The sequence below is a fragment of the Odocoileus virginianus genome, unplaced genomic scaffold, assembly GCF_023699985.2.
Source record: "Odocoileus virginianus isolate 20LAN1187 ecotype Illinois unplaced genomic scaffold, Ovbor_1.2 Unplaced_Contig_7, whole genome shotgun sequence".
Taxonomy (NCBI): domain Eukaryota; kingdom Metazoa; phylum Chordata; class Mammalia; order Artiodactyla; family Cervidae; genus Odocoileus; species Odocoileus virginianus.
In genome coordinates this window covers 1050785-1122873 of record NW_027224324.1, presented here as the reverse complement: position 1 = coordinate 1122873, position 72089 = coordinate 1050785, and the positions used below count along the sequence as shown (strand labels likewise).

Sequence of the window (72089 nt, the reverse complement as noted above, 5' to 3'; positions counted from 1 at the left end):
GACTGATTTCCTTTAGGATGGACTGGTTGGATCTCCTTGCAGTCCAAGGGACTCTCAAGAGTCTTCTCCAACATCACAGTTCAAAAGCATCAATTTTTTGGCACTCAGCTTTCTTTATAGTCCAACTCTCACATCCATACATGACCACTGGAAAATCCATAGCTAGATGGGCCTTTGTTGGTAAAGTAATGTTTCTGCTTTTTTAACATGCTGTCTAGGTTGGTCACAGCTTTTCTTCCAAGGAGCAACCATCTTAATTTCATGGCTGTAATCACCATCTGCAGTGATTTTGGAGCCCCCAAAATAAAGTCCATCACTGAAGTGATGGAACTGGATCCCATGATCTTAGTTTTCTGAATGTTGAGCTTTAAGCCAACTGTTTCACTCTCCTCTTTCACTTTCATCAAGAGGCTCTTTAGTTCTTCTTCATTTTCTGCCATAAGGATGGTATCATCTGCATATCTGAGGTTATTGGTATTTCTCCTGGCAATATTGATTCCAGCTTGTTCTTCATCCAGTCTGACATTTCAAATGATGTTAAATAAGCATATAAGTTAAATAAGCAGGGTGACAATATACATCCTTGATGTACTCCTTTCCTGATTTGGAACCAGTCTGTTGTTCCATGTCTAGTTCTGTTGTTTTTTGACCTGCATACAGATTACTCAAGAGGCAGGTCAGGTGGTCTGGTATTCCCATCTCTTGAAATTTTCCACAATTTGTTGTGATCCACACAGGCAAAGGTTTTGGCATAGTCAATAAAGCAGAAGTAGGTGTTTTTCTGGAACTGTCTTGCTTTTTCAATGATCCAGCAGATATTAGCAATTTGATCTCTGGTTCTTCTGCCTTTTCTAAATCCAGCTTGAACATCTGGAAGTTCACGGTTCACGTATTGTTGAAGCCTCACTTGAAGAATTTTGAGCATTACTTTGCTAGCATGTGAGATAAGTGCAATTGTGTGGTAATTTGAGCATTCTTTGACATTGTCTTTCTTTGGGACTGGAATGAAAACTTACCTTTTCAGGTCCTGTGGCCACTTCTGAGTTTTCCAAATTTGCTGGCATATTGAATGCCACATTTTCACAGCATTATCTTTCAGGATTTGAAATAACTCAACTGGAATTCCATCACCTTCACTAGCTTTGTTCGTAGTGATGCTTCCTAAAGCCCACTTGACTTCACATTCCAGGATGTCTGGCTCTAGGTGAGTGATCACACCATCGTGATTATCTGGGTCATGAAGATTTTTTTTGTACAGTTCTTCTCTGTATTCTTGCCACCTCTTCTTAATATCTTCTGCTTCTGTTAGGTCCATACCATTTCTGTCCTTTATTGTGCCCATCTTTGCATGAAATGTTCCCTTGGTATCTCTAATTTTCTTGAAGAGATCTCTAGTCTTTCCCATTCTATTGTTTTCCTCTATTTCTTTGCACTGATCACTGAGGAAGGCTTTCTTATCTCTCTTTGCTATTCTTTGGAACATAGTCCTCCCCAATTTGGGTGAGATCATCTAATCCCTTGAAGGCCTAATAGAACAAGTGAAAGTGTTAGTCACTCAGTCGTGTCTGACTCTTTGTGACCCCATGGACTGTAGCCCACCAGGCTCCTCTGTCCATGGGATTCTCCAGGCAAGAGTACTGGAGTGGGTTGCCATTTCCCTTCTCCAGGGATCTTCCCAACCCAGGGATTGAACCTGGATCTCCTGCATTGCAGGCTGATTCTTTACCATCTGAGCCACCAGGGAAGCCCATAATAGAACAAAAGGTAGAGGAAAGATGAATTTTTTATGTCAGCTTGAGAAGAGATGTCCGCCTTCTCCTGCCCTTGGACGTGGATACTCCCAGTTCCCAGGCCTCGGACCAGAAAGTGTGCCTCTGGCACCCCACAGCTCGGGCCTTTGGCCTTGAACTGAATCACCCCACCAGCTTTCCTGGCTCTTCATCTTTTGGACAACAGATCATAGGATTTCTTAGCCTTAATAACTGCATGAGTCAATTCCTATAATAAAACTCATTTTATGTGTCTATATATATCCTACTGGTTCTGTTTCTCTGGACAACCCCGATTAATGCACTAATCAAATTCACAGAGACAGACAGTAGATTAGAGATTGCCAGAGGTTGGGTAGAGGGGAAATGAGAAGGCAGAGGGGGAAATAAGAAGATATTAATACATAAAGAAATGCTGTTTGGGATGATAATGAAGTTCTGAAAACAGTGGTGATGGTTGTACAACATCATGAATATACTTAATGTCACTGAATTATACACTTAAAAATACTTTAAGTGGTAACTTTTTTATTAAACATTTTAAACAATGGTTCTAAGATGGATCAAGTGTGAAACAAATGAAGTAAGTTAAACTTTCCAGAGTTAAAGTTGAAAATATTACCCTGCCAGGACAATTAAGAATTAAATGAAATATAGTGTCTGAGGCATGGAAGTTACCCAATTACAAACTTAAATGAGATAATGTGTAGAGAACTTAGCTCAGTACCTGAAACACTGTAGGCAATTATGTTAGCCAACCAAAAGTTAGCTGCTGATTCCAGAATCAGCAGCAGCAGTAATAGCAGCTACAGCAATAAAGGTACTAGATAATTCAAATGAGGGGTAAGGCAGAATCCAGATATGCTATAGCATGGGGCATTAGCTTTAAAGAAGGCATTTGCCAGTTAATGACAAAATCAATAGGAATATCAGAGGTGTTAACCTTTGCTACCATGTGACTGAATCTATGGACTATCCTGAACAGTGGTTTATAAGCCACTTACACTGGTTTGTAGACTTTAAAAAGCCTAAAAATCCCTGCTTACTAGACCTTGGTGGTGCAGACAGTAAAGAATCTACATGCAATGCGGGAGACCTGGGTTTGATCCCTGGGTCGGGAGGTGGGGCACAGTGGTAAAGAACCTGCCAATGAGGAGACTCAAGAGATGCAAGCTCAATCCCTGGGTTGGGAAGATTCCATGGAGTAGGAAATGGCAACCCACTGCAATATTCTTGCCTGGGAAATTCCATGGACAGAGGAGCCTGGCTGGCTACAGTCTATGGGGTTGTGAAGTCAGACAGATTTACTGAGCACACCCAAAAATTACTGAGTGTACAAGAACCCTTGTCCTAACTTGACCAAATGTTCTCGAAGAATCTATTTGGTTTTTTATTGGCTTTCGGGGGTGGTTTGTTTTTTCTTTTTTCTTTTTTTGGAGCACAGGGAGGTTTGAAAGTGAAAGTGAAATTGCTCAGTGCATCCAACTCTGCAACCCCATGGCCTGTAGCCCACCAGGCTCCTCTGCTCATGGGATTCTCCAGGCAAGAATACTGGAGTGGGTTGCCATTTCCTTCTCCAGGGGATCTTCCCAACCCAGGGATCGAACCCGGTCTCCTGCACTGCAGGCAGATGCTTTAACCTCTGAGCCACAAGGGTTTGGTGCTTACAAAAGCAGCAGTTCATTATTTCACAGTTTCTGTAGATAAGAAGCCTGACATGCATGGTAGGAGTCTCATCTTTGGGTCTCACCAAGCTAAACTCAAAGAACAGTTGACCCTTGGACACAGGGGAAAGAGGGCAGGGATACCAACACACACCCTTCCCGCCACCTTGCAAGCAGTTGAAAATCCACATATAATTTTTCAGCCTGCCCTCCACATCCATGGAGAGAACCTGTTTGTATTACAGTGACTCGAAAGCAAGAAGAGAAAGCGAACCTGAGCCACAACGGAAACAACTGAGAGATATGACCTAAATGACAGAAACTGAATGTGCTGGTGTTGACGAGATTCAGCATAATGATGAATAAGGACAGGCTGAGTTAAGCTGAAAGCAACCTATATGAAGTCCAGAAATAAATCAGTACCCATATAGGGGCATGGCAACCCACTCCAGTATCCTTGCCTAGAGAATCCCATGGGCAGAGGAGCCTGGCAGGCCACAGTCCATAGCGTCATAAAGAGTCGGACATGAACTGAAGCGACTTAGCATGCATATAGTTCAGTCCTTGCAAGAAGTCACATTCAGAGAAGCACCGTTCAGACCAGAAGCATACTGAATGGAGCTCACATTTTTACATGCATCCCTAAGAACATAAAGTGGCACTGAATTTATAACTCACAAGAATGCTTCTCAAATACTTATTTCCTCCCATCTCCAAGTCTCTGTCATTCCACACATTCCACAATGTCAAAGCTAAACCCTAACACATTCTCTAATCTCTGCCTGTATCTCTTTAAAAATCTCTGCAATTTTCCTTGGTTCTTTCAGATAATCCAATCCTTTTCACCCCATTTTCCTGAGTCTGCTTCACAAGTTGAGTCTGGCTGGTACAGACAAAACTTTTCAGGAGAGCAGGCAGGAAAAAGCAAGGAGGAAGGCAGTCTAGAAGCACAAAAATTCACAAATCTGCCTGTCATGTATTTGACTTTCAGTTAGTCACACACAGACAGACCAAGTTTGACGTTAACTGATACTCTGTATTTGGGTACTTTTTAGTGCAGCTTCCATGGATGTAGCAATCATATCTTGTCTTTGCGTTCCAGAAGCCATCACATCTAGAAGGCTGACATACAGGAGCCATGAAACAGAGACACATGAGTTATAAGACAATTTAAGCAGTTTGGAGACTAGCAAAGAAATTGCCTCCAGTAGCATAGTTGTCTGTTAGTTAATTCCTTGAAGAGTGTCAGCTCCTGCCTTTCCTAGACCTTTACAGATGAAGACTCTGAATGCTTCTGCTCAAAAACACAAGATGAGAATGTCTAAACCCTCAGCCCATCCATGACTGGAATAGCCTTGTTGGCATATCCTGTGTCACACAGTAAACTGGGAGGAAGCTGTAAACCCAGGCTCCCCTACTCACCATCATGGTGCACTAAACATCGTTCATGCTTCGGTCTCTGGTTTTAAGAATGCTGATAAAGATGAATAAATACAGGAAAACTTTGTTCTTAGGTTTCAAACAACAGTATTCCATTATCCTGACTTCCCAGAAACAACTTATATGCTATTTTATTCTATTAGTTCCAAAAGATCAAACACAAAGTTCAAAAATACATTAGATTAATGTTTTTCTTGCTTGACCTAGGTCAGCATGTGCCCAATGCTAATTCAGTTCATTATGAATGATTAACTTTAGAGAATTTAAAAGATTGAAAAGAAAAACCTCAGACCAACCATATCAATTAAAATTCTCTTTTGCTTGGAAACCAGGTAATAATGAATAGCATGTATCTCCAAGAGACCGACAATGGGAAGATACATTTACAAAAAATAACAAATGGTTTATGACTAATATAAATTCAGAAAGACTGTTCTATTAGAACAGTTTCTGAATGTTTTATGTTCTATTAGACATGTTAGTTCTATTAAAACATGTTATGTTCTGTTTTATGTTTAATGTTCTATTAAAGTTTCTGAATGTTTTAAGAAGTGTTAAAATCAATTAATACAATAGTGGTTTCTATATACTAATGGATCCTTGTTAGGAAACATAAATCACATACATTATTTTAATGGAGAAAATTTAGTATAAAGCATTAAACTAAGTAAAAGAATTTTTAACTGAAAAACTAAAAATTCAGAAGAAATTAAAGAACAATAAAGTGTCATGAAACTAACAACCAAAGGAAGCAGCTACCAGCTGCCCCCTCCAGGGTGACGACAGCAAAGCGAGCAAAGGGGAGAGGTTGGGACCGTTAAAATCAGAAGCTTGAACAAGGATCCCAGGGAGCTGATATTCAGATCTCTGAGGAAAGGGTGCTCTCTATCGGACCAGGGGTCTGGTGGAGGGGGGATCCCACACCGAGCAGGGACTCAGACTTCTCAGAAGGGGTGCTTAATGACAGCTGCTGCTGTCTGAAAGGGACACAACGAAACCTAATTCTGCAAAGGCTGGAAAATCTGCAAACTAATTCAATTGCTTCCATAATAATGAAGTGCCTCTGTCAGACTGAAGAAAGGAGGCACTTGTGATATTGACAAGAGCCCAAACTGACAAGAAAAAAAAGGGAAGAAACTCCTTTCTCCTTTCTCCTCCAGCCCTGTAGTTCTCTGTAGCACCCCCTTTGTCACAGAGTAACAGAAAGCCACTGGCAAGGAAACCCTGTTTGCAGAACCCAGCCCTAACGTCACAAAGCAGAGTACATAGAATGGATTTGGACCTGAGACACATAAGTTGCATAACTGGCCCAATCTACCCCTTTGGTACTCAATATCCATTTACACGTGTTCTACATATATTTGAATTTTCATACAGCACCAAAAAGAGCTCTGCGCTTGCACCTAACATGATGGAACCATCCTTTAGACAAGTCGAAAGCATTCTCATCCTCTCCCCCGACATTGGAGATGCTAAGTCCCAGCTGTCATTATATCCCTCTCTGAGCTATGATCGGAGAAGGCAATGGCACCCCACTGCAGTACTCTTGCCTGGAAAATCCCATGGACAGAGGAGCCTGGTGGGCTGCCGTCTCTGGGGTCGCACAGAGTCGGACACGACTGAGGCGACTTAGCAGCAGCAGCGGCTACGCTATGTTAATTACACTACAAATTCAGCCACAGCCATATGTGAAACATTCTGTTAACAAGATTGTGATGAAAGCTTACCTCCAACAAAATGTGCATAAGATTCTAAAGAAAAGGAAATTTACATGTGTATGTATACACATACACCCACAAGAAAGAAGTGAAGTGAAAGTCACTCGGTCGTGTCTGACTCTTTGCAACCCCATGGACTACATACAGTCCATGGAATTCTCTAGACCAGAATACTGGAGTGGGTAGCCTTTCCCTTCTCCAGGGCATCTTCCCAACCCAGGGATCAAACCCAGGTCTCTCACACTGCAGGCAGATTCTTTACCAGCTGAACCACAAGAGAAGCTGAAGAATACTGGAGTGGGTAGCCTATTCCTTCTCAAGCAGATCTTCCTGACCCAGGAAAAGAATCAGGGTTTCCTGCATTGCAGGTGGGTTCTTTACCAACTGAGCTATGAGAGAAGCCCATGGCTGCTACAAACCTCATTTCAGCCTTGGTTGATATTTATAACCCCTATCTTCTATATCCTATTCATATTTCCTTTGTCCTCAGGGGCCCAGCTGCTTGGGATTCTCTACCTTACACAGGGAACCACAACTTCATTTCTGAAGGCTCTAAGTCTCTAGTTAGTTGTCCGATCTTTTTTTTGTTGTTCCTGTTTCTCTAGTTTCCTATTAATTTTTGTCCCTGAACAGGAAGCACCAAGAGAACTCCAAAGCATTTCCTGCATTCCAAACCGATACAGTGTGAATGTGGAGGAATGTCCCTCCAAAGTTCATGTTGAAAACCTAATGCCCGAGGTAATGGTGTTAGGAAGTAGAGACTCTGAAAGGTGACTGTGTCATGAGGGTGGAGCCCTCACAAATGGGATTCGTCTTTTTATGAAAGAGACCCCAGAGCGGTCCTCTGCCCTCCCACCACGTGAGACTACACCCCGCAAGAAGTCTGCAGCCCTGAAGCGGGCTCTCGCTGATCCCGTCTGAGACACTTCCTGACCTCGGACCTTCAGCATCCAGGACTAGGAGAAGCTTCTGTTCTTCATAAACCATCCAGGTACATGTATTTGGTCACAGCAGCGCAAACGGACTGAGATCCTCACTGCCACTGCTGTGTCGGAGGAATCCAGCTTCGCCCTGGCAATCAGGATCGAACAGTGGAGTAACCTCCTTCACGACCTGTGAGTTCAATGCCAGGAGGACTCCAGTGGCCAAGTGGCCGCCTCAATACTTGGTTCAATAGAGCCACTGTGATATGTAGGACACCTTAAGATTCTTACAGATATAGTTCATCATCGTAAAGTTAATGGAGTCTTTATTAATAAAGAACTTGGGATAAAATGTTACTTTGGGATTTATTTACATGGAGTACCAAAATAATTTAGGGACCACATAGTCAAATAATTTATTTTTAACTTAAAGAAAGCAAATAAATGTATTAAAATACATTTAGAAAACAGAACCATTGTGACGTCCTCCTTGGGAACCAAGGCCACCAAACCATCTGTAAACCAGACTGAGTCCTAAGCTCATAAGGATTCGCCATGAAGCCACAGGTGTGGAAGAGAAAAACAATACAGCAGCAGGCAGTGCTGAAGGAGCCTGAGGCCCCTGTTCCTGCAACTGCCTCGTTGTGTCTCCTAAGCTCAGCTCAGCTCGGTTCCTTATTTACCTTTTCCATTTGATAATCAGTTGCTACCGCCCAGATCTAAGTGCATGGCTCACTGGCTCAGAGAACACCTGGTTATGATGGGTCACCTAGTCACATGATGTCCAATGATCAAACATTCAGTCTCTACTGGGGCCACGCAGCAAACCTGCAGTTATTTCTCAAAAGGATGGTTATCTGTAAAAGAAAGCATAGGTTTGCTGTATTATCTGCCCGATAATTCTCCTATTAGAGCTTGCCAAAGCCTTCACAGTGCATACCTAGACATAGTGCATAGGCTTTTCAAGAACCATCAGATCATAGAGCCTCAGTAAAGAAGCAGCTTTCATTTGCCCTAAGGTAGGACCACAAAAGGGTAAGTCCTACCAAGCAAAAACAAATGACTGCTGCGGTTCTTACAGATTAGTATGGGGGGAGGGCAGCATTTTCCAGGTCATTAGCTGCACACCAGATACCAGGCTGTGATTTGCTTTACTGATTTGCTTTAGTAAATATGCCACATCTTGAGCAGAAGCTGCAAATATAGCCAATACCTGATTAAATGTATGCTATTCCATGGTCATTCTACAAGATCCATCCCACTTCTACAGAGTCCAAACAAGCAAATTAAATAGAGGTGCAACTAACATCAATACAGCAGCATTTTCCAAGTCCTTGATAGTGGCAACAATGCCTGCAATTTCTCCAGAAACGCAGCATTGAGTTTACCATCCTGGCAAGAAAAGGAAGTCCTAGGGGCCTTCCTACCTAAAGTCTTTACTTCATAAGTCAGAGCAGCTATGTGATGACGTGTCCAATCAACAAGCATGTCTATTCAAATTAAGCAGTCAGCAACTTAGCAGATAACAATAGGAGTCTGCAGGTCTACTGAGCCCACAGTGATTTAAATTTAGGCCCAAACCACCCATACACCCTACTTTGACTGATGGACCACAGCAGCATTTTCCTTCCCCTGGATTTAGCATCAATTCAGAACCAATGTGTAGTAATCCTTCAAAAGTCTGGGTATCCCCTTTTCCCAGTGTTCATTCACTAGCTACAGTTCCCTTTGGAGAAAACTTTTCAGTACACGAAACGTTTTTTTCTGACATGACTTTATAGTTCAAAAACAAGGATTTTTTGTGAAAGCATTCTATGGTAAATCAAAGAGATGATGAAATATTCATTTTCATCCATTCATTCAGAAACTATTAAGTTTACCGGACATGGTTAAAGCTGACATAAAGAAGTATCTTTAAGGATCTTATGATTTAGTAAACAGAAAAAAGAAATAATCTTTTACTTCATATAATTTCACACTGTGATAAACTGAAGAAAAGGAATAAAAACATGATACAGATATTGGAAGGAGATTGAAGTCGGGGGAGTGGCTGACAAAGGCCAACCTAAAAATGTGAAACTGAATTTAAAACTGCCATGAGAAGCCTGGAGGATGACTTTCCAGGCAGAAAGAACAAGTCTGGAGGAGAGCTTGAGATGGGAGGAAAAAGCTGAAGAACCTTGAGCCAAAGGAAGGGTAGTGTGAGCAGAGCTCGGAAAGACAAGCTGGAGGCAAGGAGCAAGTCTTTTTTAAGTGAGGAATTATTGAAACAGTGAGTTCTACTATACCACAAGGTATACATTTTAAAAAACCACTGCTGCTAAGTCATTTCAATCGTGTCTGACTCTGTGCGACCCCATAGACGGCAGCCCACCAGGCTCCGCCGTCCCTGGGGTTCTCCAGGCAAGAACCCTGGAGTGGGTTGACATTTCCTTCTCCAATGCATGAAAGTGAAAGTGGAAGTGAAGTCGCTCAGTCGTGTCCAACTCTTAGAGACCCCACGGACCGCAGCCCACCAGGCTCCTCCGTCCATGGGATTCTCCAGGCAAGAATACTGCAGTGGGGTGCCATTGCCTTCTCTGTTAAAACACCACAGTCCTATGCAAAATCCTACAGTAAAAACCACAGGGCACATGGGAAAACACAGCACTAAAGGTGAAATACTCAAAATATCTGTGCCGCTTTAAAAAAAGATAGAAACCGAATCAAAATAGCATATTTTGCACATTTTAAACCATGGACTACATAGATACTAAAACAAACAAACAAACAAAAAAAAACTGTGAAACTTTACCTTTATTTATTTATTTTTTTTATGTTTTTTTTTTCATTTATTTTTATTAGTTGGAGGCTAATTACTTTACAACATTGCAGTGGTTTTTGTCATACATTGAAATGAATTAGCCATGGATTTACATGTATTCCCCATCCCGGTCCCCCCTCCCACCTCCCTCTCCACCCCATCCCTCTGGGTCTTCCCAGTGCACCAGGCCCGAGCACTTGTCTCATGCATCCAACCTGGGCTGGTGATCTGAAACTTTACCTTTAAAAAGCCCTGAAGTTCTCGGTTCGAAGGGGGTATCCGAAGGGCTGCGTTCTTCTGGAATGGCTGAGGGGGGTTACGTAAAACCCAGGAGAAGCTGCCAGCACCTAAGGGGCGCGGGTGAGGCTCGGAACCCTCCGTGAACCGAGGGGGCTGCGGGGTTTCAGAGGGGCCGGCAGGAGCGCCCCGTTCAGCAGGGCGGTTCCTGCATTCTGCCTGTATTTTTGATACAGAAGCAAAGTGAAACTTACATTATGCTCAAAATTGTTCCTTTAGCTAGCTAGTTAGCTTTTATCATGATAGCAGAACTGACTGTATTTTATTTTAATTGTAGGGGAAGCCATGCGCAGGTTTTGAAGTAGCCAAGTAGCCTGATGGGATTGTGTTTTAAAAGTTCACCCTGGCAGGTCTGTGGGAAATAGGTACAGATGGGTAGAAATGCTGATTCCTGGTTTGGGAAAGACTGAGAGAAGGGCAGGTTGGAGGGAAGTGGTCTAGTGGGAATGACAAGTCAGCAGATGGATCTTTGCTTTCAGTCTCAGAGAGAAGGTCAGATACAGCCAGCATCTGGAGATTTATGTAATGACACTACAGCAGATAAGCTAGGAGGGTGGGGGCCGGGGGCCTTTCTCCTCACTGCAAGGATGCAGCTCACTTTTGTTGTTCTGATGGGTTGTTTGAGGTTTCTACATAAGGTCACAGCACCAGGACCAAAAGAAAAAAGAAGGAAAAGAGAGATGGAGGGAAGGAAGGGGAAGAGAGACCGCTAGAGGGAAGGGGAGAGGAGAGAGGAGACACTACGATACAGGTCACTGACCCACAGCGCGCTTAGGAGACAGAGCCGCAGCAGGGGCGTGACCACATCACAGCTGGCCCTTGAGCAACACAAGTTTAAACTGTGCAGGTCCACGTATATTTTTCAGCAATAAATACTGCAGCACTGCACAATCTGGTTGGTTGAATCTGCCTACCCGGCTCCTGAGGAGCCAATTGTAAATTATCTTCAGATATCTTTTTGACTTTGCTGAGGGTTGGCGCCCCTATTACCTGGTGCTATTCAAGGGTCAGCTGTATTTGATAAGCATCATCTATATGATGATCTATCATCTACTATCTTTCCTTTCTCTATACACAGTTCTTTAACCCATTATTCAATCTGGGATATTTCATAGGGTTTTTGGTAGAAAGAAAAATAAACACTGTTGTAGACCAAGTTTGGGGGTATGTGTGTCTGTGTCTGTGTGAATACAGATGATATTTTTTGTATTTTTCTCATATATTTATCTACTCCTAAAGTAATAACTTTAGGTATTTAAAGTTTCTAAAACAATGAAGAACCAGTCCCCACTGGAACCTATCTGATATTTTTTTTCTCATAACTAAAGTTTTAGATTTTTAAGGAGCAAGACCATAGAAGTAAAATGCCATTTTCATCACATAAAACTCCTGGAAGAAAACAGAAAAAAGCTCCTTGACATGGATCTTGGCAAGGATTTTTTGATACAACACCTAAAGCAAAAGCCACAAAATCAAAAATAAACAAGGGACTATATCAAACTAAAAGTCTCCTGCATAAGGAAACAATCAACAAAATGAAGACAACCTGCAGAATGAGAAAAAATATTTGCAAATCATATAACTGATAAGGGGTTAATATCCAAAATATAAAGGGAACTCATACAACTTTATAGCAAAACATAATCACCGTCCTCATCCAATTAAAATCCAGCAAAGGACACAAATAGACATTTTTCCAAAGGTGATATGTAAAAGACCAACATGGAAAGGTGCTCAATATCACAAATCATTAGGGTAATGCAAATGAAAACCACAATGAGATATTACTTAATACCTATTAGAATGATCATCATTAAAAAAACAAAAGATAATAAATGCTGGCAAAGATGTGGAGAAAAGGGATCCCTTGTACACTGTTGGTGGGAATGTAAATTGGTATAGCCACTATGGAAAACTTCCAGGAAAGAAGTTCCTCAAAAAATTGAAAATAGAGCTACTATAAAAAGTGTTAGTAATTCAGTCGTGTCTGACTCTTTGTGACCCCATGGGCCTCTGTGGAATTCTCCAGGCAAGCTGGAAACCTTTCAGTAAGGAAGTTCCCCAAAAAATTAAAAATAGAGCTACTATATGATCCAGCAATTCCACTTCTGGGAATATCTGTAAAGTAAACAAAAACACTAACTCAAAAGGATATCTTTACAATTATGTATATAGAACATTATTTACAACAGCCAAGACATGGACACAACCTACCCGTCCCTCAATGAATGGATGAATATAGAGACCATGGCGTGCAGAAATGGAGATAAATCTCTCTCTATATATATATACACACACATACATATCTCCTGCTATTTGCAACTACATGGGTGGACTTTGAAGGCATAATGCTAAGTGAAATCAGTCAGACAAAGAAAGACATCTATGATATATGGAAATCTTAAAAACATAGGGAAACTCAGAAAAACTCAGATTTGTGGTCACCAAAGCAGAAGTGGGGGTGGGGAGGGAGAATTGGATGAAAGTGGCCAAAAGGTACAAATTTTTAAAGGAAAATAACTACTAGGGATGTAATATATTTACTACAACATGACAGTCATAGCTAACACTGCTATATGTATATATGAAAGCTGTTAAGAGAGTTCTCACCACAAGGAAAAGAACATTTTCTTTCTTCTCTTGTATCTATACAAGATAGTGGATATTAACTAAACTTACTGTGGTAGTCATTTCACAACATATATGAGTCTCATCATAATACTGTACACCTTAAACTTATACAGTTCTATATGTCAATTACACCTCAGTAACACTTGGGGAAAAAAAATAAAACAGTCTCTTTGCCGTAATATATCTTTGTCTCTTACCAAATGCTTTGTAGACATGCTTATCCTCTTGGGGTGAATTTAGTCCCAGCTCCTGTGTTAGGGTCCGTGTACCACACAGCTACACACCGCAGCCCACCTCTAGCATTGGACATCTGGATCCAGGTTCTGGGTCCTTGAGTCTGCTCATTTCTGCATGACTTACTGGATCTTGTCTGGTAAAATTCTAAGATCTAACACTGTTCATCACTGTTTGTGTAGTCTTAACATAATGTTCTATTATATTCATCAAATACTTATCCCCAACTCTAGCTATTTATTCCTGTCTTGAACAAGATTTATATTCTACATTCAGTTCAGTCAGTTCAGCCCTCTATTCAATTTCTGTGCTTCCTTTTCTTTCTTTATTATGTGACTCATATGCCGAAATCTGGTTTTGACCAACAACACTCTAACAACTAAGGAGTAATCAGATTCAAAACCAAGGTCAGAGAGTCAGTTAACTGGTGTTATATAAAAACAGATTTAATAGTTGTCTGGGAGAAGCCCTTCCACACTGTCTCACCCCAAGTTACATAGCTTAGCCTTGTGTCTAGATTATTCTGTCACTTTTTCTTACACCACTTGATAAACCACTTTCAATCTTGTACTTTCAAGCTTATACATAGCAAGTATGACATCTTGACATAAAACCACAGTCAGACTTTTTCAGTATGCTGACAAATATATTCCTTACTTTAAAAACCTATTAAGGGAATAAAAATGAGAGGCAAATGTATATAGAGAATATATTTTTCAGCATTCTTAATGAATATTGGTGCCATATCCATGTTTTCTAGTATTTCTACTATGAACATGTATAATCATATAACAATAGTTTTAACTCTGAGCTGGAAACCATCAAATCATAGTCTTTTTATGTCATCTGTGGGCTGTAAGAGGTTGTATTTTAAATTCTAGTTCCATCCTTAGTTACAATTTAGTCGTAGTGATCTCAAAATTAAGGACTCACATATGTAGGGGGAAAAGAGGTGAAATATATAACTTATTTTGTAAAACTATTCATGTTGGAAAATGTGGTAAATGGATATTTCAGAAGGAGAGTGTTGTACACTAAAATGTTAAGAGTGGGTTGTTCTGGTTGTTATTGAGTGACTTTTTCTTTGCTTCCCTTTGTTTTCTTATTTTTCAAAATATGCTACCCTTAAAAGGTGTTTAATAACAGAAGTCAAACGAAAAGTTATTGGTATTGTGTAATATGGCTTTATTCCATGGAATTCTGAAAATGCTCAAATAAACAGAATAACCTGGGACAAGGAGCTTCCTAGCATGCCCTTTTCCTGTGGGGTACTTGACTGCACACCATTAACTGACTCAGCATAAAAGACTTAAGGCAACTCAATTATAAACCACTTGATTGCAGAGACCACATCTCAGACAATTTGTGCCCACTGAGTGCTCCACATACAGTATGGGCACAGTATTTTTTTTTAACTTTTTATTTTGTACTGGGGTATAGCCAATTAACAATGTGTGATAGTTTCAGGTGAACGGCAAAGGGACTCAGCCATACATGCACATGTATCAATTCTCCCCCAAACTCCCCTCCCATCCAGGCTGCCATGTAACACTGGGCAGAGTTCCCTGTGCTATATGATAGGTCCTTTCTGGTCATCCATTTTAAATATAGCTGTGTGTACAGGCAACCATAAGTTTGTTCTCTAAGTAGGGCACGGCATGTTTGTTGAAAGAAATGATGAAGCTCTCAAGATCCTACTCAGAAGTTTCAGGAGACTGACAGTCACCTGAGTCCACCCTTATCAAAAATCACTTATGTATTCATTCTTACTCCCTAGTCTTCAACCCATCTCAATTAACCAGAATAGGCATCCAGTCCCCTGTAAGTGGCCCAGTTCCTACCACTACCTCCACTGTGCCAGTGTCTCCCGTATATCCAGAGTTGCTCTGTCCCATCCAAGGATATCAGAGAAGGCTCAGACTTTTCTATCTCAAATATACAGTTCGGGCCTGTCTCACTCAGGGAACTCTGACCATGACCTCAACAACCTATCGATACAAATAATTATGTAAGTACCATGATGTCCTGTTCTAGCTCCTACCACAAATATTTTTAGGATCAGGCTATTATAAAACATGCATCTTCTAGACAGACTAATAATACGGCACGCCTACAAAACTATATTTCACAAATACATGTTCAACATCTTTTAATGGTAGCAGGACTAGTGCCAGCAATGAATAATTTTTGTGAAGCTGTCATTTGTTTTCTTAACTTCTTCTTTAGAGAACTGTGTATGTCAATGGGAACGAGATATAGCAGTCTTCTGAAAATAATACCTATGCTTTAAATAAGGTGATGAACCTTTTTGGCATCCTCTGTAACAGGTTAGCCTTCATAACCTCCATGAAAAAGGTACAGTTGGCATAAAGAAATAATGTCCTGAAATAAAATAGCTAGACAGGAAATAGGCCAGGTAAGAGGACCGCAGAGAAAGCAAATATTCAGTAACACCTATAATTCACATTGGGAGAAGAAAAGATCAGAATTAACATTACAAAAACTGAGACCATGAGGGAAAGGACAAGTTTGAGATATAGTCTCAAAGCACAGAGAAAAATGATAAAGAAATGAAAACCAAAGTAAATAAAGAAGAGAGATCCAACCTAACAGGGATTATGTATATTTTTCCCTCAGGAAGAGACTAAAACAATTGGAAAAAAATAAAACCTATAATTAAACAATCCTCTAAATTTTAAAAGGAGTCTTGCTATCTCAGATTAAAACACTTCACCTCCTTCCAGGGAAATCATTTGACACAGCCCGGCAAATTTTTAAAATCAAAACAATAAAGAAAAGAAAATCTTATAAACTTTCAGTCTGATAGAAGTAGAAGGAGAAGGGAAAGTAACACAGATTGGTCTAATTTTTAAATTTCTTCTACTGTGCTCGAGGGAAAAAAAGAAACATCTACTGCTTCTGAACAATAACAAGTTTTATAACAAATCAAGTTGTTTTTCATGGGGAAGATAACAAAATGACATTCACAAATGCACAGACTTGAAAAATACTTCACAAATATTCTTGCTCAAAAAACTCATAGGATATATACTGGCCAAGAATAAGACAAGTCAAAATAATTAACACTAATATCAGGAAATCATATGTAATAAGATTAATAAATCCTTGCTGGAATTAAATCCCAAATTCAGAAATTTAGTTGAATTATCTGTACTCAAGAGGATTCTGCCCTCTAGGGGTAAGATTTAATGAGCCTCTCTCTGAGTTCTTCTTTGCTGATTTATTTAAAAAATGATTTGTAAGCACCTCCTTTGTGTCAGGCACTGCATTGGGCCCTAAGACTATAGCGGTAAATCAGATAATTGTAATTACTTCCCTTAAAAAACTTGCAGTCTAGTGTTTCACTTCTGTTTCTTTCTCAGTAGAAAAAATCATTCTTGGGTCACAGTCTTCATACTATATTAAGCAAGAATCTCTTCTCATATCTACTGTCCACTTAAAATAGCAATGTTATTATGTTCCAGCAACTTTAGGATAGTCAAATTCTCCTGTGCCACCAGAGTTATTCTATGAAAGACTTTTTGCTTCCCCTTAACAGAAGCAGAAATCCACAGGACAAAATAAGTCATTTTCCTTGCTAAGAAACTCAGACAATGACTTTCTCCCTCTTTAAACATCACATTAAATGAACACAATCACTTGAAATTTTTAACTGGAAAAAATGCAGATATTATTTGTCACCAAGCACATTTTCATATAGCCTTATATCCAAGAGTCAGGGCTGTTTCTGTGTTGACTAGTCTTAAAATTAACTCTTATAGCAAATAAGTACATGAAAATGTTCAGAGTTCACAGGGGGCCTTAACTGATCTTGACTTCATTACCCTCTCCTTTAGCATCCATTTCCCTTACCAAACAAGAACTTGGTCCCAAGACCTGGAATATTTTGATTCAGTGATCTTTCTCTCTCCCAAGCTTGCACTGGAGGTGGTACAGATCTAAAAAAATAGAAAAGAAATACCAGAATAGTACAGAACAGAGTGTTCCAACACTTACACGAAATTAATAACTCAGAAAAATAAAGGTTATTTTCAAAATCTAATTCAATTTCACAAATCCCTCTTCCTTTTAGAACAATTAGACTGACTGCCCAAATATTTTTTGTGCCCAAAGTTCAGGTCTCTAAATTATGTCAAACATACCCAGTGTGAAATATTCTGCTGCCATTAAATAATATTTAATTAAATACTGATATTTATATTAAATATTATATTTATACAGAACTTGAAACAATATAGAACATCAGGAGACTCATTAGCCAGGGTTTGAGGGGAACTATAACCATCACATTTGATCAGAGAAGCAGACCCAGTACAGAATTTATGTAATTCATATTTGGGGGAGATTTATCCCTACATACCTGTGGGATTTGATGAAACAACGTATGTGTGTCTGGCACCTAAAGACCACAGAGGAGACAGGAAAGGCAGGTGGAAATGAAGAGCGATCAGAATCTGATCGCACTGTAAGGTTTTAACCTTCTTACAAGCTCTAAGGTAGCTTTTTACTATTGAAGGATTCTGGCAGCAGACGTGAGGCAGAGCCCTCTTGTCACCCCCGGTGCAGGGGTCCCCAACGCATGCTGCGCAGTGGCGAATTTACCTCCCAGCTGAGAAACACCGAGTTGAGAAAATTCACCAGAATAAATATCATAAGCAATAAGCAAACTGTTCTCTGTCCCAGATGGAGGTATTATCTCTTCCTCAAGGTGGCCCGCTGCAAACAACCCTGAGAAATGTCCTGGTCAGGGCAGACCTGCGTTTCTGGCATCTGAGCAGGAACATCCACGGGCCCTCACAGCTCATGGTGGATTGCCTCCCTCAGCCCCTGGGAGGCTGGGCTTGAAGCCACACGGATGGACTGGACCCTGCCTCAGTCCCTCACCATCTCCAGGTCTCCAACTTTGCAGGAGACACAGTTGCCCTTCACCATAAAGCTAAACACACATCTAAGCCAGGAGCTGGGGAGAAGGGCGCTGAAAGAGGGCAAGGCAGGAAGTGCAGTGGACGCGAGCCCAGCTGCCGCCCCATGCCAAGCAGATGGGCCTGTGGACAGACGACAGCGTAACCCAAGATGTAGCCGTGCCTCACCACGCTTTAGAGCATAAAAAGCAAGGTCACTGGCGTTCCACCTCTGCCTTCCAAGTCTCATGACCCACGCCAACCTGGAATCACACAGCAAAGGAAATCCTGGAAAACACAATTTTATCTCAGCTAAATTAACCTAATATAATCCACCACGGGCCGTGGATATATGGTCTTCATATCACCTTCCTTCCAAAGTGGTTAAGCCTCGCTGTCCATCTCTGGGCAAAGAGACTCCTATCATTCTTGTTTCCTGAAGGAATGGCTGAGAGCCAAAGAACAACAGAAACCACCAGTCATGTTATCTCGGGGGGTCCCAAGACCACCCCAGGCTCAGTCATTCTCTAGGAGGACTCTCGGGTCTCAGCATATAATTGTATTCACAGCTAAGAGTTATTACGGTGAAAGGATTCAAAGCAAGCTCAGCAACAGAAAAGCCATATACAGAGAAGTCTGAAAAACACCAGGCACAAGCTCCCAGGAGTCCCCTCCCCATGGGGTCCCACTGGATACTCTTAACCATCCTAGCAGTGAGTTGTAACAACACACGTGAGAAATTGTGTGCCGGGGACGCTCACTAGCGATTCCCTGCCCCAAGTTTTCCCTGGGGCTGGTCACATCGGCACTCTCTGCCTGGCATTTGCCTGGATTCCAGATTCCCAGAAGGAAAGCAGGGGCTCAGCATGAACCAGACTGTGTACAGCACAGGCCCAGTGAGCCTCTCTTAACAGTTGCGGCCACGATGGGAATCCTCCCAACACCTGAATTCCCAGATGCCAGCCGAAGGCCAACCAGACACGCTGGTTTAAAAAAAGCAGGAGAGCAGTCTGCAGTTATGGGGCTGTGGGCAGCAGCCTGTCTATGCAGGCAGACAGTGGGGGCCAGGACTGCAAAGATGGTTGGTGGGTAAACAGGAAGAGATGTGACCTGCAGAACATGATTCGGGTTTTACAGAGTTGCCTGCAGGAAGCTACTGAAGGCTTCTGGGCAAGTAGAAACAGGATGAATATGAGACCTCAAAAGTAAACCAGTGTTTTCCTTTTTTTTGTCCCGTAACACACACACAAGCAGCTTTCACAGAGGTTTTTTTTATTTTTGTTTTTTTTGCTAATCACCGCTCCACATGAATTTTTAATACCACAGGTATTCTGCTTATTTCACTATGTACGTATGTATATGTACCTATGATTTATACACAAAAAGAGTAAATTCTTTTCAGCCCCCAAGAATCAACTTTCACCGGAGGATGATATTGCCCCCATTGAGAATAAACAGATTGTAAGATGTGTGGAACTGGAAAGTGATTTATAAACAGCTGGGAATACAGAGGATTTCTGTATTCCTTGCAGCAACCCAAGGAAGCGAGGAGGGGGAGAGGCTGGGGCCTAATCAAAGAACACACGCTGGGTCCGAACACAGCTTGGCCGCAGGCTGAGCCTAGAGCAGGACGTGGAGCCAGGAGAACAAGGAGATGTTCAGAAGGTGGCCACTTCAGGGGCAATGCGGCACCCCTTGCAGCTGGATTACCCGGAGCAGGGGGAGGCAGCGGAGCGTGGTACCAGGCACCCGGGAAGGCGGGCCTGCCCGCGTGATGGCCCTGCACGCGTGCTGCGCGGAGGCCGACTCAGGAGACCGCCAGCGGGAAAGAAAGTGACCGAGCCAAGGGCGCCGGGACGAGCAGGAGGCGGCGGTGGCGTGCTGGGGGCAGAGGAGGCGTCTGGAGACAGACGGGGTCAGCAGCAGCACTGCCGCCCGCAGCCCGGCAGGCACCCTGTGAGCACCCTCCGTGAGGCAGGCAGGGAGACAGCTTGGTGCTGCCTCGGGTATGTCGCGTTGATCGGCCTGGTAACCCAGATGGAGTCAAGGCAAGGAGCGAGGCTGGAGCCACGCGAAGCAGACAGAGCGGGGACTCGGCAGCGCGCGCCGAGGCTCGCAACAGCAGGGGCGCGAAAACGGCATTTCAGGACAGCGTTTTCCTCAAGGGAAATAGAAGTTTGTTTATTTCAAAACAGTAACTTCCTTAGATTGGAGCACTGGCTAAAATTCAATACTGATGGAAGTATAAATTCCTTAGGAAGTCAAAGTATATATATCAGGTGAATTTTCTGAGTTTCTTTTAAAGGCAGCATTTTTAAACCATAGAAAACTAGAAATAATTTACATTAACACATGTGTAAAATAAGCCACAGTTCAAATTTAAGCTGAATAACCAAACCATGAAAATTACCTCAACTAATATTTGCTATTATTTAGAACATTGCATGGATTTTCAATAACTTAACACTGAATATATATTCTTCACATTTAATTTCCCCAGGAAGTAAAGCCTTTTTTTTTTTTAACTACATTTCAATAGATTCATTAGGTGAAGGTCTGAGCAGTTATGAAACCTGGACTCTAAAAACAAAAATTGAGGTGCTAAAAATCTCACAGAAGTGAGACTGGGAGGGAAGTCATCAGCACGAGGGAAAGGTCATCGACTGTCTGGGAACTGGAAGAAGGGAAGCAGAAGTGGTGTCTCACGAATCAAAACACAGAAAAGAGGCTGCGGATGATGAGAGACAGTCTTCCCCATGGGGCCCCAGAAAGAGCTTCTGACTCACAGGTATCAAAGAGCATGGACATGGGAATGGCATGTAGGACCTAAAACAGAAGAACTAGTTGAAAATCTGTATTTGAAACAAAGTACATACATATACAAAACACTGGAGCTCAAGACACCTCTCACCAACTGCCTACCCCTACCTCAACCCCAGCCACAAAAAAGGCAAGGAAGGAATGAAGGGAATGAGGGAAAGAGGACTGGGAAGTGAGGACTGGGAAGAGAGGGGAAAGGAGCGGAGCACATGGGGCGGAGAGGAGCGCCCTAAGGATTGCAGGTGTGTCTAAGGAGAACCAGGTCGGTGAGTCAGTACAGCCATCCTCGGGGTTAAGCCACACACGTGCTGGTGTTTAGAGGCGCCCGGTGTGTAGCACAACAAGAGAAAAATCAGCTTCAGGACAGAAATCCCAGGAGGAAAAATGTGGCAAGGTGCCATAGACTTCCAACAACGTTACCAACACTTAGGAAACAGCAAAGGCAGATAGCATGAGGATGGGACATAAAAGTTCACCAGGACAGAAATAAAATCACAGAGCACAGCCAGGTTAGAGATTCGTCAAATATCTTTTAATTTTAATTGACTGGTTTTCTATTTCAAATTGTAGAATCAATAAATGGACAAAAAATTTAACTGGGATCATTGACCAGAGTGTATACAGCATGAACCCTGACCATTTAAAAGTAAAATGACAGTTGACAAGGGTGGCAGATGGACAGGGGAGAGAACTAGTGCAGAGTCGCATGTGCCCTTACCTTCCAAGCAAGGGGTCTAGAGGTTCTTCCCATTCTTCCCATAGATTCTTCCCATTCTTCCCATAGATTCTTCCCATAGTAGGAACAAGAAATGTATCTTTTAATGATACATAGGTAACCTGAGAAGAACTAAGAGCAACATAACTACACCAAGAGGAGGGAGAAGATGCAAGGAAACTGGGGTAAGTATTACATCCATTACAGCACAGAACCAAGAGAACATCTTGATATGAATAAATGAGGAAATAGTGTATATATACATAGTAGTAGTATAAGTATTACAAATATACATATTCACATCTCAGATATAGATAGATACATAGGTTTTGCTGTTGTTGTTCCTCAGTCATGTCCAAATTTTGTGACCCCATGGATGCAGCACACCAGGCTTCCCTGTCCTTCACCATCTCCTGGAGCTTGCTTAAACTGATGTCCATCGAGTCAGTGACACCACCCAACCATCTCATCCTCTGTCATCTACTTTCCTCCTGTCTTCAATCTTTCCCAGCATCAGGATCTTTTCTAATGAGTCAGTTCTTCACATCAGGTGGCCAAAGTATTGGAGCTTCAGCTTCAGCATCAGTCCTTCCAGTGAATATTCAGGACTGATTTCCTTTAGGATTGACTGGTTTGATCTCCTTGCAGTCCAAGGGACTCTCAAAAGTCTTCTCCAACACCACAGTTCAAAAGCATCAATTCTTTGGAATTCAGCCTTCTTTATGGTCCAACTCTCACAGCCATACATGACTACTGGAAAAACCATAGCTTTGACTAGATAGACCTTTGTCAGCAAAGTGATGTCTCTGTTTTTTAATATGTTGTCTAGGTTTGTCATAGCTTTTTTCCCAAGGAGCAAGTATCTTAATTTCGTGGCTGCAGTTGCAATCTGCAGCAATTCTGGAGCCCAAGAAAGTAAAGTTTGTCACTGTTTCCATTGTTTCCCCATCTACTTGCCATGAAGTGATGGGACCGGATGCCATGATCTTAGTTTTTGAATGTTGAGTTTTAAGCCAGCTTTTTCACTCTCCTCTTTCACTTTCATCAAGACGCTCTTTAGTTCTTCTTCACTTTCTGCCATAAGGGTGGTGTCATCTGCATATCTAAGGTTATTGATATTTCTCCCAGTAATCTTGATTCCAGTTTGTGCTTCATCCAGCCCAGCATTTCTCATGAGGTACTCTCCACATAAATTAAATAAGCAGGGTGACAATATACAGCCTTGACATTTTCCTTTCCAAACTTACAACCAGTCTGTTGTTCCATATCTGGTTCTAACTGTTCCTTCTTGACCTGCGAACGTAAGATTTCTCAAGAGGCAGCTAAGGTAGTCTGGTATTCCCATCTCTTTAAGAATTTTCATTTGTTGTGATTCACACAGTCAAAGGCTTTAGCGTAGTCAATGAAGCGGAAGTAGATGCATGTATATATATATAAATATACATATCCGTATCTCTTCCAGATGTTCAAGCTGGTTTTAGAAAAGGAAGAGGAGCCAGAGATCAAATTGCCAACATCCTTGCTTGGAAGGTAAGGGCACATGCGACTCTGCACTAGTTCTCTCGAGAACATCGAAAAAGAGAGTTCCAGAAGAACATCTATTTCTGCTTCATTGACTATGCCAAAGCCTTTGACTGTGTGAATCACAACAAACTGTGGAAAATTCTTCAAGAGATGGAATACCAGATCACCTGACCTGCCTCTTGAGAAACCTGTATGCAGGTCAGGAAGCAACAGTTAGAACTGGACATGGAACAACACACTGGTCCCAAATAGGAAAAGGAGTACATCAAGGCTGTATATTGTTACCCTACTTATATAACTTATATGCAGAGTACATCATGAGAAATGCTGGGCTAGATGAAGCACAAGGTGGAATAAAGATTGCTGGGAGAAATATCAATAACCTCAGTTATGTAGATGACACCACCCTTATGGCAGAAAGTGAAGAGGAACTAAAAAGCTTCTTGATGAAAGTGAAGGAGGAGTGTGAAAAGGCTGGCTTAAAGCTCATCATTCAGAAACTAAGATCATGGCATCCAGTCCCATCACTTCATGGCAAATAGATGGGAAAACAGTGGAAACAGTGGCTGACTTTATTTTTCTGGGCTCCAAAATCACTGCAGATGGTGACTGCAGCCATGAAATTAAAAGACGCTTACTCCTTGGAAGGAAAGTTATGACCAACCTAGACAGCACATTAAAAAGCAGAGACATTACTTTGTCAACAAAGGTCCATCTAGTCAAGGCTATGGTTTTTCCAGTGGTCATGTATGGATGTGAGAGTTGGACCATAAAGAAAGCTGAGTGCCAAAGAATTGATGCTTTTGAACTGTGGTGTTGGAGAAGACTCTTGAGAGTCCCTTGGACTGCAAGGAGATCCAACCAGTCCATCCTAAAGGAGATCAGTCCTGAATATTCATTGGAAGGACTGATGCTGAAGCTGAAACTCCAATACTTTGGCCACCTGATTCAAAGAGCTGATTCATTAGAAAAGACCCTGATGCTGGGAAAGATTTAGGGCAGGAGGAGAAGGGGATGACAGAAGATGAGATGGTTGGATGGCATCACCGACTCAATGGGCATGGATTTGGGTGGACTTTGGGAGTTGGTGATGGACAGGGAGGCCTGGCATGCTGCAGTCCATGGGGTCGCAAAGAATTGGACATGACTGAGCAAATGAACTGAACTGAACTGATCCATATCTCAGATATATATATATATATAGGTATATATCCATATATGGGTGTGTGTATATATATAAATAAAGTTTATAATAAAGTTTATCCTTTTTCCAGGATAAAGTTTCCTGGAAAAATTTAAATGGAAAATGATAAAATTGTATAAGGCTTTTGACACCCACCCCAATGGGGAATGGAATGGGCTGGGAGGTGAAAGGCTAAGGACTTCTTTATAGTTAGTTCCACCCTTTTTGACTTAATTATTCCATTTATTGCTTTTTTAAAAAAACAAAGAAATTTTTCCTTAATAAAAGAAGTTACTTTGTGCAGTAATAAGCTAGTTAGCTCCAGAAATAGAGGGGAGCAGGAATGGAAAGGGGGGGCAGCTGTGATAAACATATTGAAAGAAGAATTATTTGGACTTACTAATTAGTTTAACATGAAAGACAAAGAAAGGGAGGATATAAAAATATTCCCCAAATTTTGAGACTGAATAATTAGATGAATTTTAGAGCCACTATCACAAACAGGGAATTTGGGAGGGTAAACTTGTCTGTAGGGATATGTGATGAGTATAGATTCAGACATTTTTGCATAAAAGCCAACGTTTTAAAAAAGTGAATTTAAAATTTTAAAATATTTCTCCATTTCAAATATCAAAACCCAGAAGACAAATTCTTTCTGTAGAAGGTGCACCTTTTTATGTGCACCTCTGGCTAGATCTTCAAATGTTGTCAGGTTGAAAAATGAAGAGAAATATATATCATCCATAGAGCATATCCAAAGCCTGTAGGAAAAGGTGACAGTCCTCCATGCTCCATTGCAGGATTGGGAGCAGGAGGCGTGAGACTAGATTAACTACCAAACATCCTGGGAGAAAAACGAATCAGTGCTTCAGAAAACAACACTGACTAGCCTAAACTGGGAAAACAAGATGATTCTAAGCCATCGAGCTACAAATGAGTAACCAGTAGGGAATTAAATCTTAAATTCACTTTTTGTTGGAGAGTTGAGGTGAGGAAGATGTGTAGGAATACCTTCTGTTGCTGAAAAATGAACAAGCTTAGTTTATGTAGAAGTGGAGTTAGTAAGTTTATGCCAACAGCACCACCTACTGGGCACAAGACAGACTGTCACAGACCTCCTGGTATGAGATTCTTCAAAGTGTGCAAGTGTACACACACACACACACACCACACACACACTCACATACACATACAGAAAGACACACACACACAGAGGGGGAAAAACACACACGTGCACACACACGCACACACACACCACACACACACACTCATACACACACACTCAAGGGGGAAAAAACACACGCACACACACACTCGGGGAGAAAAAATACACACACACACTCTCTCACACACACACATGCACACACGTGCACACACACACTCGAGGGGGAAAAAACATACACACGCACACTCGGGGAGAAAAAATACACACACACACTCACACACACACACACACACAGACACTCGAGGGGGAAAAACACACCCAGTCGGGGAAAACACACACGCACATGCACATGCACACACACACATGCGCACACACACACACTCACACACACACACTCGGGGAAAAACACACACACACACTCGAGGGGGAAAACACACACATGCACGCATGTGCGCACACACACACACTCACACACACACATGCACACACACACGCTTGAGGGGTAAAAAACATCCACAGAGATTTTTGATCTTAAGTATATATTCAAAATCCAGTAATAAAGTATTTTTCCCCCATCTATGTCATCTAAATTAGCTAAGTGAAGTCGTTCAGTCGTGTCCAACTCTTTGCAACCCCATGGACTGGGGCCTACCAGGCTTCTCCATCCATGGGATTTTTCAGACAAGAATACTGGAGTGGGTTGCCATTTCCTTCTCCAAAATTAGCTAATGGTATGTATATTATTTGGAAGTTTCTCTTATACTTGGGATATAGAACATCATTCCTACCCTAACAAAGAGAAAATACTGTGTGTACCACAAAGTATTTTTTGGAAACCATCTGTGGTTGGCAGAAAAATGTCCCCACTCCCAGCAAAAAAAAAAAGTAGTCTATGTCTTAATCCCTGGAATCTGTGACCTCATGTGGCAAAAAAGTATTTGCAGATGTGACTTTGAAACGAGAAGAGGGCCTAAACTACCCAGCCAAGCCCAGTGCAAACAACAGAGGTCCTTCAAAAGAGGGGGAGGAGGGAGTCAGAGACAGAGAAGGAGGTGAGAGATCAGGAAGCAGAAACTGGAGTGAACTGATAGCTGTTTTGAAGACGGAAGGAAGGCCCCAACGTGGAGGAACCCAGGCATCCTCTAGAAGCTGGAACAGACGGGATGGATTCTCCCTATAGCCTCCAGAAGGGGACACAGTCCTGCCGACACCTTGATTTTAGCCCGGTGAGAATGATTTTGGACTTCCAACCTCTCAAACTCTTAAGATAGTAATTTGTGTTATTTTAAGCCACTAACTTCATGATTATAAAGAAAGCTGAGCGCCGAAGAATTGAACTGTGGTGTTGGAGAAGACTCCTGAGAGTCCCTTGGACTGCAAGGAGATCCAACCAGTCCATCCTAAAGGAGATCAGTCCTGGGTGTTCACTGGAAGGACTGATGCTGAAGCTGAAACTCCAATACTTTGGCCACCTGATGTGAAGAGCTGACTCATTTGAAAAGACCCTGATGCTGGGAAAGATTGAGGGCAGGAGGAGAAGGGGACCACAGAGGATGAGATGGCTGGGTGGCATCACGGACTCAATGGACATGGGTTTGGGTGGACTCTGGGAGTGGATGATGAATAGGGAGGCCTGGCGTGCCGCGGTCCATGGGGTCGCAATGAGTCGGACACGACTGAACTGACTGAACAACTTCATATCTGGTATGTATATATTACAAATCAGGTGGATGAGAAATGGAATATTTCCTGCCATATAAGACAAAGGATGTCATAGTCATCAGTGACCGAGGCCCTTCAGTGGGAGCCTTTGAGACCCCAGGGAGACCCAGGAAGGAGGATGAGCTCTGCCATCCAGCAGCCAGTGGAGCACAGTCGCTCCCTGCCGCGAGCGCTGAGGAAGCTCGGGGCGTGAGAGCACAGGGTACTGGCCCCAGAGAGCCAGGGTGCATATCCAAGGCGTGATTTCAGTGAGCCCAGACTCCTGCATCTTCCTGTACAGAGAAAAGCACTAAATTCCTTGAGGATCTGGTTTTCTTTAACAGTAACCCTTTGACACTCAAACTACCTGCCCGTTGTCGCAAGACTATATAACCTGGCTCCCCGCCTGCTGCCTCGACACTCTGGAACAGTTCTCTCAAGGGTTCCCTGAGAGGCTATGGCCTGGGCTTGACGTCTTAAGAATTCCTGCCAAAGAAAACGTAACTCTCGACTTGCAGCTTGTGCGTATTTTTTCAAGTTGACAACAGATATTTTAATTGGTAGTTTAAAACTACCCTTCCCCCCAAAATAGAAAGCTCATGACGGGCTTCAGTGGCAAACCCACCAAACACCAAAGATAAAAGGAAAACAGGAAACTTTTCATACCAGCTCTACACAAGTTCACACAAGATAGGTTAGAAATACTTCTCAATTCATTTTATGAGGGCAGGTTTACTGTGATATCAAAACTAGACAAAAAAGTATTTCAAGAAAACTACAGGTCAGTATCCCACATGAACACAGAAAAATCCTCCAACAAGTATCAGGAAAAAACCCAGCAACACATAAAAATGATAAAGCATTGCTGACAAGTGCAACTGCATCCTGGGAATGCAAGATCGTTCAAGGTTTTAAAATTGTCGACAAAAAGCTGGCGCTCACCAAGGGCATCTGCCATCCGCCTCTGTGGGGACTGGTCCTGCGCGGCAGCTGTCAACCTCTGACATGCCCTGAAAGGAGTTTAGGGTGGACAACAGGGATAAGGCATCTTGTGCTCCAGGAAACCTGGTGAAGCAGTTATTTTCAGGAACTGATTTTATGAGCCCAATGCTTGCATGTCTTCATATCCAATAAAAGCACTAAATCCCGTCGTGGTGACATCAGCTCCTCATCCCTAGCAGAAAACCTTTTGACTGCATGAACTCTCCCTTCACCAGAATCACATAAACTGACCTTCCCCCCTCACCCCACCTCTTTGGCGCAGTCTCTCAGAACCATCTGAGGTGCTGTCTCCGGGGAGGCAGCCCACATTTTGCTCCAAATAAAACTTAACTCACATCTGTCATGTTGTGTATCTTTTTTAAGTCAACAAAATCAGTTGCTGTAATTCACCTTATCAACAGAAAAAGAAGAAAAACCAAGAGTCTGGTTCAAAATGGCGACATAGAAGGATCTTGAATTTATCTTCTCTAACGGACACTAAATCTACAGCTAAGAAGGGAAAATTTTCCTCTGTGGGAGATAAAAAAGAAAAAAAAATGCCTAGCTAAGTGACTCCTATGCATCAGACAAATGAGGAGAAACCTACAATGAAGCCGGGAGGAGAGACTGAGACACAGTCTCACCATAAACCTCCCCCAGCACACTCACTCCGCCCTGCCCCACACTGCCAGGATCTCCCAGGATTAGCTTGCACACTCACTCTGCCTTGCCCCGGAGGATCTCCCAGGACTGCCTGCACACTCACTCGCCTTGCCCCAGAACGCCAGGATCCCCCAGCACTGCTTGCACACTGGTCTGGCGCAGCACTCACAGAGGATCCCCCAGCACTGCTTGCACACTTGGTCTGGCGCAGCAGTCACAGAAGCTGCTGCTCACGAGACACCTCCTGGTTGCCTGGCTCTGCTAGCCACTGGGGCTTACACGCAACTGTCCCACAGGAATGTTACAATCGATCAGTCCTTGACCGGCTCCCCCTGCTCAGAAACAACAGCTTGAAAGGAGGAAGTAAAACTGTCATTATTTACAGATGACATGATACTAAAAAGAAAACCCTGAAGACACTACCAAAAACTGCTAGAATAAATGAATTCAGTAAAGTTACAGGATAAAAAAAATATATACAAAAACCCCTTGCATTTCTGTACACTGTAACAAACTATGAGAAATTAAGAAAACAATCCCATTTACTATTGCATCCAAAAAAAAAAAAAAATTTAGGAATAAACTTAACCAAGGAGGTAAAAATTCTAAGAAACTGTGAAAGAAGTTCAAGAAGACACAAATAAATGGAAAGATATATATTCCATACTTATAGATTGAATAATACTGTTAAAATGTCCATGTTACCCAAAGCAATCTACAGACTCAATGCAATCCCTATCAAAACCTCAATAGCATTTTTCACAGAAATAGAACAAACAATCCTAAAATTTTTATGTAACCACAAGACTCCAAATAGCCAGAGCAATCTTGAGAAAGAAAAACAAAGTTGGAGACAACAGGCTTCCTTATTTTCAACTATATTATACAGCTGTGGTACCAAAACAGTGAGGCCTTGGCTTCAAAGGGCTTCCCTGTGGCTCAGATGGTAAAGAATCTGCCTGCAACACAGAGACCCGGGTTCAATCCCTGGGTTGTGGAAGATCCCCTGGAGAGGGGAATGGCAACCCACTCCACTACTCTTGCCTGGAGAATTCCACAGACAGAGGAGCCTGATATAGTCCACAGGGTCACAAAGAGTTGGACACGACTAAGTGACTAACATTAACTATTGGCATAAAAATAGACATATAGTTTATATAGATCAACACAGCTGACTAGAAAGCCCAGAGATAAACCCAGGGATATATGGTCAATTAATGTTTGACAAAGGAGCCAAGGATATATAGTAGAAGAATAGTCTCTCCAGGAAACGGTGCTGGGAAAACTGGATACCACATATAAAAGAGTAGAACTGGGCCTGCACCATACATAAGAATTAACTCAGAACGGATTAAAGTTGTGAACGCAAGACCTGAAACCACAAGACTTCCAGAAGGAAAACACGGATGGTTACCTCCTTGACTTCAATCTTGGTGATGATTTTCTATATAAAAATATAAATATATGGGGTTACATCCATCAAAAAGCTTCTGCACAGCAAAGGAAACCACCAACAAAATTAAGAGGCAACCTACAAATGGGAGAAAATATTTGCAAATCCCATGTCTGATAAGGGGCTAATATCCAAAATATTGGAGGGTAATATCCAAAATATATGAAGAGCTCAAATAGTAGTAACAACAAAAAATAATCTGATTTAAAAATGGGCAGATGATCTGAATAGACATTTTTCTACTGAAGATATACAGATGGACAAGATATACAGGGCGCGGGGCGGCTCCCCAGGCTCCCTCTCGTCAGTCATCTTAGCCTCCACAGAGCCTCAGGCGGGCTTTCTTATAGTCCCCAGACATGTCCCCCCAAACTCAAACGCACTCCGTTAACCTTCATGACTCACAGAAGCCACAGAATAGAAAACATTACGACAGATCTGGTAACATGTTTTATTCATATGACTTTTCTCCAAGTGCCTCTCACAACAGGAATGTTTGGGTTTTCTTTTTTAGTTTAAGTTTTTAAATCAGCTTTTCCAATAAGCAATAGTGTTAGCACTGCTTTAGCTGATGCCCACATAAACATGCTACCAATAAATGAGAACGGTTAATGGCTTATTACATACTCTGTATGTGCTCAGTTGGTAATTTGTGTCCAACTCTTTCCAACCCCATGGACTGTAGCCCACCAGGCTCCTCTGAGAGTCCAGGGGGTTCTCCAGGCAAGAATACTGGAGTGGGTAGCCACTCCCTTTCCCAAGGGAACTTCTCCACCCCAGCATCTCTTACGTCTCCTGAATCGGCAGGTGGGTGCTTTACCGTCTGAGTCACCAGGGAAACTGCCTCTTCAGGTCCCCCCTCATCCCCCGCTGCACAGGAAATTCATTCTGCAGTGTTGTAGCTCATGCTTTTCAACCAAAAGCCAACTTTTAATAACTTTCGACAATTCAGTTGTCAACTGATAACACTGTCAACTGACCAGCCTGAAAAAAATATATTCTTGTTCAATATGTAAATCAAGTAAGTTTTCTAGACATACACCCACGAGCAATTCAGGAGATGGAAATGTTTATTATTCATTAATCTTTTGATTGCAACTACCATAATTTTTTAGGTTTAACTTGGTAGCAAACTTGATTAATAACACTTCCAGGAGTTCACAATTTCAAGGCTAAGGTTCCGATTAAGGTAATATGGTTATCAATTTAATATAAATGAAGCTTTTTAAAAAGGGTGAAAGCAGTCTGCCTCTTATAGGAAAATATAAATGATCCAGACTTTAGTCCTAGTAACATAAGTACACCTTAGTGCTACAACAGTTAAAGAGAAAGATCTTAACTATCAGAAAGGAGCACCGCTATGCTCTTCTACAACGTGTGTGTTCTGGCCACAGCATGCTAGCGTGAGTAAGGCAGTGTGCGCGGCACGGGCGTGCAGGGTGCGGTGAGCTGCGATGCTGGGCGGACATGGCGCGGGGCGGCTCCCCAGCTCCCGTCAGTCATCTTCGCCTCCACAGAGCAGCAGCAGGGCTTTCTTATAGTCCCCAGACGTGTCCCCCTGAAACCCAAATGCACTCCGTTAACCTTCAGGACTCACAGAAGCCACAGAAAAGAAAACATTAAGACAGATCTGGTAACATGTTTTATTCATACGACTTTTCTCCAAATGACTTTCACTTCAGGGATATTATAGAGAGTATCCTGCTGATGCAACTGATGTTTAACTTTATAATTTTACCCCTTAAAAGCTCAGTCCTATCTAAGACAGTGAAGTATGTTCTTCCCTCCAGTAACACAGAGAACAGGGAAGCTTTTATAACCATGTGCAACTCAAGCCTTCTGAACACATTCTAAGTCTCTGTCACACAGTGTACGTCTGGCTATGGGGGGTGGGCCACGCTGGGACTGCCTGGCTCTATGGCTTTGCCTCAGACAGGAGGGCAAGACACATTTGCCTCTGCTTGTCTCATGCACAGATATGTGTGATAAGTTATGTTTCAAGCTATGAGTCACTGGGAGAACTCGGTAGTACCCATCAGCCAAGCCACATCTCACACACACACACACACAAAGGAAAAACTTGCTCAACTGAAACACTGCTTTGCACACAACCCACATTCCCCTTTATCAAACAGAAAGAGAGAGACAAAGACAGGAAGGAAGGGACGGAGGGAGGGAGGGAGGGAGGAAGGCAAACAAAAGAAAAACTCAAGGCTTCAAGCCAAATTTAATCACAAACCACAGTGTCCCTTGCTTTAAAAGAACAAAAATGAGAGCAATACTTAAGCTCTTTACTTACTCCTAACATGACCTGTTCGGGTCTTTGCTGAACTATGAACCAATACTAGAAACCAGGTGATAACAGACAAGAAAGAAAAGACCGGTAATAATAAAAGAAAGGAGAAACTGATAAAGACAGTTGGAACTGATAAAAGGCAGAAAGAACAAACACTGTTGAGGACAAGACTGGATTTAGTGAGTCATCTGTCACCACTACTTAATAACGCTTCTAAGCTCACCTGGAGCCTCAGTCTCACCAAGAGTCAACCCTTCACTTGGGACCAGCATCTGCACTTCAGGAGACATTATGCTCAATTCTGTACCTCAGAGCTCTAGAAACACCACTAGAATTTTAAAGTTGACAGAAGAATCGGGTTCTCCCATCCGTGTCTTCCACGCTATTTATTGTCCTGCTGAGGATTTCCAAACATAATTTAAAGAAAGGTTTTACTACCTTAATCATGGAATAAAGAGAGGTGGCAAAATTCTTCCTAAACTCCTTCCTAATGTTATACAGATCAATCTCACTTCTGGAAACCACAACTCTGATGAGGGTATGATCATCTGTTCCAGCTCCCTTTAAAAAAGAAAAACAAGACACATATTGTTTAAAAATGTCAATTATAGCATCAAACTCTCCTGAGTTGGGTGAGTCAATAAAGTAAAACAACTTAGTAGAATTCAACCACCTGTTTTAAGGAGGGGAAAAAACCTCAAGGTCTATCCTCTAAAACATATTAGAGAAACAAATTACTTAGAAGATTCAAGGCATGCACTTACCTTCATAGCATAGTAGAGGGTTTCTGCAAGGTAGGCAGGTATACTGCGAATGGATTTCACTAAGAAAATAAATAATATAATGGTCACATGCTATTCTAATGTGAAAAGGATTAAGTAATTAAAATCAGAGGTGTCTTAGGCCTATAGCTCTACTTAAACACAAGTATCAAGTAACACAGGTTAAAGAGCTGCTCATTCACAAGCTGCTCTGATTTCCTTGCTACAGAGTATCTCCACAGACAGCTGCTTGGGGTGGTCTCAGAGTTCTAAAGTCTACACAGAAAGGCATGTAGCACAGGGGATGCTGCAAGATTTTCAACACCCCTTTCTGCTATGACCACCTGTTTGCTGAAATTTTGGCGGCTGGAGCTGTTAAGCCACAACCTTCTTCATCCCCATGAATTACACAAATCTCCTAGGAGTTTTCAATATATTCAAGCAAGTAATGTACAGTATTACCCTATGTAACCTGACAAACCTCAGACTATCTGCCTGTAATCTTAATCTAGGTATTCCCTCTGTATTCTATAATATCCATGGTTCATACAGAGCAGTATGAGACTCGCCCAAAGAAAGAGTATCTTCCCTGAACATGTACACATCTACCGTATGTTAGCACTCCTCAGAACGCAAGTCCACTAGTTTCAGAAACTATCACACAAAAATTCCTCAATATTCAAAAACAGTGAGTTTCCCCCAGTGGTCCAGGGGTTAAGACCCCATGCTCTCACTGCCAAAGGCTTCGGTTCAGTCCCTGGTTGGGGAACTAAGATCCCACAAGCTGCATGGTGTGGCCAAAAAAAGAACAGGAACACTTATACACAAAAATAACAAATCGCTGATTGGAGGCAGTATTTTCTCTTTTCCAATGCTTAAGAAAAACAGCCACTGGTAACTATAACTGTCATAACTTTTATGTGCATTCTATTTTGAACGGTCCATCTAAAAGATTTCTATTAAAATTCATTAACTACAGATTGAAATGAAAGGCTACTGTTAGTGCTGGTTCATGCATACACTGAGCTTATTTTCCAGAAGACAGACGGCACAAAAGCTTCAGCTCAACACCATATACTTGGAACAAACAGCAGACAGAGGTTCACCCCAAACCCATATGAAAACTGGGACAACAGCAAACTCACAAACTGGATTTTCCCTGATCTGGAGAGTATGGAATAATACTACAATAAGCTGCACAGACTCGGTCCTCCAATTTTCCACGTTATTGTGAATATTTAGCTAAAATAAAATTCTAAACTATTTACTCAGGTTAATAACCACTATCACATCTTCCATTATAGCAAAGATACTTTTTCTAAATCAGATCCCAGCTTTCAGTGTGCTTCAAAACTGTGAGAATGGTATTCTAAAGAAAAAACTCCATGGGTATCAGAAATAACATTTACAAGAAAAATGTTTACCTTTTGAGATAATAATGCCCATACTTCAAGTTAACAATGAAATAATATTTTTAATGCCACTTCAAAATGATTTCTAAAAAAAATTCTCTTAGTGTTTCCATAAGATAAAATGAAATAACCAGATGTTTCACTTTTTTGCAACATCAAAGCAGATTCTGAATTGGAAATCTAGGAGTTTGCTTCACCCCCATGTCACGATTAAGCTCTTTTTTTATATAAGGAAATTGATGGTTATTTTTTACAAATAGCTTCAACTGAACAAAATACTTTAGCTCTTAATACCATGAATATTATATACATTATAAAATTACTTACCAACAGCAAGAAGAAGTTGTTCCAAATTTCCAGAAGTCTCTCGGTCAATGGTTTCTTCAATTTGAAACCCTGATATAGTCATGTATTTGTCAAACACTAGAAAACATGGAAACAATTTCTTAATCACATAAGAATCACTCTTTCCAGAAAGAAGATATTTACCCTAACCAGGTACTGTTCGATTAAACACGAATTTCCCCTTTATTCCTGCTGACAAACCGTGATTTTGCTCAGAATCTCAATGTGCCAAGCTCAAAACAACAGATTATAAATGTTCTTCGTTCACTCATTTCCCAGCCCCTCCTTACTAGTTATAACCAATAAGACTCAAAGGTAAATTTGCTGGAGAGGATTCTGAAAAATCTTTCTCTTTCCTTATTAATTAAAAGTAACGGACGAATAGGACTAGTTTACCCTTTCCTTCTTGCTGTGAAAATGGCTCGCATGTTTGGAGCAACATCAGCCATCTTGTAACAATGAGGTACTGAGCATGAGAAAGAAAACCAAAGCGCTGGGGACAGGGGAGCAGAAAACAGAAAGAGCCTGGGTCCCGCCAAACCCACCGAGCAACGCTGCCTACAGACAGCCCTGTCTTAAAGCCACTAGGAGCAGAAAACAGAAAGAGCTTGGTCCCGCAAAGCCAGCCAAGCAATGCTGCCTACAGAGAGCCCCGTCTTAAAGCCACTATCAGCAGGGTTTCCTGTTACTTGCAACTGAACTTACTACCAGAGAGCAGAAATACCGATGAAAACCCAGAGCTGAGCTCTGAGGTACCACCTACAGCTCAGTGATCTGTGACTATGAGTAACAATCTAGTGGCCTGTCTCCCTCGTCACCCTGACAGCAAAGAGCAGAATAGCATCTCGAGTTTTGTAAAACCTCCAATGGCAGCAAAGAGAATTGAGATTCCCCAAGGTCACCAAGGAAGAGAAAAACAAACTAGAATCATTCAGTAAAAGCCTGTTATGTGTCAGGGGCTTTGGCATACTGGCTCTTTACTTTCAAAATTAATCAAAGTACCTGTATCACACACATTTTTATCACTCACCTCTTCTCAAATGAGATACACTTCGTGTTCCAAAGATGGTAATAAACTTTTCTTCATCTGTTCCCCATTTAAGTTCTCCAGCCTGGAACAAAGCCTATAAAAAAATTCAACTTCAATTAATAAATTGTTCTCCCATCTCATTTCCAGGTTCTTAATCACACTTGTGTTGTATTCCCTGAATATTAATCTGCCTGACTCCTATTTATATTTCAATTCTAATGTTTCCTACTCTGAAACTCAGTTCACTAAGTCTGGAGCCACTTCAAAGCTCACCACTGAGCTCTGCCACAGAAAATTAATGGGTCAGAATAATAAAGCAGGATAGCAGTGCTAGGTTAAATGTTTCCAAAGTGTCTACCATGACTTGCAATCATTCAAGAGCAATGATATGTGCGGTGGAAAGTTCTGATTACCTCACTGCTCATACACCCATGTACAGACCAAGAAGGGGTCTGTGATGTGTGTTATGCTTGCTCTGTAGTTGTTCAATAACATATGATAAAACTCCAGTCTCTTTACAACTGAAATTTAGCCAATGCTAGCTACAAAAAGTTTTCCCATTTGTAAGTGATCACACGAATCTTTTTAAAGGTTGTGAACGTAGCACAGTGCCTGGCATACAGCAGGCACTTAACATACATTTGTTGAACAGTTTGAGTGTCTATATTTACTTTTTAACATGCAAAGAATACACTCTTCAATGTTCATATCACTGCTGAAAAAATTACTCACAATCATCATCATTAAATCTGAGTCCACATATTGAGATGATGACAATTCATTAAAAGTCAAAGAATCAGTCTTTATAATGTCTATACTACCCTTTTACTCATTTCAAGCTAAGTATACTATTTCAGCAAGCCAAATGCAATTGCTGAGACTACTACTGAGCTGTCCTTATGCCCACGGGTGGTGAAACAAATGACAGGAGGCGATCAAAGCACATGTTCGGATGTAGAATTTTTGATCACAGTATGTTTTAAGAATACAGGTGATACCACTGCTAGGTCTATTTTCTTTTACACTTCCAGAGAAACATATTCACACCCAATATTGAAATCAACTTATTTTAATGATTAAAATAAACTATCAATCCTGGTCATGTGAGCATGTTCTTCAAAACTAAAAAGTTATTACAAGAGTCTTGCAAGTATCTAAACTTTAGAACCATATCAGGATGCTACATACCTCTTTAGGTAACTTTTTAAATCTAATTACAAAATAACACATTCATTGATAAATTTTATAAAACAGTGAGAAAACATAAGAAAATTTAAATTACCAAGAATTTTCAACTTCCTGAAGATACTGGCTACTACCTCTAGAACGTTTTCACATATAGGTAAGATATACACATACATTAACACTTAAGAGTGGGGAATTACTCACCCTGTACAATAATGCATGCACTGCTGAAGCTCTCCTTTCTTATCAATTGTTTTATATTTCTAGGGTTATTCTCTAGGAGCTATAGCTTGCATGGGACTAACTGGTGAGATGGCTATTTTTAACTACAGTCCTTAATTTTCTTGTAAGAATTATGTTTGGGATCATTATCTAGTCTAAAACCACTACCAGGGGAACCTGGTAGCCCAGGGGTTGACTCAGAACTTCCACAGCAGGGGGTGTGGGTTCCATACCTGGTCAGGAAACTAGGAACCCACAAGCCACCCAGCACATCCAAAGTATTAAAAAAAAAACAAACCAATACTAAATCAATCGTATACAACAATAATGATGGCACCATCAGAGCAATATTTAAGTTTTTAGTTTATCTTATTTTAAGGTAAGGGTTAAGATGAGGCTGCCCTGCGTCCATGGAGCTGGACATCAGCTGAGGGGTCCTCACACTGGCTCAGCCTCCCTCTTCTCTAAGAAGGGGCCTTTCAGTTCCCACAAGCAGGGTGATAACCTTCGGCTCCCATGAAGAATACAGAGGTTTAGGAATCAAAAAAAGACCTGGTCCTTGTATTTATCTCTGTTTGTATTTACTTATCTTAGATGAATTACTTAATCGCTTAAGCCTCAGGGTCTTCAACTACACAGGAATACTATTTCTATAGTTACTGATGGGGATTATATAGCTCACATAATGATTTCACGAAACACTACTAGGCAATCAATAGAAGCAATTCAATAAACATTGATTCCTTTCTCCCTCCTTCGTTTAAGAGCTCAACTTTGTCTTCACAGAAAGTATAAAACAAAGATTTGGTGGGGGAAGAAATAAAATTAGTTCAACATACTAAAAATGTTTTTTAAAAAAGTGAATTATCTACAGAATGTTCAATGCCCAGGTGAATGACTCACCTAGGCTTACCAAATCCCTAAAATAATAGGAAGCTTCTTGGTGCCAGGAATCAGCAGAGAAAACAACTCAAAAGCTTATGAAAGGGCCCTTTAGTTGTCTTGTATTACTCTGAATTATGAAATCTGAAATTCTCACTGGGGCTTCCCGTGTAGCTCAGACAGTAAAGGATCTGCCTGCAATGCATGAGACCAGGGTTCGATCCCTGGGTTGGCAAGATCCTCTGGAGAAGGAAACGGCAGCCCACTCCAGTGTTCCTGCCTGGAGCATCCCGTGGACAGAGGAGCCTGGCGGGCTACTGTCCATGGGATGGCACAGAGCCAGACACGACTGAGTGACTGACACTTTCACTTTCGAGGGATTTACAGGCACACTGCAAGTCTGAGAAGCGCCTCTCCACAGTGCGTGCTCCGAGCAGAGGACTCAGGGAAACGGACGTGAGAATGTCCCGTTCGCACTCCGTGGCCTCCGCCTGCAGCAGGGCTCCCATCACACCAGCAGCCCCGCCCGCTAGTGCCGGCCTCGCTGTGGGCACCAGAGACGGCTGAAGCTGCTCCTCTCACGGTGCCCACGGCCCCGAGAGGCATCCAGAACCCCCTCCTGAGACTCAAGAGCGTGAGGACCAGCACGGCTCCTACAACGCCCGCCTGCAAGGCACAGGGCTCACCTCAACAACGCGCAAGGCCCTAACGTCAGGGAGCACGCGTGTGGGGGCTGCTTCAGCTTTGTTCCCTCAAGGCCAAGGTGGAGCTAGAGCTTTCCCTCCAACCTATATTTAATAAGCACATTTTAGGGAGGGAGAAATAAGAGACAGGAACTATCAGATAAGAACAGCAAGACTGTGGTCTAGTGAGAGAGGAAGGGCTTCAGAGTCAGATAAGCCCAGGGGGAAATTCCAGCTCCACTGCGGCTCAGTGGGGGCCACGGGCTTGTTCCTCAAAGCCCTGAGCGCCAGCTTCCTCGTTTACAGACTGGAACTGATGCCCTCTCTGTTGGAGTGATGCGCTGGTTCACTCGTGAGTTCTCTACTGAGCGCTGATCCTATGCCCTGGGTGGGCACTCAGGTCAACGGGCAGCTTCCAGGTCAGGCGGCACGGCCGTGACAGGGAGCTGGAGATGCTCCCGCCTCCCCTGCAAGGAGCTCCAGCACACACCTGGGCTTCGGGCAGGGCGACCTGGGAAGAGCTAACAGGAGGACCGAGCCCTCAAGAGGAATGAGGTGACAGAGCGGAGACGGGGTGGGAGGAGAAGGCTGGAGGCGTAAGAGAGTGAGACAGATGATAAAACCACATTTAGGGGCCTGAACTTTATCCTGCAGACACTCAGCTCCACTGAAGGTTTTTAAGGTTTTAAACAGAGATGGGTGACAACAGGCTTGAATTTTATAAGGGATAATGAGGAAAACGTCAAATGCTTCACAGACAGCCCTCCGCACACATTCATTTCCTTTCCTTTTCCTTCTCCAGCCACAGACATGATAGCATCCTAACACCATACCGAAATCAACCCAGTTTAGATTAGAATAACATTCCCCTCTTTTCTATTAACAAAGTCAGATTACACATCCAAAAGCTGCTTCACAGGGAACAGTCAACTGCAGGAGTGAATATAGCTTTTCCCCTTTCAATGGTGAATAACTAACAATCAAAATTTTATATTTTATTACAGGCATACCTCTTTATTGCATGCTTTACAGATATTTCATTTTTCACAAACTGAAGGTTTGTAAACAACCCTGAGTCAGGCAAGTTTACCAGAACCATTTTTCCAACAATATTTGCTCACTTTTGTCTCTCTGGGTCACATTTTGGTAATTCTCACAATATTTCAAAACTTTTTCATTATTATTACATTTGTCATGGCGATGTGTGATCAGTGACCTCTGATGTTACTATGCAGTTGTTTTGGCATAGCAATGAAGTATTTTTATTTAGGGCTTCCAAGGTGGCACAGTGGTAAAGAATCTGCCTACCAATGCAGGAGACACAGGTTCAATCTCTGGGTGGGAAAGATTCCCTGCAGAAGGGAATGGCAACCCACTAGTATTCCTGTCTGGAGAATCCCATGGACAGAGAAGCCTGGTGGGCTGCAGTTCATCAGTTTGAAACGAGTTGGACACAACTTTGCAGCTGAGCTTGAGCACTGTTCATCTGGGAGAGAGACACTGTTTTTAGATATCATGCTATTGCACACTTACTGAAGTATCGTGTAAATGTAACTTTTATATGCACTGAGAAACCAGGACAATTTCTGTAACTTGCTTTATTTTGATAGTCAGTTTAGGGTGGTGGTCCAGAATCAAATCCACACTATCTCTGAGGTAAGCCTATATGGGGAATGTGACCAGAGAGACAGGACTGTGGTATGTGCTTCTAGGAGGCCAAGTAATTCCTTTAACATTTTCCAGTTTTCAGGTCTCATGTTTCAAATTTCCCAACACTTATTTCCTACATTTGACTCCTTTACAAACCACATTCAGACTATAATGGGATTTAAAAGCATAACTTAAATACAAAAATTTAATTAGGAAGTCGCTAAATAGCAACTGAGGAAAGGACAATTCTATTTACAATTCTATCAAAGAAAAGGAGGTGGGATCTTCAAATACTACAATAACATGTCATCTCTTACATAATAAAACACCATTTATCACTAAAATACTTTATTTTTTCTTCTTTGTCCTTTCCTGCCAGAAACTGACTGCCACATGGCCGGTAGCATTCATAACACCTGGTTTTCCTATAAAATTCTCTATTTTGGGAGCATTTCATAATCTAAAAAAAAGTAACACATCCGGGTGGAATTCAATATTTACATGAAATTTATTTCTTTTGTTTCAGCTTTGGGATAAAATATGTTGTTGCCCAGATCAAAACGAGCGACATTGACTTACATGTGTCTTGTGATTTGTAAATAACCCGTTAGGTTACTTTTAGATGCTATTATAAGATATTATGGTTTTCCATTAGCATGGCTTTCTTCTCATTTATGTCATAATAAAGTCATCACCTAAGTCTCACTTACCTGAGCATCTTGTTCAACCTGTGCTTCATCAATTCTAGTGTCAGGGTCTCTATTAGCCTAGAAGAGATATGTCACATTATTGGATGACATGAGCATTTTCATTAAAAAAAAAATAACAGTTCCACCAGATGGTTATGCACATAAAGCTTTTTCTCTTAGGAATAATATGCTTTTATTAAGATCTTACCAATTCTGCAATATTTTAGATTATCACACAAGCACTGTTCAAAACCAACCTAACCCGTTTGGTTTTAAAATCTATGAATAAAAGAGGACAGTGGTATTAAAAAAAAAAAAAAAGCAGCTATGAGTTAGCTATTAAGAATTCAGGTCAGATATGGTGAAACACAAACAAACACTGGCACCACACAGCCAGAATCAAGCAAGTACCAGAAATAATTAAAAGAATTTCAAGTGACCTTACTTAACCAATTTCAGAGTAGTCCAGCTTCAGATTTTTAGTCAAACCACAAATAGTCTCTAGCCAATACCTGAAGGAGGACCACCAACATCCTCTGGTAGTACCCTGAAGTATCGCCCACCACATCATCTTCCAGGCTCGAGCCATATTCTGCAACAGAATAATGTCACTTATTTACAGCTTCTGTCAACTAGAAAAGGATATCTTGCCGCATGAATCAAATGGAAGACACATGAATCAAATGGAAGACACATGAAGGAAGAAATATTTGATTAGCGTAACAGCTTACCCTTCTCTGAGTGCCCTACAGACTGAAGGGTAAATGCTTTGAGTGAGAGGCTGGATAAAAACAAATAGTCTCCCAAGAGCATTTGGTTCAAACTTAAATCATGACTTAATCATTTAGAAACGCTCTCAACCAATGCAGTTATTAATCTGTAGATACCGGATGGTGCTGGAAAGCCTCTAAAATATAATCAATCTTAATTTCAAATTTTTGCTTTGCTCTCCTTTCAAATGTTTTACATGATTTATCTCCTAAGGTCTCCCATTCTCTAATATTCTGAGTTTTTTTCCTTTAGGGAATGGCTTTTCCCTAACAAGATATTTCTCCTCTGCAACAGAGTTATTTCTGAGAGACAACAGGGATATTTTTAAATATGTCTTCCCCCTCTCTATTTCCAGCTGTTCAACATAAAACCACAGCAAAGGGGAGAACCAGGATTTGCACAAGTCTAGAGACACCCTTCACTGTCTTTCAACCAGCTGCTATTAAAGGAACAGCTACTGAAGGTACTGAAAGTGAAAGCCTGTCGCAATCCCATGGACGATACTGCACCAGGCTCCTCTGTCCATGGAATTCTCCAGGCAAGAATACAAGTAAGCTGCCATTTCCTTCTCTGGGGGATCTTCCCAACCCAGGGATCAGACCTGCATCTCCTGCATTGACAGGCAGATGCTTTACCACTGAGCCACCCTGGAAGCCCACTGAAGGTGTTACTCCAAGGCATTTAAATATGTCATCATTATTTGAAAGGAGACAAACTTTAAAAGCTTGAAACTTCTACTTCTAGAGGTACAAAAGAGATATATATCTATTTCAATCAGTTGCTCAAATACAAAACTTTGATGGAATTTTTTATTCCTTCCTTTACTCCAACACCTATATAAAAATATATATATATATAAATATATATAATCAACCAACAGATGCTTTTAATTTCTCCTCTCTCTGATTTATTTGCCTCATACCTCCCACCAACCTAGGTTGAGCCACAACTGGCCAGCTTACCTGCCCTAATATAGCTACCTAATCAGTCTCTTAACTCAAGTCTCCTCCCTCCCTCAACTGTTCCTTTTGTCCACCATCCATTCAGGAGCTTACAGTGCCTTTAAAGCATGCCCAGGCTCCTACTCTAGTCCTAGGAAACCACCTGTGCCAGAGCCTGACCACAGCTGTTCCATTCAGCTTATCCCCGCACCACCAGGCTCTCCCCGTCCCTCAACCGTCTCCACACCGTGGCAGTCAGGGGGCGCACCGTGACCAAAAGCGCCCACTTCACCCATGCAAAGCCTATCCCGTCCGGGAACTCTGGCTCAGCGTCTGGCTGCACCGTGAAGCCTCCCGTAACACCCAAAGCCACAGTGACTTCTCTTCTCTGAATGAATTCTTGCATTAAACATGTTTTCACCTTCCCAGCCTTTAACTCTTGAAGCTTTTCTAAGTCACGTCACCCCTAACCAGACTGCAAACTCCTTGAGAACAGGAGCATCTTTTGCATCCTTCATGACAGCCAGCACACTGCTGGGCACAGAGCTAGGGTACACGAACACAGGGGCGGGAAGGACCCCACAGCTACTACGCTCTCAGGGCACCGCGTCTGCCATCCAGCAGTACAAAGCCTCACTCATCGGAGTCAGCATCCCCGCAAAGAGATATCTGAATGCTGTATGAGGCAAGACTCAACAGCGATCAGCTGCAGCTGAGATACACATATCCCCTTTGCTTCAGTGGCCTGGACCTATCCAACTACAAAAACAGGAGCAGGAAAGAGAGATCCAGCACTTCAAAAGGTCATTATTTAGCTGCCACAGATTTCACAGTGCTAACTAGCTGGGTTCCAGTGTCACTTCTAAGACGAACAAACTAACGGCAAAGCAGGGACCTGTTTTCCAAGCGGCAGGCACTAGGCCTGGAGGCCTGCTGACTGAGCCGACAACCTGGATGGTCTGACCCTCCTCCGTCAGGAGAGGGCAGGGTCCTCTACGGAAAATCTGATGGGAAAAGAACTCTCTACTTCTACTTTGCATTACATTCTTTTGGTTCCATTAACAGGCTATGCTTCAGATCAAATCAAAGATTTTTTTTCCACACACACACAAAAATTTATTAAAAAATATATATATACCAAAAAGAAGAGTCAAAATGCAGAGGATTCAAGTACTGTCTTTAGCTAAAACAACGTACATGTACTCAGACATTATCACCTCTAATTTGAGCGAGGTTTCCTTTTCCTTTTCAGTAACTTTTAACTTCTACTAACATAAAACAATTTTTTTAAGGAAGAAAGACCACTTACATTTTAAATTTAGTGTTAAAGAGACAACCTGTATATTCCTACACTGACTGTAAATCCTGTGTGAAAATCAGCTCCATCCTCATCAGAAGGTTCTTACAAATACTAAAATAGTTACAGGTACAGAAAAAAGGTAGTCTTTTCCTACTGAAAAAGAAACTACTTAGAATTGTTGATTATTTGTTTATTCATTCATTAACTCATCCATTAGTGTATGCCCTACCTCCTGGAACTCTAAATAATTGCATTCACTTTAAAATAATGAAACAGTGACAGTAGAAATGAAGGAAAATATAATTTGAAACATTTACCTTCTTCATAAACTTGTTTTATGGCTCTCAATTCTTCAGGGGTCCTTGAAGCAATAATTTCTGTCAGGACTTTTTCATTTGTCCCAGCTCCCTGTTTGGAGATTTATTTTTTATAGGAAAAAAAAAAAATAAACAACATGCTAATAAGATTAAAAAGAAAGTGATTATTCCCAGAATAGCTGTTATTCAAATTGCAAAAATATGGAAATATTATCCAACATAACATTCATTTCTTGTATATGGGTTCTATTAGTTATAGAAATACAAAATTTCATATTAATTTCTTTCTAAAGACAATTTTATCATTTTTGTCTAATAAACAATGTTTACTGTATGTTATGCGTATACATAATAAATAACAGATCACATAAACTTGTAATTTTATCAGTTTAATTCTAAATAGTTTAAAAATGAAACATTTTAATGAAACAGGAAATAAAAATGGTAAGATATTAAAATAAAAAATTTACATAAATTTACACAGATGAACACTGAGACTTAAATCATATGTACCTCAAAGCATAAGCAACTCTGCCCTCAAATTAGGTGCTCTATGGATCACAGGGAAACTCTATAATGAAGGTAACAATAAATGTGGCATGGCTTAGTTATGAGGAACCAGTTACTGGATCAGTATAAAGGAACCGGCATTTGCTGTCTGTAGTTTTGACGAGTAATTGTAGTTTGTTTTCCTTCCTGATAAAAGTCTTATCTACACTGTTAAACTAGAAGATACAAGCAATGACACAGCTGAACTTAATTTTAAAAGATAACATACTGAAGGCTTAATTTCTTTATATTTCTGTTTCTTTACCAAAAATGAAACACTGAAAAAAAAAAAAGGTTTATGCTCTGGCAAAATTTTAGCTACTATTAACATTTCAAAAGGCCGAAAAAAGATTTTCTTTATTCCAGAGAATCACTGTAAGAAAATGAAGCAGCAAAGAAACTTTCTCACTTGACAAGCCCTCTCTTCCCTTCACCTGAGCTACATGATGATCTCACTCTTAATTTCAGTTTGCCCATTCAAAACCTAAATACTAAGGACTGAGCTACTTCTAGTCCCATATACCTAAACAAATGATTCAATGTAGTCATATTTTATACAACATTCCAAACACCAGGCAAGGGAATATACATTTAAGTTACTCGCTACAATGACATTATATCAAGCTTACCAGCTGCTTCATTTTAGTATTCAGAAGTACAGGAAAGTACAAAAGGGTATTAGAAAATCTTTCTTATCTCAAAGTCTCAAAGTTCTCTTCAAAACTTCATCTTTTAAGCTAAAACTATTGACAATATTGTTGCCTAATCGGGTAACTTTCCAAACTAAAGGACTGAATAACTAATCTGTAACATTTTGAAAATATATCTCAAAATTAGGAAACAAGCATGAAATAAAGCATAAAAGCCTGTAAAATATATTAAAACTTTTAAAAAACACTATCATTGAGTTAACTATACAAAAGGGTTAAATAACACACTTGTCATTTTTTCCCTCCTTCTCTTATTGCCTCCTACAATTCTGTCCTTCAAGAAACCCTCAGTGAAATCAATTTGTTTTAATATAAAAAACACCATCAAGTAATTACCAACACAAAATATTATTATACATGACAGGAATGTTCCTTGCACTCATCTTTTTACCTTAAGAGCATGCTTCAGTTCATAGGCATCATAAAGCCGAGAGGGTTTCATCAGAGCCACGATTAATTTTTCAAATTTTCCAGTCAGTTCTGATTTCAGGTCATCCAGAAGGTCCTAGTACACAGAAAATATAAAGTTGTGAACAAGGTAGAAACTTTAAGGAGATTCTTCTTAAATATGAACAACAGCCCTTTGCACCAACGAATTCTTTACGTTGCTATCTCCAAGTAGAAGTAAGATGCATGAGCTAAATAATACCCTAGAGCTTTGCATGATGTACTTTTAACACCTGACCTGCGACTTGAGCAAAGTAAAGACACTCATGTGTCAAGATATTTGTTTTTAAGATGTTTTTCTTACTTTCAGAGATTTTAAAAAATGACTGTTTTTAAAGAAAGCTAAAAATATTTTTAAAATACTGTTCTGAGAACCCTGTCTATTGCAAAAAAATACTCCCCCCCAAAAAAAAATCATCAATGCATTTTACAAGGAACAAAATTTGACCTATTGAATCTAAACAAAACATGTTTTCTCCTCTCTCCATATCTAAATATTTTAATACAAAACATACGATGTTCTAATACACAACAGATTATGTATTCCAGGACCTAACAGCTTATGTTCATTACTATGCCCCTGACCACTGCAGGACAGCTGCTATTATGGGGAACTTGTCTGTGTAATTTTGAAGATAAGAGCAGTACTTTGCATCCATTTCAGTTTCAGGACACAGGCAACCAGAAGTTGTATTTAAAATACTTTCTTTTTTTCCCCTTTTTGTTTCTTGAAATAATGAAAATAAATTGTCAGAATAACAAAAGTACATTCACGTTTTCATGTCTGTACTAATTCACTTAGTAACAAATTTAGTTTTTAGTTTGAGTTGTTAATCAAGTAAGCACATTTAAACCAATGAATTAAAATTCATTTATTAAAACATCCCTCCAACGGAACCAGACTGTGACTGCATCGTAACAAAAGACGCTGCGATACAGGTTTACACCTGGGAGATAACACACCAGTCCTGTGTGTGAGACACAGAAGGCAAGGGGGCTGTGAGCACCATGAGAGCTTTCAGCAACTTCATGGTGTCAAGCAAGGGAAATCCACCCCATGAAGGTAAGCTGGGTGAGCATCTTAACCAACAGCTCACAACTAAGAAACTAGAAAAGGAAAAAGGAGGAATAGGATATCAGGATCATAAAATAAATGATATTTACAAAAGAATATCAGGAGATTTTCAAACAAGTCTTAAAAGATAAAGCTGCTCTCACAATTCTACCTTGGGATGAAGTATGGTCTTACCCTGCCAAACAGAGTTTTAAAAGCCACAGCAATCTCCTGGCGCTGAGCATTACTGCGGGATGTCAACAGAGTCAGGATGCTCTCCTCATCCGTGCCTGCAATTACGTTCGAACCATTACACCTTGGCTCCGGTGCCCCTTCTCTCAAAAACCTTTGTAACCAGATCCCCAGTCATTCCAATTCCTTGCCTCATAAAAAATATTTTATTAAACCATTTATTAAAATGCAAAATTTACAATATGAAAATGTTATTATTTCCAACAATGCATACTACCCCTAAACATGATAAAGTAGATGCAAAAATTCTCCTCATTTTTTAAAAACTAATGCACTTTGTTGCAACCAAAGTTATTCAAGTAACACTTCTTCACAAGGCACAATGTATTGGGAATTATAGGATAATGAGAAAGGAGAAAAGATACAGACCCTGGTTTCAAGTTACAAACAACGTAGGGAAAAAAAAAATACAAATAATTGCAAGCTAAGGTAGAATGTGACAAGATCTTAGGAGAGGTTCAGGTGTTAAATGGGGGTTCAGAGGAGGTTCTCTAAGCTGACAAGTGGTAGAAGACAGTTTTGGGAAAAGCTTCTTGGAAAAGGTAAATCCCACCCAAAAGGGTCTTAAGCATGAAAAGATTTTGCCAGGCAGTGACATAAAGGAAGAAAACTGGCTTTTAGAATTCAGGGAAAGCTCAGCAGTAGGAAGACGCAGGTCTTTCCTGAAGAGGTGATCACCGGGGAGCAGCTGGATCAGGGGACACGGCTGGGTCAGGGGACACCCCAGGTGGTGATGTGAGCTGGCGGAGAAAGAGGGCTGGAGCACCAGGGAAGTCCGTGCACCTGACCCCGCTACAGCAGGAGACCTCACGAGACGCTCAGAACGCAGAGCGCTGGGTCAGAGCATCAGGTCTGAGGAAGATGGAGCCCTTCACAAGGACGTTAGTGTAGGAGGAGTCTGAGGACCAGGGGAGCAGCTATCTGTGGGAATTCCCATGGTGAGAGGTTTCCAAAAGGGCAAAAAAGAAAAAAAAAAAAAAAAAAAAGCAGAAGAGAAGACAGTGGGATGCAAGACACTCAGGGAACCAGACATCTGACCGGACACTGAGAGCAAAGGCTGCATGGCTCACCACCCTCAGAGACGTCTGCCTGTCGACTCAATCAGCTGCTGTGCGGGTAAAGCTGAAAAGCTAAAAATACAGAGGCTGAATCTAACTCCTGTCCAGGTCTACAGACTGAATACTAGGGATGGTTAGTCATTATTTTTGTTATCTTAATTACCTACTCCTTCTATGTACATTCAGCTCAAAATATTCTAAAATTAGTCTTACTGTAAAACAAGGCATTTTGTTCAGAAAAACAAGTGTCACATTTTTTTTAGAACAAAAAGAAGGCTGAATTTACCCAAGCCTTTCATGGCCTTCCGGAGAGTTTCTGCATCAGCCCGCTCATCAAATCCAGGGAAGTCAGTCACGGTGCCTCTGAGAACCTGGCACGGGAACATTTTTTATTATTAATGGTGTGACTAAGACCACAAACAGCATAAACTTTCTCTGTCTCATGTTCAGACTTTGCATTAATTTGGTAAGATGCACAGCTTCACCTGAAGTGGGAGATACACCCTGACAACGTGGATCAGCAGTGCACGGGTTCGGGGCACAGCTCTCCTGGCCATTGGCACTCCCGGGAGTGGGAAGGCTGGTGTCCCGCCTTCAGGCACTGTCCCAGGGATCCAGCCCCACCAGCGCCTCCCGGTTCACGGAGCGCACCTCCTTACAGGCTTCTTTCCCAGTCAGTCTCTCATCACTTTGGTCTGCATGCACGCTCAGCTTGTATTAGAATTTGATGCCTTACCCTAAGCACTCAACTCTAAGCGATGCTCTTAACGCATCTAGTCCTATCTCAAGGATTTGAAGATTCAGCAAAACCTGAAAAGATACTCAGTTGCTCATGTGCCCGAAGAATACAAATTTCTGAATTCAGAGTTTTATAAAGATAGATTAGAATTATAAATTATAATTTATATTTTATAAATTATATATATATTATTTATATATAAATTATGTTTATATATTTTATATGTATAAATAAATATATATTTCATACATATTTATGTTTATATAAATATATTTATATATTTATTGATATATTTATATATATTATAAAATTTATATATTTATAAATATATAAAAATTTATATTATATAAGATATTAAAATTTATATATTTATAAATATATTAAATATATTTATATACTAAATATATTAAATTATTTACATTAAATATAAATATATAAATATATGTAATATATATTTATAAATTATAAATATTCTATTTATAAGATTTCCTATGTTATCATATCATATATAGTACTTCTAATCATCCAAGTATTTTATTTTTAAAAAAGTTTATAATATCATTAGATCTTTAGAATCCAAAGGCTTTACTAATCCTGAGCCATAAATTTTTATCTTGTGATAAAAGGAGGCTCCTAGGATTTATTTTTACCAATAAATATTCCTGAAGTACCTCACAATTCCTGGCAAGGTTCCATCTAAAACTGAGAAATAAAGAGCTACAAGGAGTGGAGGTTGAGAATGCTTGTCAGGTTTACAATCACTCATATTTTATTATGAAGGCATGGAAGCGCAATCTCCTACAAGGAAAAAAATTTATCTTCCACCTTAACATCCAATTGCTGCATTTGCCAACAATATGAGAACACCAACCAACCAACCAACCAACCAACCAAATAAAAGATGACAAAAAAAGACAGCGCTATCCTTGGGGAAGGACTTCCGCGGGACACAGCAGCAGAGGCCAGCTTGGTGACCTCTCTTCAGTGGACTGAATTACACCCCCTGAAGTAGCACTTGAGATTCAGGACACAGATTGTCTCCTTGACCAAACTTTAGACAGAAACCTCAGAGCCTTCCTTTCGACAAGTGCTGGCATCAGCCTGCCAAGCCCAGTTGCACAAGAATCTTGCTGAGTCAGTTTACAGAGAATCCCCCCGATACTTAGTAACTGTTCAAGTCCCTCCTCTTCCATCTTTGATGTATGAATCTGTGGGCTGCCTTTAGCAAGAATCCTGAGGCCAGTTCAGAAAGAATCCTCTGCCCCTGATGTCTCCTCTTAGGAACTCCCCACCCACTGGCACCCTCAGTCTGCTCACTGGTTACACATCCCCAGCCGCCTCTGCTCTATTTGCACTTGAACCCAATCTCTCTCTTCTACTGAAATAGCCATGACCCTTACTGCAATAGTCTTGAAAGTCTTCCTTACATGTTAACAACTACGAGAATAATTTTTTAACAGTAGTTTTTTCTCATTCAAGGCAAGAAGAAAGATTCTTCTTTCCTCTAAACAGAGTTAGCCTTGAGAGAACCTACAGGAAGACCTTAGTGCTATAATGATGTGGCCAAAAGTATATAATCCCCCCCCCCAAAAAAGTATATAATCCCATGGAAGAGATGTTCCCCAGTTTGATCTCCCAACCTAGAGTATTGACTGGTAGCAACTTTCATCCCCACCCCTACCCTCTCCTCACATGGAAAACAATAATTTGTGGACCTAGCTTGAGTGTGTAGGGAAGAGAAAACTCCCCTGCCCAACCTGGAGGAGGAACTGATGATGGAACATGATGTCTACTCAAGAAAGACAAAGAGTCTTCTCCCTCTCCCCACTTTTCCTCTGATTATAAAACTGCAGCCCAGTAAATTCTCGCCATGGCATTTCTCCCCCATCCTCTTGTAAACCTCACAAGCATTCTATTCTAATAAATCACTTCTCATCTGTCACTTTACCTCTCACTGAATTCTCTTCCACACTGAGACATAGAGGACTATGGTAACCCGAGCTCTTCAGACCCCATAAATGACACAGGATGCTTTCTTTCCCAGATACCGGGCCCTATTATCTCTTCATCCGGCTGTTCCTGAGTTGTATCTTTTTATAATAAACCAGAGATCTGTAAGTAAAACGTCTCTGAGTTCTATAAGCCAATGATGTGGTCACTGGAAATCCCAATCTACAGGCAGTCAGTCGGAAGCACAGGTGACAGTCTGGACTTGCAACTAGCATCTGAAATAGCTGAATACCGGAAGCCTAAAGTGGTTCAATGTAATTACAAAAAGAACATTAGGTTGGGAGAAAAACTGGTAAGATTTGAGGAAACGGCCTTTCAAAATTAGTATAGGTTAGGAAAGTTATTTCTCAAATCCAACTGCAATTTCTGTTTAGTAAGACCACTTCAAGTCGGTGAGAAAGATATCAATATCATCACAAAAACGAATAAATACCATGGGTTTTCTCAATGTGAGAACTTGAATGACTTAGTTCACCTGTCTGCTTATTTATTCATTCAAAACCATTTTTTGAATGGCGAGGAAAAAGTCATGATTCCTTAAGAGAAAATGACAGACATGTAAATAATCAAGCGCAATAGAGTATATTCACCCAGAAATTTCATCAGCGTAATGTGAGCACATAAAGGAGGGACTAAGGTGAGAAAAGCGGGAAGACAAGAAATCAGAAAACCTTCCTCATAGCACGGAATAGTTAAGGAGTTTGGGATAGATGTGTACATGTTGCTATATTTAAAATGGATCAACCTACTGTATAGCACAGGGAACTCTGCTCAATGTTAAGTGGCAGCCTGGATGGGAGGGGAGTTTGGGAGAGAATGGACACATGTGTATGTATGGCTGAGCCCCTTCACTGTTCACAACATTGTTATCACAACATTGTTATCACACCATTATCACAACATTGTTAATTGGCTATATCCCAATATAACATAACGAGTTTAAAACCTGTCAAAAAAGAAAAGAAGAAAAACTTCCCCCCAGTGTCTGAAGAGATGCCTGTGATCTTCCAGGCAGGCTCAGGAAAGCAGAGAAGGGCAGGCAGGCATACAGACATGAGAGAAGGAACCGATGTGGCACTCTGGACAGTGGGTTAAGTGTTTCAACAGACTGGAGCCAGCAGGAAGACTGGAGAGAAAAGGAAAGAAGTGAAAGGTCACCACAGGGAAAGGAAGGCTGGGAGTCACTGGGCCAGACAGACCTCCCCGGTTGGCGAGGAAGCCCCGGGGGGCACTGCAGCAACCCCGGAAAACAAGGCTGAGCCCGCAGGGCAGCGGCGGGGACGGCAGGACAGAGCTGTGCGCAGTGGAGACAGAACGGCCGCTTAAAACCACCGAACAGAAGAAGGCTAAAAAAGGCCTGATCGAAGTCAGGGCAGCGGAGTGGAAAGGCAAAGGCAGGCTGGAACAGGGCCAAGGCAGAAGGAAACCATTTAGGATGATTTGTTTTTGGAAAGGGAAGAGGAAGGCTGCTTCTGCCTTCCTCCACAAACTGCAGGCGTGGCAGTCGCCGCCCGTCACCAAAGACAACACTAAGGGAACGGAGAGAAGAGCCAGAGGCGAGCGGCAGGTCGGCGGCCGTCAGAAGAGCAGATGAGCCCAGCGCTTCAGGGGGTCCTCGCAGTGAAACCCCATTTCACACGTGCAGAAACCCGCTGGCCGAGAAGGGTCTGCAGGTCACTCAAGTGGCCGGCAAGCAAACACGCAGCAGGGCTGGGACGCAGCACAAGCCACCGGCCCGCGGGCTCCTGACTAGGATGCTACACGGCCTCCCAAAGGCGAAACGGTAAAATCCAAAGGTGATGGAACGGAAGCCAAAGCAGAAAAACACTCCAAGGGAAGGAAGAAAAGGCAGTGTGCACACCCCGGGGCGTGAGCCGCGTGAGAGGAGGAGGCAGCGGGGCCACTGGGGCTGGCAAGCAGGAGGTCCCCGTGGTGGCGAAGTCTGGCGGAAGGACACCGACGACCGAACTGAGAGGCCGGGCATCTCTGTGAACGCCCATCCTACAACGGGTGGGTTTTTATATTTTAAAAAACACGCTTTAAAAAATACTTTATCCAGGTTACAGGCTCTGAAGAAGCTGCCATTAGAAAGAGAAGTTAAAAATAGGGAAGAGATTAAGAACAGGAAACAGGAGGGGTCTGCCTTAAAAGGAGAGACATCTGACCCCTGATCCTGAGAAAATGAGGTGAAGAATGGAAAAAAGAGGCAGGGGTGTCTCCTCATGTCTTAGCTACTGTGAAAAAGAAATAACTGCTGGTTGTATTTCTGAGAGTTTTCTAGAAACTGGGGAACATTCTTGCTACATTCCACTTGATCAGTGATCGTGAGTAAGCGAGTGAAGCCACGCAGCAGTAGTAAGGACCAGATGTGAATCACAGGATGTGAGTCACACAGACAGAGCCTGTGTTTGGAGAGCCGTGTCCAGCTCCATCCCCACCCACGCCCACACCAAACCAAACCACGGGACTCTCAGTGACTCACAGAGGGCTTACCCCGATTCCTAGCATCGCTGCTAGCCTCAAGCTCCACACACACACCTTCCCCCGGCGAATTCCAAGGGTAAGCAGCTACTGTTCCCTGAGTCTGTCCTCAGTTCACCTCATTTACCCTGATTCTCTGCCACCAGTGCCATAACCAAGGGAATTATCATAGATGCATAGACAACAGGGGGCCAAAACATGTAATTCACTCTGCTAACTCTCAACTTCAAACTTACCCATTCTTCTAGGTCTATAATTTTGTGGGATTTTTTTTTGTTTGCTCTGAATGAAAAAGTTCATTATGTTCAAAGACTAGGTATGCAAAATAAAATGAATAAAATTAAACCAAAACACAAGTGGAAGGCTGCTTTTCTAGAATTTAAGACACAAGAAAATAATACAAAAATAGCCCTTCAAATTTAAAGATGAGACCCATTCACCTGGGTCTGGAACATTTTAAACTGAAGGCACAGAGAACTAAACTCTCTTTAAGTCTGTCATCTAGTTCTATGAAATCAATACCTGAACACCTACCAACCATTCCACATAGTATTCATTGAGCCAGAAATCAGAAATTAATATCAGAAAAAAGCAGAATTTCCCAGAGCACTGAGAGGTATAGTACAAACACCTATCACAAGGGCTCAAAAGTAAGATCTCAAGCTCTTATCTTCGCCATTGCTCAATACCATTGAAACAAGTAAAAACTACAGTTCAAAGTCTCAAATTCAAACTGTCTATCACTATTGTTAGGTTTCATGTAGCTTCCTTTCCCTTTCATGCTCCTTTTTGGTTCCTTCAGCTATTCAATTACCTTTGACCTTTGAATGTTAGGTAAGTAAAAAATATATATATAAAGTAGTTTACACTCAGTGGTAAAGAATCCGCCTGCAGTGGAGGAGATGCAGGTTCGATCCCTGGGTTGGGAAGATCCCTGAGGCGGGCATGACAACCCACTCCAGTATTCCTGCCTGGAGAATCCCATGGACAGAAGAGCCTAGCGGGCTACGGTCCACGGGACTGCCAAGAGTCAGACACGACTGAAGCAACTGGGCACGAATGCACACACAGTAGAAGAAAAGGCTTAGTAACTTAATAAAGATTTTGTCAATATAAGTGAGACTTGTTGTATTTCTTTAAAGCACCTATGTCTACCACCTTGCTAATTATAAGAATGCCTTCGCTCGGCAAATACTAATAAAATGGAAAGTTTAACTGTCTATGAATAATGGTGATACTTTTGAATCAGTTAAGTGGGCAAATGCATTAACCTCTGATGAAGGTGCTATTTTATCTAGTTGTTCAACTGGCCATTTTGCACACAGCACATGAAAAGCTATTTTACTAACCAATTCATTCTCACCAAAGCTTCATAAAATAATCAAGTTTATAGATTTCTCATATTAGCGAAGAGTGTACATGGATTCACAACTTCCTTTTGCATCAAAACAAGAGACAGAAATCTAATGAACATGGCTGGTCCTAAACAGAGGTAGAAAATAAGCTTCAAATCTTTAATTGCAAGAAGAGATAAATAATACATAAACAAAGGGATGACCTATAGAGATGAAAGAGGGTAAAATCATATACACCCCGCTACACAGCACAAACTAAATGTTCTATAAAGAACTCATGGTCAATAAATCTACTGTTTTTCTCTCACCTCAAACCTGCATTCCTTTCTCAAAAGAAAAACACAATCTACCTCTTCATCAAGCAAGCCACTCATCTTGAAGGGTGGTGGCCCTCACTAACCCCCATTCACTCATGCATCCATTTGCCCGCTCTCTCCTAGAGTCCCCTCCTACCAAAAGTCCCAGTTACTGTCTAGGTTAAGCTCTCAAAATTTCACAGGAGTTACAGCAACAGATTCCCAAGTAGCCTTCCAGTCTCCGCTCCCCTCCTCAACTCCCGCACCACCAACCGGGCATGACCCTGGGGCCATCTTCGTTAACGCACACCTGGCGGAGGCACAGCCCAGCCTCTGGCTCTAGGGTAGCTCCCCATTCCCTGCAGAATGGTCCAAGCTAAGTCTGGCTCCTGGACTGCATCTCCAGCACCCTTTCCCAAGGCAGGCTCCATCACCCCCCACCTGCCTGCCCTTCAATCCAGCAGAACCAGACTGCCTGCAGCGCTGGGCCCTGCCTCCCAAACTCCTCCACAACCCTGAGCATGTGCTTTTGCTCTTACTGCCTCAAGGCATCATGCCTGTCCTCTTTTGTCCCGGGTGACTAACACCAGCTAAGGAAGCTCCGTTTCCTCTTCTGTGAAGCCGAAATAGTAATACTTATTTCCAAAACTGTACAGAGAGCACCAGGCACAAAGGACTTGGCAACAAAGGACAATGGCAACTTTGTATCAATAAATCTTGGTTCCATTTTCCTTTTTATACCCCCGCATCTAAGAATACTGGCACAAAGGAGGAATTCAAAAGCTTCAAACGTTCACAAATATATGCATGAATGGCAAAGTAAAGAGAACAGTTAGGAACTGGAGTCCAAAGAAAACGACACCGACTGGAATATGCACTCCTTTCAAATAATCAACTGCTTACAGATTTACATATTCTGCAAACCAATAGATGTGTCCATAAAACACAAAGCAAAAGTGTTAGGAACACTAATTTTTGTTAAAAAAAAAATCAACTGATATATTTGTGAAGTTTTAGAATAGTATACAGGTTATATGAATAAATTTTATTTCAGAACTAGACCTCTAACTTGCCACCTGTGTCAAAGGGACACTAGCTCAAGATAAGAGAATTAGATTTACTGAACAACAACAAATTGCTTTGCCAACAAAGGTTGGTACAGTCAAGCTATGGTTTTTCCAGTAGTCATGTATGGATGAGAGAGTGGGACCACAAAGAAGGCTGAGTGCTGAAGTGCTGCTTTTGAACTGCAGTGCTGGAGAAGACTCTTGAGAGTCCCTTGGAGAACAAGGAGATCAAACCAGTCAATCCTAAAGGAAATCAGCTCTGAATATTCATTGAAAGGACTGATGCTGAAGCTGAAGCTCCAATACTTGGGCCACCTGATGTGAAGAGCCACCTCATTGGAAAAGACCTTGATGCTGAGAAAGATTGAGGGCAGGAGAAGAAGAGGGTGACAGAGAATGAGATGGTTGGATGACATCACCAACTCAATGGACATGAGTTTGAGCAAACTCCAGGAAATAGTGAAGGACAGGGAGGCCTGGCATGCTGCAGTCCATAGGGTCACAAAGAGTCGGACATGACTTAGCAACTGAAAACAACAATGAATTGCTTAGTGGCTTGCAAAGCTGTCAAACAGCTTGGGATCGAGTTCTTTCTCAGCATCCAAAATGAAGACCAGAGTCAAAGGAATTAGGAACTGAGATTGACTAACCCAAAGCAGCAGAGGCCATGGGTAAACAGGTAACCTAACATCAGAACCGCCAAGCGAGTAACTACAGAGAGATATGACCTTAAAGTGAACGGCATGAAAAACGCACTCAAAATCCAGCCAACTCCTCTGGAATGAAAGTCATTTCAAATTTCTCCATTTCCATGGATACTGCTTGCTCTGCACAGGGCCTTTGTCAACTATCACTGAGCAAAAATGTCAAGCCAACCAAAACAATTTCTTATTCAAATCTTGGACAGTTTAAACATGAATCAGGCTGGTAACTGTGATGTTCATGAAGCTTCTAGCCAAAAATTATGCAGCCTCCTTTTGCTTCATGACATTCCTAATGCCCTGAAGATATTAACTTTTTGTAAACAACACTATAAACAAAACTAAGTTTAGACAGTCTAAAATTAACTTTTTAAAGTTTCATTATCTTAAAAGATAGCTAAAAGACATAAAAACCTTAAGTTGAATTAAAATGTATTATATGGATCATTTGTCTATGAAACAGAGCCAAGTCTTGATTTTCCAAACCAAAGAATACAGAAGTACACAATGTACTTTTAAGTACTTAAATAAATTAGAATATCTATGAAGTAGTTTGGTTCTAGCTAAATACTGAGATTAAAAAAAAAACCTGTGTAAGCAAGTAAAGCCATAGGAAACAAATAGGTCAGGACTCTATTTAAGAAATCCAATCCAAAATATGGTATATCTGATTAAAGAGATGACCCTAAAACATAATGAAAAATTCACTTTTATAATAAGTTGATTGTTAAGAGAGAAAAGATTAAAAAATATTTACTATCTATAATAATTCAGGCAATTTTAACAGTTCTTTGGTTATTCCCTAGTAAATATCTTCAACCAGCTTGTACCCAAAGTTACCATAGTAGATTATGTGACTGATCCAACAATCATAATAATTTACTACTCATTTGGCACTTTATGTGAAAATAACATGAATGCTGTGGTTTCAAACCATATAAATATAAAACCATCCAAATGAATAGTTTCAAACATAAAAAAAAAAGTAAATAGTACCCACGAATTGTTTACACCAGGCACATTTGTAATTTATATTCTTGTATGTCATGAGCAGTTTACAGTAAACCAGTGTGCTCTCTTTGAGAAAAACTGGGAAGCCCCAGGGTAGATGACCTCTCTCCCACAGCAGTTAAATGGCTGAATCTCACCTATTTCAGTACTGATGGACGAGAATTAGGACCAGAAAGAGAAGGTCAGAGCTCAAGTGCTGGCTGCCCCACAAATGCCTCTAACTCCACATGTATTTGTCTAACATCATGTCACTTTTAAAACATTTATTTTTTAATTGAAGGGTAATTTCTTTACAGAATTTTGTTGTTTTCTGTCAAACCTCAACATGAATCAGCCATAGGTATACAGATGTTCCCTCCCTTTTGAAACTCCCTCTTGAATCTCCCTCCCCATCGCCCCCCTCTAGGTTGATACAAAGCCCCTGTTTGAGTTTCCTGAGCCACACAGCAATTCCCATTGGCTCTGTATTTTGCATGTGGTGATATAAGTTTCCATGTTCCTCTCTCCATACAGCTCACCCTCTCCTCCCCTCTGCCCATGTCCATAAGTCTGTTCTCTGTCTGCGTCTCCACTGCTGCCCTGCAAATAAATTCATCAGTACCATCTTTCTAGATTCCATATATATGCATTAGTATACAGTATTTATCTTTCTCTTTCTGACTTACTTCACTCTGTATAATAGGCTCTAGGTTCATCCACCTCATTAGAACTGACTCAAATGTGTTCCTTTTCATGGCTGAGTAATGTTCCACTGTGTATACATCATGTCACTTGTTATGTAGCTTCCAACATTTGCTACAGCTCTGTCCCCCTGCACTGACATAATTTAACTAAAAAGGTGGCATTGATATGAATCATATTAATTTTATTAATTATATTAATTTTATTAATATAAATATGCACAAGAGTATAAAATATCCCTAGTATTTGTTTACAGAAAAAAAAAAAACTCCAGGGTATCTGTCAAAGATTCATCAATACTATCTGTCAAAGACCCATCAATACTTTTTTTCTTAATAAATAAATAAATAAAGTCATGACATTCATCTATGTATGTGACAACTGATTCCTGGGTATCTGCTGTTATCTGCAGGGTGGTCTCAATATTAAGTAAAAAGAGAAAACTATTGGTATGGAAGATTTAGTTCATAAACATGAAGCATTACTACTGTGGGAGGATGCATTTTCATTTTTCAGTAAATAAGAGACACTCACATTTAACAATACATTTTAAATTGCCAGAACGCGCACCTCTTCAAGTTAGGCATGATTCCATTACTCTACACATGACCACAGAGTGGAGGCCTTTGGTTCCCAAACCACACATCAACAAACGGAACTACCATGGAAACTGTTTGAAACCTAACACTGAAGTGCTTCAGCTTTCCTACAATTACGTCAGAGCTCAAAGGAAATTTTAAACAGTTAAAAGTGCAACTCCATAATATGTGCATTCTGCACACCATCAAATGTTAAGTGTAAAGCCAACAAAACTCCCATCTTAAATATTTTAACAAACTATTTCACTTCCATGGTTTCCAAGGATAATAACAAAGTTACTGTAAAATTCAACATTGTATCTTTCTTAATATTACTTGTAACTTTTATGATAACTAAAAACTGACTTGGCTATAAAACAGTCCTGGTTATATTGTAATAGAGATCACATACAAAATTCTATAATACAAGTCACCAATCTCCCAGGTTTTGCATATACAAAGGCTTTTACATTATTTTTGTATTATTTTTTAATTACTGTAATTACATTAATATTCTTTGAAATTATTAATATCCACCTTTGGAAAAATGTGTTCATTTATGCTATTTTGGGTAAGGAGTCTACACAATTAAAGGAATTGATTAGAAAACTTCAGGAATCACTGAATAAACTTACAAAAGAGATAAGAGAAACAGCCGAATGAGCTAGAATAAAAAGAATTATTCTCTGATGCTTGCAAAATTATCATTTACATCCACACCAGCATATCAAGATAGGAAAAATAATTCTTAGCCAAGTAAAGTTAATCCCATATAAAAGTATCCTTTATACGTCTAAGAATCTAAACCAAAGTTTCCACTAGAAGTAATATGAGAAGTGGTTTGTTGTAATTCTTAAGTGCAAAAAAGGAAGTAAGAATGGAAGTACTGTATAAATTTAATAAAATTACCAACTTCTCTTAATCCTCCCATTTTCTCTTGGAGAAGACTATGAAACGTTTTTCAATTTTGGTAAGTCGATCTGATTTTTTTTTTTTAAGTGAACTATACATGAAAGAGGGCATTGTTTGAGCAGTTTAAACACTTGTTTAAATAATTTCTGGACTCTTAACAAGCCAGTTAGATGGATGAGATCTGTAAAATTAGTTTCGGGGTGGAGCTGTCTTAAGTACCGATTTTAAATTCACTGTTGAAGATGGTACGACGCAGTCAAGTGTTAGAGTTCGACATTTAGACGACTTTCTCTTCCCTACACTTTTGATAAATGTATGCGCAGCAAAGAAAGCATATTATTAGGTAATCAAGTTCTGAAACAGTCCCAAGGCAGATTCAATTCAGAACTCGTTCCACGAGTTCGTTACTTAGGAAAAGCAGCTCTTTGGTTTAATCTTTTGACGAGGGGCCCACTGGAACCAGTGCCGACGATTAACAGTTCCTCTGGGTGAGGCTGGGTTGAGCAACTGGAAAAAGCTACACTACAACTCTACTAGAAAAAGCCAACGCCCACCCTTACCGAAAATAAAATCAAGTCAAAAGAAAAAAGAAATAAGTTCGCTTCACATGACCAGTGAGCTGCATTTGCTTTGGTTCTAACTTCAGCAACTCTAGGCTTTCTGGAAGGCTCCCTTTCACACATTTACTCACGAAAAAAAAGCGCACAAAAATCTGGCCACGTCACCGTCGGCTGCGCCCGCGGGGCTGCAAGCGCCGGGTGAGGGCAGGTTCCGGTGGACTCTCCCCAGGCAAGGGAACAAAGAGGGAACTAAACAGGAATATGAGATTTCCCTCAGGCAGATTCCGTTTACTCCTAAACTTTTCTGACTTTCCAACAAATTCTGGAACTCCTGAGCAGTTTACAAAGTTGGTAAATCCGAGCGCTGCGCGGGGGCGCACGGCCTTACCTGTGCCATGGCGCCTGCCCAGGTCAGGAGAAGGTGAGCGACGCAGGACTGCAAGAGAAGAAAAAGACCGCGGTTTCGGCGGGCCAGACACCCCGACGAGGCGCCCAGACAGCCCCCCGGGGCCCCGCCGCAGACCCGCCCTCCCCGCAACCGGAGACCGCTGTCCGCCCAGCGGCCGCGCCCGCCCGGCGCCCCCGCTCCCTCTGCGGGCGCGGCGAGCGCTCACTCACCCAGACCCGAACTGCGGGGAACGCGGCGGGGCGCGCGGAGCCGGCGAGGGTGAGCGGAGGACGCCGCGGCAGCTGCTGCTGGCGGCTCCAGGCAACGGAAACACAGCGGCTCGGTCCGGCCCCGCCCAGCCCAGCCCTGCCGGGCGCGCCCCGCACCGCCCCTGAGCGCCCCCGGCCGCCTCAGGCCTCAATGCGCCTGCGTGGGCCGCGGCTGCTCCCAGTCCTCGCCACCTGGGTGGAGCCCGGCCGCCGCTGCTTTGGAACACCGAGGGTCTCGGCTCCCCAGGGCACCGGGGAAAGTCTGGCCTTCGTGCAGCGAGGAGGCGTGGGGAACAGTGCAGGACTCTGAGTTTGGCGTGGGGGACCTTCCTCCGCTCTGTGGCCACAGGAAGGTGGGCCTCACCCAGTGCTCGGACGTCACGATGCATGCGCATCTTTTTGGAAGACCAGACAGGCACTGCTGTCTAGGACAGCGCGTCTTTGACCACGCTCTAAAATTCCCAAGTTTATTTTTGTTTTAAAAAAAAAAAAAAAGTGTCACTGCTTGCTTGTTAGATAGCCATGTCTTTTCTTTGGTGTCTTACTTGGGGTATTTCAAAACCTCCGCCTGGGGTCAGTTTCTATATTCAGAACCAGCCTAGAACCTTCAAATAACTTAAATTTGGGCCATTTCCTATTATTAATTAAACATAAAATATATGAATATATGTAGGATGGCAGGAGCAGAGACAAAGACACAGACACGGAAGGATACTGTGGTAGGCTGATGTAGAGAAGGCAGATGGAAAGCCCGTGCCCGTCTCAGACTCACAGGCCTCGGGGAGGGGAGACGCTGGAGCGGGCTCCCGGAGGCAAGAGGACGGAGCTTGCAACTCTAGACACAGTAATGTATTCTAGGATCCAAAGAGCAAAGTCCTGTGGCGATACAAGATAGATAAGAAGCTAGTCTGCTTTGAGGAGTAAAGAGGTTTTTCTCATAAATTATTAATAAACGTAGAACTAGTGTGGTTCTTTGTATGGATAAAACTTCTTTCATTCACATAAGAGCCACATGCTTAAATCAGGCCATGACAAAGTCACAACAGAGTGATTCTTTGCTGGAAATGGAGGCAAAATTTCGAAGTATGTGGAGCTTGCCACACACGAAGACATACACTCTCCCTTCTCTTTCAGCTTGCTTTTCCTCTTCCCCGGAAGCCTCTTGTCAGGCAGCCCAGCATCTCTGCGGTGGCCTCATGCTCCCTGGTTTGAGCCTCTCCCGGAGCAATGGAGACAGCCTCAGAGTGTGAGTAATGCTTTTCATTTTACTGAACTTCACCGAGAGGAGCGTTATTTTCTCCTCACACATCCACTTACTTAAAGTCCTTTTCTTATGGTCTTTCTCACTTCCTACTCTCAGAACAATGGAATGACACCAGACCTCAGCGATTCTGTTTTAACAATGCTGTTGATTTTTTAGGAGAATGATGCCTGTTGTAGGTTATCAACTTGCTCTGTGTCCTGCAGCTAAATACTGATAGAGTCAATGAATTATTAGACAGCATTTTGATACACACACTCAATTCGTATTTCTCTCACTTTCGGTCACGTGGATCTATTCAACTCCTACTCTGGATCAGGCACAGCCCCCAGCACTGGGGGTAGGATGATGCAATAAATGAAACAAAGTGCCTGCCCTCACAGGTCACACATTCTGTGGAGGAGACAGACAATAAAATGATACTTATGTCCACTATGAAGTTTTCTATAAGAAGATAAAGTGGGGCTGGGGAATCAGGCTGAAGGGAGCATTGTTTTGCCAAAGGTGGTCTGAGGAGTTTCTCAGAGACTTGACAAGAAACCTGAATTGATATAATTTAATTATATTTGACAACAATTTACTGAGCACCTGTGGAAAAGGTCTACACAAGAGTCTAGCCCTTAGTATTACAGACAGAGCATGAATACAGATAACTTCAATGGGGGAACAAACTAAATATTAAGAGATACATAAAACACAATCAAAATGCAATTGGTGTCAGAAGTTCAGTTCAGGCACTCAGTCCTGTCTGACTCTGTAACCCTATGGACTGCAGCATGCCAGTCCACCATGTCCATCACCAACTCCCGGAGTTTACTCAAACTCTTGTCCACTGAGTCGGTGATGCCATCCAACCATGTCATCCTCTGTCGTCCCCTTCTCCTCCCCCCTTCCATCTTTTCCAGCATCAGGATCATTTCACTGAGTCACTTCTTCACATCAGGTGGCCAAAGTACTGGAGTTTCAGCTTCAACATCAGTCCTTCCAATGAACACCCAGGAATGATCTCCTTTAGGATGGACTGGTTGGATCTCCTTGCAGTCCAAGGGACTCTCAAGAGTCTTCTCCAGCACCACAGTTCAAAAGCATCAATTCTTCCGCGCTCAGCTTTATAGTCCAACTCTCACATCCATACATGACCACTGGAAAAATCACAGGTTTGACTGTTGCTGCTGCTGCTAACTCAATTCAGTCGAGTCCAACTCTGTGCTACCCCAGATGGCAGCCCACCAGGTTCCCCAATCCCTAGGATTCTCCAGGCAAGAATACTGGAGTGGGTTGCCATTTACCTCTCCAATGCATGAAAGTGAAAAGTGAAAGTGAAGTCACTCAGTCATGTCCGACTCCTAGCGACCCCATGGACTGCAGCCTACCAGGCTCCTCCGTCCATGGGATTTTCCAGGCAAGAGTACTGGAGTGGGGTGCCATTGCCTTCTCCGATAGGCTTGACTAGATGGACCTTTGTCGGCAAAGTAATGTCTCTGCTTTTTAATATGCTATCTAGGTTGGTCATAACTTTCCTTCCAAGGAGTAAGCTTCTTTTAATTTCATGGCTGCAATCACCATCTGCAGTGATTTTGGAGCCCAAAAAATAAAGTCTGTCACTGTTTCCATTATTTCCCCATCTATTTGCCATGAAGTGATGGGACCAGATGCCATGATCTTAGTTTTCTGAATGTTGAGCTTTAAGCCAACTTTTTCACTCTCCTCTTTCACTTTCATCAAGAGGCTATTTAGTTCTTCACTTTCTGCCATAGAGTGGTGTCATCTGCATATCTGAGGTTATTGATATTTCTCCTGGCAATCTTGATTCCAGCTTGTGCTTCTTCCAGCCCAGCGTTTCTCATGATGTACTCTGCATATAAGTTAAACAAACAGGGTGACAACACACAGCTTTGACGTACTCCTTTCCCTGTTTGGAACCAGTCTGTTGTTCCATGTCCATTTCTAATTGTTGCTTCCTGACCTGCATACAGGTTTCTCAAGAGGCAGGTCAGGTGGTCTGGTATTTCCATCTCTTTCAGAATTTTCCATAGTTTATTGTGGGCCACACAACCAAAGACTTTGGCATAGTCAATAAAGCAGAAATAGATGTTCTTCTGGAACTCTCTTGCTTTTTTGATGATCTAGAGGATGTCGGCAATTTGATCTCTGGTTCCTCTGCCTTTTCTAAAACCAGCTTGAACAGCTGGAACTTCACGGTTCATGTACGCTGAAGCCTGGCTTGGAGAATTTTGAGCATTATTTTACTAGCATGTGAGATGAGTGCAATTGTGTGGTACTTTGAGCATTCTTTGGCATTGCCTTTCTTTGGGATTGGAATGAAAACTGATCTTTTCCAGTCCTGTGGCCACTGCTGAGTTTTCCAAATTTGCTGGCATATTGAGTGCAGCACTTTCACAGCATCATCTTTTAGGATTTGAAATAGCTCAACTGGAATTCTGTCACCTCCACTAGCTTTGTTCATAGTGATGCTTCCTAAAGCCCACTTGACTTCACATTCCAGGATGTCTGGCTCTAGGTGAGTGATCATACCAGAATGATTATCTGTGTCTTGAAGATCTTTTTTGTATGGTTTTGTGTATTCTTGCCACCTCTTCTTAATAGCTTCTGCTTCTTTTAGGTCAGAAGAGGGACAGCTAATATTTTGTCAAAGAATTTTAAAAATTAATTGATGTGACATCTGAATTGGGCTTTGTGGGAGGATATTTTGTCAGACAATGAAGAGGAGAAAGGGTTATCTGGTTAAGTGAATAGCAAAACCAAAATCAGCAAAGTTCCTTTGTGTATGTGTGAATTGAATTTGTAAAATGGCTGGAGTGAAAAGGGCATAAAAACTGTCATTTAAAGACTCTGTTTTGTGAAGAAGGGCATGACAACCCACTCCAGTATTCTTGCCTGGAGAATTCCTTGGACAGAGCAGACTGGCAGGCTATAGTCCACAGGGCCCAAAGGGTCGGACACAACTGAATGGACTGAGTACGCATGTATGCAAAGACTCTGCTTTGAAGGGCATGTTTAATGGATGCATTTTGAATAAGTGGTATTTTTTTAACTATTAGGTGTTATAATTGATGCCCACTCAGGAAATCCATATTAACTCTTAAAAACAGTGTCTGTTATGTATCCCAAAAGTCCCTGATCAGTGACCAAAAGTCATCTTCAGCCTCTCCACTAGATTTTTTTCAGTTAATTCTTTCATTCTCTTAATTATACCTTCTCTTACTTGAATTTAAAATTAAAATTACTCATGTGTTGTCTTTATGTTGTGTTAGTTTTAAGTATTTTGTAATAATGTTGGTTTGTTTGCTGTATTTCTGGGGTACAAATAATAGACTTCAGCTATTTTCTGATAAGATAACCAGGTGGCAGCCATACCTAAAATTTTCTTTTCGTTGGGGAAATAGACCAAATGTCAGATAACTGATTTACAAACACAGTTTTGAACCTCAGGTTTATCTGTAAACTCGAGATTTTCCTGATTTCCCTCTTTACCCTGATCAGTCAGGAACTAGCCAATTTATTCTAAATAGGTCACTAACTTCTTTGTGTTGCAATTTCTACATGTTTCAAAACTAATATTTTTACCATATATTCATTAACTTACTGTTTCCCTTAATTAACTGATCCATAACAGAAAAAAAAAATGAGTAATAGGCTTTCTATAAGTAAGTTAAAGACAACTTAACCTGATTCTAGTAGAGTTAGTCCTGTTTTTCAGAGTATAAAATTTTCAACTAGTCTTTTTTAAATTAATTTCATTTAATAATTTTATTTGTTATATACTAATTATGAATGAAGAAGAAGACTTGCAATATTAAAGTGAATTGCAAGAAGAATTAAAGAAGCTAATTAAGCTAAGAATTAAATAAGCTAATCTAATAGAGTTTTGCCAAGAGAACACACTAGTCATAGCAAAAACCCTCTTCCAACAACACAAGAGAAACCTCTACACATGGACATCACCAATGGTCAATACTGAAATCAGATTGACTATATTCTTTGCAGCCAAAGATGGAAAAGCTCTATACAGTCAGCAAAAACAAGACCAGGAGCTGACTGTGGCTCAGATCATGAACTCCTTATTGCCAAATTCAGACTTAAATTGAAGAAAGTAGGGAAAACCACTAGACCATTCAGGTATGACCTAAATCAAATTCCTTATCGATTATACAGTGGAAGTGAGAAATAGATTTAAGGAACTAGATCTGATAGAGTGCCTGATGAACTATGGATGAGGGTTCATGACATTATACAGGAGACAAGGATTAAGACCATCCCCAAGAAAAAGAAATGCAAAAAAGCAAAATGGCTGTCTGAGGAGGCCTTACAAATAGCTGTGAAAAGAAAAGAAGTGAAAAGCAAAGGAGAAAAGGAAAGATATACCCATTTGAATGCAGAGTTCCAAAGAATAGCAAGGAGAGATAAGAAAGCCTTCCTCAGTGATCAATGCAAAGAAATAGAGGAAAATAATAGAATGGGAAAGACTAGAGATCTCTTCAAGAAAATTAGAGATACCAAGGGAACATTTCATGCAAAGATGGGCTCAATAAAGGACAGAAATGGTATGGACCTAAAAGAAGCAGAAGATATTAAGAAGAGGTGGCAAGAATACACAGAACCATACAAAAAAGATCTTCAAGACACAGATAATCATTCTGGTATGATCACTCACCTAGAGCCAGACATCCTGGAATGTGAACTCAAGTGGGCTTTAGGAAGCATCACTATGAACAAAGCTAGTGGAGGTGACAGAATTCCAGTTGAGCTATTTCAAATCCTAAAAGATGATGCTGTGAAAGTGCTGCACTCAATATGCCAGCAAATTGGAAAACTCAGCAGTGGCCACAGGACTGGAAAAGATCAGTTTTCATTCCAATCCCAAAGAAAGGCAATGCCAAAGAAAGCTCAAAGTACCACACAATTGCACTCATCTCACATGCTAGTAAAATAATGCTCAAAATTCTCCAAGCCAGGCTTCAGCGTACATGAACCGTGAAGTTCCAGCTGTTCAAGCTGGTTTTAGAAAAGGCAGAGGAACCAGAGATCAAATTGCCGACTTCCTCTAGATCATCAAAAAAGCAAGAGAGTTCCAGAAGAACATCTATTTCTGCTTTATTGACTATGCCAAAGTCTTTGGTTGTGTGGCCCACAATAAACTATGGAAAATTCTGAAAGAGATGGAAATACCAGACCACCTGACCTGCCTCTTGAGAAACCTGTATGCAGGTCAGGAAGCAACAATTAGAAATGGACATGGAACAACAGACTGGTTCCAAACAGGGAAAGGAGTACGTCAAAGCTGTATGTTGTCACCCTGTTTGTTTAACTTATATGCAGAGTACATCATGAGAAACGCTGGGCTGGAAGAAGCGCAAGCTGGAATCAAGATTGCCAGGAGAAATATCAATAACCTCAGATATGCAGATGACACCACTCTATGGCAGAAAGTGAAGAACTAAAGAGCCTCTTGATGAAAGTGAAAGAGGAGAGTGAAGAAGTTGGCTTAAAGCTCAACATTCAGAAAACTAAGATCATGGCATCTGGTCCCATCACTTCATGGCAAATAGATGGGGAAATAATGGAAACAGTGACAGACTTTATTTTTTTGGGCTCCAAAATCACTGCAGATGGTGATTGCAGCCATGAAATTAAAAGAAGCTTAACTCCTTGGAAGGAAAGTTATGACCAACCTAGATAGCATATTAAAAAGCAGAGACATTACTTTGCCAACACAGGTCCATCTAGTTAAGGCTATGGTTTTTGTGGTGATCGTGTATGGATGTGAGAGTTGGACTGTAAAGAAAGCTGATCACTGAAGAATTGATGCTTTTGAACTGTAGTGTTGGAGAAGACTCTTGAGAATCCCTTGGACTGCAAGGAGATCCAACCAGTCCATCCTAAAGAAAATCAGTCCTGCATGTTCATTGGAAGGGCTGATGTTGAAGCTGAAACTCCAATACTTTGGCCACCTGATATGAAGAGCTGACTCATTGGAAAAGACCTTGATGCTGGGAAAGATTGAGGGCCGGAGGAGAAGGGGACGACAGAGGATGAGATGGATGGATGGCATCACCATCTCAATGGACATAGGTTTGGGTGGACTCCGGGAGTTGGTGATGGACAGGGAGGCCTGGCGTGCTGCAGTCCACGGGGTCGCAAAGAGTCGGACACGACTGAGCAACTGAAGTGAACTGAACTGAATCTGTAAAAATGCCTGAGATGATAAGAGAATTTGTGTTCCTCCTTTGAGAAACCAGGTAATTCTTAGCCCCTAACCTGATTATTCAGGCCGCCCTTCACATTTATAACAAATGAATCTCTGATGGTCCCACCGCCCCACTGCAGCATGACCCATCCTATCAGCAGATGATCCCTCAGACCTGACAGGCCCCAACTCTCCAGGGCTAAGCTGGTGCTTCCTGGTTCCCTCCTATCTCTCCGCACTGGAGTCTCCCATTAGTGGCCTCCCATCAAGTATAGCTAAACGAGACTCCCACCCTCCACACTCCTCACAATATGCAGGCCCCTGCGGTCCCATCTGCTGGGGCCAAAGGCATCAGAAGCAGCATGTCAACCTGAATTCAAGCCCCTGCCTGACCTCATCTTGTCCATCCCTGAACCTTCTGGGCGGGAGGGGAGGGGAGGCCGCATTGTTCTGCAGATTCTGCCCTCTCCATTTTCACCATCACTTCTCTCTCCCAGAAGTGATACTGAACTTAGCCAGCATTCTAGTGGCTCCCCATCCTTGCCTTTTATATTTCAAGTGGTTGTAACATCCCCTGAGGAAACAGATCCAGAGAAACTCGTCCTGAGCCAACAGTGTGAAATTATTAGGAGACTACTTCATTTCCCCCTTACTGAGATCCACATGCTCACCAGAAACTAAAAGCAGAGACTCCTCAGGAGATTTTAGCTTTAGAAGTCCTTCCACTGCTTTTATTCAAAGCAATATTTTTGTTTATCCAGTAAAAGCTAAGTCAATTTCCCTAGCAGGAGACTGGAATATAGGTCTTAGGTAAATAATAATGTAAAAATGGTTCTTAAAGGAATCTTTCAGGCAGAATGTTTAAGCCTGGTTAAATCTTCAGAGAAATTAGTGAAAAGAATCACAGAAGTACTCAGCATATTTATAAATGGACAAGCATCCTGTTCCTCTTGCTTGTTGCTAAATCCCCAGCGCCTAGCACAGTGCCCTTCGTAGCACTTACTACCGACTGAGTAACAGTTAGGTGACTGTTTCGAATAGATGAGTGAATGGATGAATGAACACTTGTGGTGTTAGTTATTAACTGCAAACTGGTGATATTCAGAAAGGTGAGGAAGATATGGAACAAAGTTAAAAGGTAACCTTGTAAGTGAGAATTTTGCCAATGGAATAGCTGTATTGTCAGACTGGGATTCTGAATTCTGGAGAGGACTCATCTCTGGGTGGGTGAAGTTTTGTTTCATGATCTTATTCATGTGTGACTTCAGACAATGATTTGATTTTTCCTAATTTGGAGTGGTGGTCAGGATTAGATGAGCTCACTTGTTTAATGTTTAAAAATAACAGGAGGGCTGGTTTCAATTTCTCATTCCTCTTCCTCCTTCCAAAACCTCTTACCCCAAAACCCCACCCTCATCTATTCCATGCTGATGATTCAGTCCCTACCAGTTTCCCTCAGAATCCCAAATTAACTTCCTATGAATCCACTGTTCCACTGAGGCAGGCTTTGCCCATCAACAGACAGCTTCTAGGCACTGGCCCCTATACCCAGCCCACCCCCACTTCTAGGGCCAGTGTTAAGTCCTTTCAGCCCTGGTTTCTTTATCTGAACTTTATCTTCATTCATTCAATGACTTTATTGTGTGTTACATCCTGTCATTGGTACTAAGGATACAGTAATTAAAAAAAAAAGAATCTAATTATAGTGGTCAGTCTAACAGAATAAATGAGATGACACAGCTTAATCTTGTTAACTTTAGGGTAAGAGGCAAGAGCAGGATGTAGGCTTAAACAAGGAAAGCTTTGCAAGGTGGGTATGTTTTGTATATTATCTAGGGTGAAACAGATCACCAGCCCAGGTTGGATGCATGAGACAAGTGCTCGGGCCTGGTGCACTGGGAAGACCCAGAGGGATGGGGTGGAGAGGGAGGTGGGAGGGGGGACCGGGATGGGGAAATACATGTAAATCCATGGCTGATTCATTTCAATGTATGACAAAAACCACTGCAATGTTGTAAAGTAATTAGCCTCCAACTAATAGAAATAAATGGGAAAAAAAAAAAAAAAAGGTGGGTATGTTTGTGTGTTTGGGGGCCTAGAGGGGGTCGTCCTTTCCAGAAGTCAGCCTAACAGAGATATCAAAGTACGTGATGGATGGAAGCCGCGTTCCTTTGTTCCCTTCATGCAGTCTGACTGGATGAGACGGGCATGAGGGCTCCCTGTGTCACACCCTGAGCACTGCTGTTCTCTCACGGCTTCTCCTCCAATACCTTACTTACTATTTCTCACCCCCAGCGGCCCCCTCCTGTCCTCCCGTCTTCTTACCATTCCAATCATAAACCTGCCAGTACTCTCAGCCTTCCCCCACCTCCAGCATCTCTTTCCGCCCAGTCCACGTCCGTCCTTTCTCCT

General features: G+C 41.6%; 1 protein-coding gene and 1 long non-coding RNA gene across 2 annotated transcripts; both read right to left on the bottom strand.

Moving 5' to 3' along the window:
- Nucleotides 1–28021: 28021 nt before the first annotated feature.
- LOC139033892 (uncharacterized) lies at nt 28022–30142 on the bottom strand. The gene is made up of 2 exons (XR_011486376.1): nt 29351–30142; nt 28022–29301 (listed from the first exon to the last, which is right to left on the bottom strand). It is a non-coding gene; the product is annotated as an uncharacterized lncRNA (long non-coding RNA).
- Nucleotides 30143–31037: 895 nt separating this feature from the next.
- ANXA5 (annexin A5) lies at nt 31038–62254 on the bottom strand. The gene is made up of 13 exons (XM_020908309.2): nt 62170–62254; nt 61940–61987; nt 49447–49531; nt 48046–48140; nt 46741–46854; nt 45091–45181; nt 42274–42353; nt 41783–41839; nt 36451–36544; nt 35403–35498; nt 33667–33725; nt 33341–33463; nt 31038–32164 (listed from the first exon to the last, which is right to left on the bottom strand). The coding sequence occupies exons 2-13, from the start codon at nt 61946–61948 to the stop codon at nt 32102–32104; spliced, it is 966 nt and encodes a 321-aa protein (XP_020763968.1). The 5' UTR covers nt 61949–61987; nt 62170–62254; the 3' UTR covers nt 31038–32101.
- Nucleotides 62255–72089: the final 9835 nt, after the last annotated feature.

Bases quoted from the DNA above. Each gene is read 5' to 3' on its own strand.
- ANXA5 (XM_020908309.2), bottom strand. The intron at 42,354-45,090 runs GTAAATGTTTCA...ATTCTGTTGCAG, and splicing joins AAAACAAGTTTATGAAGAAG to AATATGGCTCGAGCCTGGAA. The intron at 33,726-35,402 runs GTAAGTAATTTT...TTATTTTCTTAG, and splicing joins ACAACTTCTTCTTGCTGTTG to TGAAATCCATTCGCAGTATA.